At 35.4% G+C, this 72089-nt stretch overlaps 2 protein-coding genes across 2 annotated transcripts; both read right to left on the reverse strand.

The window, feature by feature from the left end:
- Window positions 1-1233: 1233 nt before the first annotated feature.
- LOC144364576 (sialate:O-sulfotransferase 1-like) lies at window positions 1234-7348 on the reverse strand. Its single transcript, XM_078014483.2, has 4 exons — window positions 7280-7348; window positions 4639-4812; window positions 2758-2940; window positions 1234-1803 (listed from the first exon to the last, which is right to left on the reverse strand). The coding sequence occupies exons 1-4, from the start codon at window positions 7335-7337 to the stop codon at window positions 1439-1441; spliced, it is 780 nt and encodes a 259-aa protein (XP_077870609.2). The 5' UTR covers window positions 7338-7348; the 3' UTR covers window positions 1234-1438.
- A 37288-nt stretch (window positions 7349-44636) lies between these two features.
- LOC100374292 (arylsulfatase B-like) lies at window positions 44637-49719 on the reverse strand. Its single transcript, XM_002740818.4, has 7 exons — window positions 49453-49719; window positions 48534-48717; window positions 47682-47851; window positions 46493-46703; window positions 46155-46398; window positions 45484-45650; window positions 44637-44981 (listed from the first exon to the last, which is right to left on the reverse strand). The coding sequence occupies exons 1-7, from the start codon at window positions 49702-49704 to the stop codon at window positions 44719-44721; spliced, it is 1491 nt and encodes a 496-aa protein (XP_002740864.2). The 5' UTR covers window positions 49705-49719; the 3' UTR covers window positions 44637-44718.
- Between the last annotated feature and the right edge of the window lie 22370 nt (window positions 49720-72089).

Here is a 72089-nt window from a genome sequence, read left to right on the forward strand (position 1 = left end):
TTATAAGCTGATTTATGTACCAGTGATACATTCCTATACTCATCAACAATTCATTTACAACTCACTCTTATAAGCTGATGTATGTACCAGTGATATATTCCACTCATCAACTGATCATTTACAACTCACTCTTATAAGCTGATGTATGTACCAGTGATACATGCCTTCTCATCAACAGTTCATTTACAACTCACTCTTATAAGCTGATGTATGTACCAGTGATACATTCCCACTCATCAACTGGTCATTTACAACTCACTCTTATAAGCTGATGTATGTACCAGTGATACATTCCTATACTCATCAACAGTTCATTTACAACTCACACTTACAAGCTGATGTATGTACCAGTGATACATACCTATACTCATCAACAGTTCATTTACAACTCACTCTTATAAGCTGATGTGTGTACCAGTGATACAATCCCACTCATCAACAGTTCATTTACAACTCACTCTTATACGCTGATGTATGTACCAGTGATACATTCCTACTCATCAACAGTTCATTTACAACTCACTCTTATAAGCTGATGTATGTACCAGTGATACATTCCCACTCATCAACAGTTCATTTACAACTCACTCTTATAAGCTGATGTATGTACCAGTGATACATTCCCACTCATCAACAGTTCATTTACAACTCAATAATATAAGCTGGTGTATGTACCAGTGATACATTCCTACTCAACAACTGATCATTTACAACTCACTCTTATAAGCTGATGTATGTACCAGTGATACATTCCCACTCATCAACAGTTCATTTACAACTCAATAATATAAGCTGGTGTATGTACCAGTGATACATTCCTACTCAACAACTGATCATTTACAACTCACTCTTATAAGCTGATGTATGTACCAGTGATACATTCCCACTCATCAACAGTTCATTTACAACTCAATAATATAAGCTGGTGTATGTACCAGTGATACATTCCTACTCAACAACTGATCATTTACAACTCACTCTTATAAGCTGATGTATGTACCAGTGATACATTCCCACTCTTCAACAGTTCATTTACAACTCACTCTTATAAGCTGATGTATGTACCAGTGATACATTCCTACTCATCAACAGTTAATTTACAACTTACTCTTATAAGCTGATGTATGTACCAGTGATACATTCCCACTCATCAACAGTTCATTTACAACTCAATAATATAAGCTGGTGTATGTACCAGTGATACATTCATACTCATCAACAGCTTATTTACAATTCACTGTTATAAGCTAGTGTATGTACTAGTGCTTTATTAACGTAGCTCGAGGCCATGCTCTATTTAAGAAGCCTGAATGGACCGTGACACACAATGTGTGTGCTTGTGGTGGGTAGCTTGTAAATAAACTACGAATTTCTGTTAACATAGGCTGTTCAAGTATTTAAGAACACCCGGGACAAATCGTGTCATTAAACAGTTCATTTACAACTCCCTGTTATAAGCTGGTGCATGTACCGGCGATATATCCCTACTCTCTAACATCTTATTGACAGCATGAATATGATCATCAATAAGATAATGCAATTCTGTTGTGTAAGGATCGTAATGAAACTTCTCTGGATGCTGACGATGAAACTTCCCGTTAATGTTATATTGCAAACATTGGAGTCTTTCTTGAGTTAACGTAATATTCATAAAGTTCAGCATTCTTTCCACAGAAGGTATAGGACGTTTTAACTGTTCCTCATAATGCACCACTGGGAATGGGTATGCAGCTTTGTCCCACTGGTTCATAAGGGCTCTCCATCCGCTAATCTTCTTTCTGGCAAACTTCGTCCATGCTGTACCTAAAAAATGTATTCATATATTAACAATAACATTTTTTTATCAAATGAACATAGTAAATTGATTGAATATCATTAACAGAGACTCGTTATATATATTGTTAGGTCAGGTTGTCTGGGAGTAAGCGACTAAGAAGTGCTTCCTAAAAATGCTTTATTGCATGTGCAATTAACTGCAGTAGTCATATGCGGAGAGCAGTGTTTTGTACTAGCTGCCTCAATGTTGAGAAGGAATATAAACTGTCCAGGTGTCAAAATAATACATCTCATGTTTGATACAAAAATTCCAATGACTTTGCTATATATAGTATAAATATGCCTAACAATTAATCAGGGCATATGTCATTTATCTTAGACTGAACTGAAGTACACATGTTTCGCCCTAAACTGAACATGATGTATTCATGTTAGTAGTTTTACACCCTTGAATGAGCAAGATATACTGACTGAATCGGGAAAGCACATTTTTAACCATGTGTACTATTGTTTTGGCCAATACTTGTACCCGTTATATGGCATAGACTGAACCAAGGTACTAATATATTCACTGCTCCCTGTGTCTAGAGTGTGCAATAGGTAGTTATTTTATGCTCTAGTCTAAACTAATTGTATGCATTAGATTTAACGCGTGGAGTGAGTGGAGTTGTCATGATCGCGACTTACCCAGATGTACTAACACGATGTCATAGACTAAACCGTACTAATTCTGTTCCATAGAATGAACTTTATTCACACGGCTAAACCAGGAATGCGAACTATATGCCCAGACTGAACAAGGTGTTATTCCTCACAATGAATCAGCCATACAAACTGTATGACTTAACCAGAACTTCAAGTAGATGTGCCTGTCGAAGATGTTTGTCATGTAGCTTCTTCTTAAAAACGATGATTCACAGGGGATGATGCAATAAAATAATATTAAAATATTATACCAAGTGACAAAATTGTCATACTCACTGTTTCTATATGACTCTAGAGGCAGGAACCCCATCATTCCACTTTTGAGGAAAGAATAGTAGGATAAGATAGAATCGTATGGGTTTCTGATTAGCAGTATCCCATAGTTGCAGGTTTTCAGTATGTTGTGGCATTTATAAACCAATATTTGCCCATATTGCGAAATAATTTTTCCATCAACCCCTGTAAGTAACAATTGGGTTGGGTTTTATACTGTTCATAAAATTGGTCACTCGTGAAGAGAAATGTAATTTAGTGTCTTCACCACCAGTTCCCTCTTTTCATCGAAAAATCACAAAATAGTTTCGTTCATAGTCCACACTTTTCCTCAGAACACTGGGGAAAAATAGCCAAATTTTTTTGAGAAAAAGCTTAAAATTCTTATTTTGGCTGTTGGTTCCAAAATCAGGGTTTATTTTAAGAAAAATTGTAGAATATAAGAACAAAATGCAAAACATTTGCACGAGAAAATGTTTTCTTTTTATTTACCCCGTTCAATGTGAAAACTTTTAGTGACATAATAATTTGAGCATCCGTAATTCCGCATTTGTTAATAAGGAAGGATGCAGCACGAAAGAAAATGCTAAGAAGTGCGTTGGGTTATCCTGATCTAAACGTTTAGTAAATATTGTAATATTAATCAAGATGCCCGAAAATTGAAATTAAAATTGATTGAAATAACTTATGGTAGAGATGCAGTTTAACTGACAGGTATTTTAATTAGTTAATTAGGAAACCAAGATGACCTCCCTTGTCCACAAAACTATATATTTTCATTGTATGAATTTTAAAATTTTGTTAGTATTTTTTTTCATGGACACTGTAGTTTGACATATGCACAAAAATGTGCTTTTCTGGTCAAAAGTGGTTTAAAAAAAATTAGCTTCTAAACTATGCTTCTGCTTCCTGTCAAAATTGATTTATGTTTACTGTTTTCTGTTTACTATGAAGAAAGTGCCGTCTTGAAAACTGTCTACCAGTTGTCAATTTTGCAGGGCAGCAGCTCAAGCTTCACTACTTCAAGTTTATTCATAAATTAACACCCAGGCTGGTTGTCTGTACGATTGTTGTAACACTGTTCAACCAAAAACAATGCCCCAGCGGCGTTTTGAAGATAAACACATTGTCAATCATTTGTGAAAATTTCAAAACAAAAGGTCAAAGCGTCTAGGAGCTATTTTTTGTATAAAGTTCTGGAATGTGCACTAAAAAGAAGCTTAGATAATTGCTAATTTTCATAAAAATTCACTCAGTAAGAAGTTCACTAATACTCATAATTAAAATGGCTGTAACAGTTCCAAATTGAAATGTATTATCGTTTTGTTAAAAGTTAAATATAGTGTATAATATGAAGATCCCGTCATTTCTTTCTTTCACCATGTTTCTTTTTTATTATTTATGTACAGCCATGCTAAATCTTGCTAAGCATTCAAAAGTGAAAATGTTTGCACCTGTTATCTATATTTTAAAATCGTTTTTTGAGTATGTTCCACTATTCACAATTCTACAAAATTTTAACTGTCTATAGCCAAGACTGTTTGAATAATAAAAAGCAAAACAAAAAATTTCACTCCCAAGTGCACACGAACCTGCATCTCTACCTAAAATAGACAATACTATATATTCGGCAAAAAATGCATGAAAAATCATTAATTTTCGAAATGAATTTACATCAAAAAGTCCCGTCATATTTTTCAACAATCTGCATGACACATTAAAAACGAAAAAAACATTACCTATATTAACGCACATTGCACATTATTTAGCTAGCTGTATATCTAGTGTTGAGAGAGTTTTGCTTGTTTAATTTGTTTAGGGGATCGTTTTCTGCCCAGACAAGCTGTTGATATGTCACCACTGTCTTGCATATAAATAACTCACCGGCCTTCTTAATCCTTGTATTATAACATGTACCAGTGTAAATTCCTGTTGCAACTTCCAATAAATGACGAGTCCATGTGTTTCCGGATCTAGGAAAGCTTATTAACCAAACCGTCGGTCTTGTTCCATTTGCCCAGTTACCAAACTTAACACTACAGTCTGAATTATTGTTCTCTAGTAAAACAGTAATAACAGTTGTATTATCAACATAAATTTTAACAATCACCAAACGACTTGAAAATTTTCCTCACTCTGGTCTTAATAATAACTGATAGTTACAAAATGGACATGGGAAGGTTAACAGGCTTTGAACGATTACCTGAACTAAACAGACCATTAACAGACCATACCAGTAGCGCCCAAGTTGTTGTACATTAACAGTTATATTAATCCTGTGATGGTATTATGATTGTATGCTTACCACATGACATAACGTAGTTCAGAATCAAGTAAGACAATAGTTAATTTAATTTTAGTTTATCAGTGCCAAGAAATGAAATGATAATATAACACAATGACCCACAATATCACAACCATCATTCAAATTATACTAGAAAACAAATACAGCCTTAACAACCAACTCGTTGTATTGGTCATTCCTGTACTGAACGTATACAGTTTAGACTTACCCAATGATGAACTGTAACAGATCATTAAATGATATGTTATCTTCGTTTTTTTCTTAATGTTACATTTAATGGATTTATATATTGTGCAAGAAGGTACGATATTTTAGAAATTTTTGGCTTGTATGTTTAGCTCATTGCATAATGTTTGAGAATATACCAGAATGTTTTTATCTAACTATACTAGTTACTAATTAGAAAAAAAAAACATCTAATAAAAGTATGATATCATAATGTTTTTGTCAAGAGCCCCTATGAAATGTTGAATTGATACTGGGACAAGCACAGTCAGTCAATCTATAACCAGTTGATTGGAAACCGTTACCCATTCAATTCACTCTTACACGCTGGTCTTGTAAATTGGTGGTGAATCGTGTTACATTACAAAAAAGCTATATTTTGAATTTGACCTTTGACCCCACAGACTTATGGCCGTTTCGTAGCAAAATGTTTCTGTGTCGACGTATGTACTATTTGTGCCACGTTTGAAGTGTGTATTTTTTACCGTCGAGTTCTTTATCCATTCATACATATATTCATGCATACATGTACACGTAAGCACGCACACACACACACACCCACACACATAATATACACGCACGCCTACACGTCTTATCTGCGTTGTGACGATATGCATGTGATTAACTTTCAATATAGTTGCGTTATGTTTTGATTAAAACGCAAACCTATATAGGGTTGCGTTTTTATTCAAGTTTAATTAAACCCAATTTAAATTTACTGAATATTGATAGAAATTATGAAAAAAAGTGAAGGTCGTCACTTAGTAGGTGTAAAAGTAAATGGGAGTCATCACAGCATTGATAAGACGAATGCGCGCACACACACACACTCACGCCTGCTATGTGATTTTAACATTAATCGTTACATTGAAATCACAATTTCACTCAGGAATTTCTACCTGTACTTAACAGCTATGCATTCATTCCAGCTTTAGACAAACAAACCACAATCACATAACACCTGGCTGGACTGATTGATAAGATGTTCACAAACAGCATATGACACTATACCAGTAATCACTGTGTGTGCCAAGAAAACTTCATCACCAACAATAAAACAAACTCATTTATGCAAAATCATATTCCACTAAAAATATGGATAAGCTATTCAATCTGTTTCGCACACAGACTGCGGAGATGCTCTTACTATTGACATTTTAAAAATCATAAACAAGACATATGGTGTAGACGGAATCACTATTAAGATAATTAAACCAATCAATTTGATTGTACCACTTACTCACATTTTTTTACATTTTATCTCTGCCAAGTAGACGAGTTCCTGATTCAACGAAAATCGAAATGGTCACTCCAATATTCAAGTTAATGGAGCCGCATATTCTGACCAATTGTCATCTAATATAAGTTCTATCATGCATTTCGAAAATACGTAATATATAACAGGACTTGCAAATTTATATCTGAACATAAAGTTACACTTCAAGGTCCCTAGTGTTGTCTATATTCTATTAAAGTTATTAAGGTTTTAATACAACATTTTCACCTCATAGCAACCGTGTGTCAATTGCTGATGTTTCTATCTAAATTTAAATATATTTGACGTGTGTTCAAATTTATGCCATTGCAGTGTGTACTGTCATAGCAACTAGTAACATATACTATAGTCGAATATGAGAAATGCAATTGCCCCAGTCACTGTTAAATTAGTGTTATTTTTATATCGATACAATTTTTAAACTCAAAATAATAAACAACCTCTATAATATAACATTCAGTTGCTTTGCTGTTTGTGGAGAAAGGCTATTACCGACAAGAATATTCTTGAAATATACAACAACAAATATACAAATCAAATCTACGATAAGTCACACACAAAAAATCTTGCTCAATGTAAATAACGTAATCTAGCAATGAAGATGGTTTACTTCTCTATCTATTGCACCTAAACGACACGTCTATCAATAATGTACAGAACACATAAGACTAGATTTTTTCAATATACATATCAACACTCAGAGCCTCAATTTAACATACCTTGGACGCTTAGTTTTTCACTTTGATTCAATGGAAGCTGATCATTCTTGAGTTTCATTTGTTTTGTTGATTTCATGGTTGGTACTGAAAAATAAAAACGTTTAATTGATAAGTGTATCCCAACAAAACAAATCAAACTCAAGATTGAAAAGTCTAGGTCACAATGGTCCACAAACTTTCTGACGATTTTTTGAAAGAACTGAATACCAGAAGCATTTATAGTTCTTACACTACACTACACTACACTACACTACATTACACTAATAATTTCACGTTTTGCTAAACAGAGATAATAATGGTGTGAAACGAGGGTTGCGATTAGACTGGGGTTGATGTTGAAAAAAGTATATAATATTGGATATACATATTTGAAAGATTCTTGATATTAATTTATTATATGAACCCAATTGATTGATTGAAAAAAACAGAGGTTTGATAATGTGAGCTAAGTAAAGTTGGCCATTGAGGCTGCTATTTAATTTGTAATATTTTTAATTATTTCTACTGAATTTGTTTCGATAATGTAGATACGTATTCAAACCATTGATTTGCGTATTTTCAGTAATTTAATATATTAATATTTATTATGGAATTTGCTAAAAAGGGTGCACAATTAGTAACTAGAAGTAATTTGCAATTTCCTATGAAACTCAGCACTGAGAAGTCAGATTGGATCAGTAACATCATTGGACTCGGCTGGGGAGCATCTCTTCCTTTCACCTCTGACCACTGAAAAAATCAGCCCGGAGTTGGATTGTGGATGTTCAAAGTCCTGCTCATTTCAACTGTGTTTAACACTAGTGCAGTTTATAACTCCTACAAGCCAAACTGTGCGGTATTTGTTAGATTTGACCAACTGACGGGGTATGTAGATTTTTGCTATTGTTTTGGCCATGTGCATCGATATCCATGCAACCCTTTGTTCCTGACATGTGCTTTAACTTATTCTTTTGTTCACTTTCATTGAATGGTAACTGTAGTATTAGTGTGAATTGTATTTTTTTTATTTGAATTATCGTTAATTTTATCAATATAATTTATTGTATTTTCATTTCGTTTTAGGTTTTAAGTTCCTGTAATTTACAGTATGACTCTCCTATGTAAGCTTGGTTAATAAACTCAGTACGGGAATTTGTTGTAACACTTAGTTGTACCTCTGTCGTCCATACTTATTTATCCCTTGGTCACAATAATGAAATTACATTGAAATCCAACACCAAGGTTAAGAACATGTTTGAACAAATTTGAATCTAATTTCATACAAATCAAATGCAGAAGAAGCCATGATCGGTATTTGGGGTGATCATATTAACGCGATACAAATATTATTTAATGATTATAGGATATTGAACATACCTTGGACGCGCAGTTTTTCCTTTTGTTTCAATGAAAGATGATCATTCTTGCATTGCATTTGTTTTGTTGATTTCATGGCTGGTACTGAATACTCAGTTGTTGAATAACCATGCCAGAAATGAACGTCAATCAACACAATACAAATCGCCAGTATAAGCAGGTACATTATCTGTCTGTCGATCATAGTTTCACTGCAATTGCTGTAATTAACACACTAGATCTGTGTGCGTTGAACGAAGAATTATTAGGCAAATATGATATCGTATTTTAGCATATAGGCGCATACTCCGTAATGTGAGCTAGACCAAAAACGTATCAGCAAACTCAAATCTATTATTCATAACTGAGTAGTTCACAGCATCATTATTCAGCAAATCCCAACATAGTACATCCATCATTATTCAGCAGAACCCAACACATATATTTCACTCAGCAACATAATTTGGGCGTACAAATATGTACACAATAACATCATCATTTTTGAAATAATGAATAAATAAATTAACAAATGTACTCACACGAACCAATAATAAATGATAATTGCACTCAATATAGATGGTTTGTACACTATTATGTCATGTATTCCGAGCAACAGATTATATATTTTGATTGAGACACATATGTGAAAAATTACTTACGCTTCCTTTAGCTTCACGTTACTTAATTTTTGTGAAATGACGAAAATAAAAACTCAATTACTGAAGGTGATTTACAACATGATTTTTCTTAAATGTATGGCGTATAAATCGCAAAAATGGGAAGAAAATGTTTTTTTCCGTTTTATATTGTGCTATTTATCATATATTTACACATTTGTATTTTTAAACACAGCGTGTTATACAAGTTTTGACGCAATATGCGACAATAGATATAATTTTATATGACACTCATTAATCTTTCTGTTAAAACGTGCCGCCAATACAATATTGTTTTACTAGCATAATACTCGAGAGTCATGCTGTGGGTTAATAGTTTAAATGTTACCGACCTGAAATATGCGTCAGATTTTTTTCCCTTATAGGTAGTTTCCACTACTTTCATTACTTGGAATATCCCCCCAAAATGTCATGTATGATCTATTTAACGTGTTCAATCGATGAAGCTCAAAAAGCGCGATGTATCAATGCTAACTTAAGTATTTAGTTCTTTATCACACATATTCGAAAATATACCATGCACTGTACACCCCATGCCATATATAAGAGAGAAAGGGGTTAAAAATAGGGGGCCGCGGCCCCCTCGGCCTGGAGCAGATGTCACTTGGGTTTTCACTCGGGTTTCACTTGGGTTTATTTGAGGGATTAAGCTAATTGGAAATGTTATTGTTTAGGCTCGGAGGGGCTTAGCAGAAGTGCATATTCCCGGGATTTCCGTTACTTATTTTTTATTTTTAATAGCCGTTTTTTCTTGAGACAAAAACGTGATTTGATAAAAAAAAAGGTCGTATGGCTGCCTGTAGGAATAAGTCACCGTTAAATAAAAGAAAAAAAAATGGAGAAAAAAATCACCACGAAAGTCTACTACATCCTTAATTGTTCTTTAAAGTCAATCAGTAAGTGAAGGTGAAACTACTGTCTCCATACATTCATCAACTGAATATTCTATTCAGCGCATGCTTCACAAAATGCACTAGGAAGCTGGTGGGTAAGTGCCTTGGTGGCTCTCAATATGTTAATCAACCCTAAACAGAAATGTTCTTGCTTTCACACGTACTACCAGGGTTGCTGGATATCATATATAGACACCATTGCCTCCGGACCAGGCCTGAGTACCTATTTTTAACCAATAAATATATGAATGAATTTGTGATCTTTTTAAGTTCATCCACACTCTCAATATACGCGAATTGGCGTCAATTGGCATTTGGAGATGCAGGCGCATCCTCAGAACTGTAGAACCACTAAACAGATTTAAATAGCACATGCCAATTGAGTCGAAGCGTATACAAAAGGCAGAATTTATTAGGTCACAATCTTGTAAGTAGCTCCACAATTACACCAAAATGCATTTGTATAGGAATGCTTATGAATATTGTAAAAAAACATAATGGTAACCAACCAATTGTAAAGTGAAAAAATACAAAAATACAACTAAATTTATCTTTAACAATAGAAGTTTTTTTTTATTCAGCTATGATCGTACATATTTACATGCTGGTATGCATGAATCAAATTGTTAAGTACTACTATTCACCATAAACATATTTTGTTTGATATTATATGCCATGTTTTCAGAATGGCCACCAATTGATCAAAACCTGATCAAGCAAGCGAGCATTAAAACCATTTGCTATCGCCTGCCCAATAAATTACAGTGCTCAGACATGTATACTAATACACAATCACCATGCGATCCCTTGCTAGGGGTGCTATTCGTATACAAGGTACTAGGATTAGAAATTCTCGTTGGGCCATTAGTTATTCCCCAGTAATCCCATTGATAATCCCACGAGTTGAACACCTGCCAAAATAACAGTAATTAGCAGCAATACAATAGAATTCAGTACACAAATCTTATGAGGAACATGATAATAAAAAACAGAAAATAAAATATCGACACATAGTCCATATACATGTCAAAACACATGTAGTACTTTCAATTAATTGAATGATGATTATCCTGTAGACCTTTTTAAAATGTTTATTGAGTCTAGTAGCATAATATTAAACATAAACACAAATGTTCATTTTCAACAAAATTACAATTCACAGTAATAGGTTAATTTTGGGATCGCCAAATTTAAATTAAGTACTGATTTGAGCTGATTACAAACATTTCTGGTAAGTTAACGCAAAGACCTGACCAATGACAACATATATTAGTTACCCTTGCTGGTACTAAGTTAGCAAAAAATGGTCTTTCATCATTTGTAAAGTTCCGCTATAAATAATTTGTAAAATTATGAACTATGATCGCGCCAATTCACAATATACATATAAACAATATGCATCATCTTCGCCAGTCAAGGAACGTTTGTTTCGGGTTACCCCTCCAAACTAACCATTGGAAGATTGAACCATTACAGCGTATATTTAATGCGACAAAATTATACATACAGCCAATCAGCTATCTTGTATTAAAATACAGTAGAGCGTTTTTTTTTAAATGGCGATCCATAAATCACCAAAACCATGCAATTAATGCATTACTAGCTGAAAAAAGATGAGTTTGCAGCAAAGAGGACAGGGAATGGCAAATGACGAAAATTGCGCAACAGTTCAACTCTTCAATGATCAGTCAACAGTTTAATTACTTTGATAAAACATGGACGTGGTAGTACATGGTCGACATAAATATTTTTCATTTCGCTGACGAAGTATGCCACATCGACAAATTTGAAATCTCCGAAACGTCTCGAAACACTTATTGTAGACAAGACAGTGATTAAGGTGGACCAAAATAGTACTTTTTTCTGATAAATGTACTGGGAATACACAAGAAAAAGGGATGTATTAGCCATCGGAGCCAGACAGCTCGCATGACAAAGCGTATTATTACAAATTACAAAATTTACAGATATTACATTCAGGGAAACATGCGTTTGCCAAAACATAATTTGTCGCATAGCTTTTTAAATTGTTTTGCATTCACAACTAGGGTTATATAGCAGTACGTCCGTTCTAATGGACATTAAATTTGCTCGTCCTCGAGTCCACTGCAGTTGTAGTTGTAAATTCGTGTATCCCCTCCCCGTGCATTGGACAATCAATTAAACCTTTATAATGTTAGTGCAAAGTAAACAACACAGTAATGACCAGTTATTCCATTGGCTTATAATAATTTCTTTCATACCTCGTTCGAAAGACATGTGTGAGATATAGCACGACTACCAAGGCGATAGCCGTAATATCGACGGACGCCGAGCGATGAGTTGCAGGGAACACCCCTTATTGTATAATGAAATAACACCAAATCAATTGTATTCTCATTCTAAGTCCATATCAGAACAAATGGATTCACTTTATAGTTCGCAATTTCCATAGAATAGTTATATACAGGACAGATAATTCAGATTTCAACCAATCAGATTAATTGAAATATAACCCAGGTGATTCTAAAAGTGATGTGATTTGCCAAACATGGGGTATAAATATAAGGAGCCCAGAAAGCATGTTCTCTTATTTTGGAATTGTTTGGACAATGAGTTAACCTGTATTCTCAGACGTCAGTGAGGACGGGTTGAATGAAGCTACCTAGGCTGCCGAGTATCTGATTGAACTCGGCTTGGAAAAACGTTGATTGTTGAAACTCGTCAAAATATCGCCCCTATATGTGGTCATTCACGAAAATATCTCCCACTTTTTCTATTGTTTTAATCACTGTTATTAGCTGATGTGTGTACCAGTGATGCATTTCTACTGTACCCATGGGGCTTTGAACATAGCCACAGCTCAATTTCTGTGGTATACCATTTTCCAGGCAGTGAATCACATCTAGTGTTAATAAATTATTAAAATTAATTCATTACAATATATTACAAGCAGTGAACATCAAGTGATGCCTTAGATAATGAAGCATTATAATTTACTCAACAAAACACAATAGGACAGGATCAATATCTTGTACCCATTGGGCTTGCAGTGTATCTGCAGCTTTATTTCTGCGATTTACCATTTTCCAGCTAGTAACTCACATCTAGTGGTGAAATTAACATAATATATTAAAATTAAATCATTAATATTACAAGCAGTGAGCATCAAGTAATGCTTTAGATTAATGAAACATTTCATTTCACTCACCTCGAAAGACAATGGAACAGAACCTATAACTTGTACCCATGGAGTGAGCAGTCTGGCCGCAGATTTATTTCTGCGACATACCATGAAGGGTTAATCGAAGTTGATCCATGTCTATCGGAGCACTCAATGGTTGACCGTTAGACACTTTGTGAGAGAGGTACAAATTTACACAGATCATTTTATCCCACAAGAAGCAGAAGACAAATTCTGAAAGAATACGAAAAGGATTACAAAACATATTTTTCCCGACCGCCGCTCTACCTCACTCTTCATTCAAGACAATATTTTATAGATTTTGATTTTCAGACACTTTGCTATTTGCATGCTGTGAATTCATAATTTCAATTCATTCTGATATTTTGTTTTGGTTACAAGAACATTTATTTGACATTTTTTTTCAAAATACACTCCATTTCTCATTAACAGATAGCAGTCAGGGATAAAGTGCTCTTCATCTTCAATATTATTTGTTTAACATTTTTTGCAAAATCTATGTTTAGCCTGTATTTTAGGGGGTTTCCTCCTTCCTGATTCAAATTCGAGATTGTTATCACTTTAGACAAAATTTTGATAGCATTTTACGCAAAATAAAATCACGTATTTCAGACAGGTATTTTGTATAGTTAAATATAATAGTAGTTAGTTTTAAATAATCTAATTTGATGTTCGCAATTTATTACCAAATTTAAGATTTTTAAGTTCATTAAGGCTACAGTTGTTTTCAAAAACACTCGCACGTAAATAAAACAAAATCACCCCAAAGAATCTGCACAGTGTTTTTACCACTCCCCACCCACCATTTCTATATGGCCAAAGGTCAGTCTGCGGGCGTTAGGCAAAAGTGTTGGATCAGTGTTTTGAAATATTTGTGAAATATTGTGTACTAGTTACACGCCCTTGCTTGAGTTCTAGCTATCAGTAAAATGATATTTGATAATAATATACATAATAAATAAATAATAAATAAACACACGAACAGTATTTAATGTCTTCACCGATTTGACACGTATGGAAGTTCAATACGCGTTACAAAGCAGCTTTGCATAGGACTCATTTGCATATTCGAATACTCGTATGTTCGAATAAAAATCCCTGTCAGTGAAAAGAGTTATGTTCAAGTCACCTGGTTACCTTAATCAGTTTAATAAAACGTGTTTACGCTCTATCAAAACATTAGATTATACGATAAATGATTAACTTTATAAGCTTACTAGAACCGTTGTGTTCTATGAATGGAAAATCGAATCTGTTCAAGCCAGAAATAGTATTGAAATATTCACCAGAATACAAGATGAACGGAGATGTTAGGAAACCCGTTTCCATGAAATTAGTTTTTAATGTGTCTTTCCAAACTATATACGTTAACAGAACGATTTTTCTTCCCAGTGTTAGTGTATAACGTACGCCAATTCACTTCAATAGCATTACCTTGAAAAACATAGTCCGTGGTTAAATGGTTTGTATTTACGTTTTTAATGAAGTCTAACATTAATAAATAATTCGGTTGTCACATACATTTTTTCCACTTTTTGTAGTGCGGTTTCAAATGAAAATAACTGCGGAAAATGGCCATGCGCAGTGAGATGATTGGTCACGAAATAGTAGGCTGTGACTGGCTGTCTGTTGCTGAGGTACTATTGCGTAAAGTGCAAAGACCTATGGGAAGCACAGTTGAAAGCATCCCACATCGGCAGGTACATAACGCTGGTAGGGTCGCTTCGGGTCGGGTCGGATCGTAATTTAGACAGGCCCTTGAGAGTAATACATTATTCTATGAAAAAAATGTTGTAATTTTATTATTAACCATATAATTTATATATCTTCATTGTAAGACCTTTCAATTTTGCGAAATGAAATTTGATATGTCACATGGGTTGGCAGCCATATTGGATTAAGCTTAAACAGGAAGTGCCCTATTTTACACACTTCCCAGGGGTCAAGCCATATCTAAATTATGTCATAGCATCAGTGGGACATTTACTACCAAGGTTATGAATACATTTTTCACTGGTCACACAATCTTGTCCGTCATTTTCGATTACCGTATTAGAGGTTGACATGTTTGTACGTCTATCTCTCCCCCCTCAATTTACCCGATTTATGTCTGACTCAATAACTTGTCAGGGGAACACGATACGCGGCAATATTCGTGAACTGATTCGTTTCCCAGGTTTACGTTCACTATTTGACTATTTTGGAGAAAAATTAGGATTTTGTAACAATTTCGCGTGATTTTTAGTCAAGCTTGTCGTCGTTGTGTCGTCACAGGAAAAACGCCGACCTGCAACGTCAACGGCTTGTTGTGCGTTCGTCAGCGCGCTCAGCTACGCGCTTTGAGACATTCGATCTGCGATTGCGTAGTTCGTCAACCTAAATAATCTGTGAGTCGTGGGTTTTGCCCTGTGACGGCATCGTTTTGTGTTTTGTGTGTTTTGACAGTATATTGACATATTATGTACAGTGTATTTGTTGGTGTTGACAGAAACCTATACTCAAGCAGTGTGCAGCTCCGTTCTTCGCCCGGGGGTCCGACTTGCGGAAATACCTGGAACCCATGTATGTGAAAGGGGTTTTCAAAATGACCCTAAACACGGTTTAAAAGGTCATAATTTCGTACCCTTTTCACTGTTAGAAAACTAAAATATCACGCACATTGAACTTGCGCCTGATCTCGCGATATTTGAGCTTTCTAGCCCTTCAGTGTAAGCACAGGTTAAACGATAATTTTATTTAAAAAATAACCACCTTTATCTCGTTGGCAGTACCGGAAAAGACACTTGTTTGTCTATTTGACTGAAATAGTAACCATAAACCCGTAACGTGCGTTAACGTGCGTTTCTTTAAAAACACCCTTTCAACGCGTTTTCTTTCACAGACATGCGTAGCAGATCGTTCTTTAAGTCGGACCCCCGGGATTCTTCGTCAGGCTGAAGCTGCTGAAATTAAGTTTATCAAAACTACCATGAAAGTAAAAGGGCGTCCATGATAAAACTTGATATAATTCAATCACTGCTCTTGAACACTTTCAACTTGTGTATTTGTGTTCACACATGCATTCAGATCCACAAGCGTGAACTGAAGTTTGCCATGATTGAGTGCCACAATTTCTGTTTTAAGATTTATTCGGTATAATAATGTAAATGTACACCCCAACAGTGGTGGACATACAGTTTTAGAAACCCTCAGCTTCGCCTCGGTTGACAATGAACTCTTTGGGTCGCTAAAACTGTATGTCCACCTCTGTTGGGGTGTACATTTGTAAAATGTTGTATGCATCAGAATATTACACAATATTCTATTTTAGTAATTGAGAGTATACATCAATGATTCTTGGATGTTCTGTGCCATGGATGTCATAAAAACATTAATGTTCTCATCAGGTGCTTTGAATCTCGACTTGATCACTAAAATGGATTTACACATTATACAATATTGCTCCAACATTTATCTATTTATTCATTTACACATTGATTGTTTTTGTTGACCTGACAACATTGGATTGGCTGTTTGTAACACTCAAATTCTTTGCATCTTTTCAATAGTAGTGAGTGGGTGTTTTTATTAATACATTTAATGCAGTATGAGACAATTCGGCAGATAATCACCAGCATGTAACGTTTTGAAAAAGCAATGAGTTTATTCAATTTGAGATTTGGTAACAATCGCATTAAAATAGCGACGTTCAGTTTTGGAATTTGGAAACATTTTAATGTGACAACAAGAGGAAAAACATGTCTCCTGTCATGCTGTGTACCCCCAAAAAAAATCAGCTATGGAATGGTCCAACTTGCACATGTTTTTTTCTGGGGGTTTGTTGGGGTTGGACGTTTGAAAACCTGGGGAAGGCATTAACATTTCGGGAAAACGTGTTTACCAAAACATAACCAGCATGATTAAAATTATGTATAAAAAGCGGGTAATTACACACTTTATGCTCGCCCCTATGTTTTGAAATGGTCGACCCCGTATTTACAGCATCGACGTTTTGGCTCTGATGGTCGGAGTATGTACCTTTAAACTCGGGCACTACATGTATTCGATACCATCCTGTCAGTGACACAGTCTGGGTGTGCACCGAGCCTCGGCCAGATGTACCGTGGAGCTAGACCACATTTGAACGTTCTGGAAGGACCTGGCCGGAGATTCATGATTGAAACGAAAAAGAATTGTATCTTTGAACTAGTAAAACATTAAACTATTTAACAAAGATCACATAGCAGCGTACAGTGGAAATGAACTGGACGAATAGCCACTTCATTCATTAAATTCAAAACATACGTACAAAATAATGTAGGTAGATAGATAGTTCGGATAAATAATATGTGAAAATATAATGTTGTATGGAAAAAATCAGATTATCTGCAACCTAAATTGTGACCCGTGTAGTACTGCTTTTTTTTATTTCTGACTGCAATGTTACTAACAACTTATTTTAGCCAAGAAAAACATTATTAATGTATTATTCCTAGTAGTATACTAAGCAAGCATTTTGGCCTACCGCCCTTGGTCTGCCTTGTTTATATGAGGGCGTTGTAACGGCTCTGCCACACATAATGCGCAGACAGTGAGGTAGGACTGCTTGAGAAAAAAAAACAATGAAAATCAACGATTTGTGAAATATGTTTTCGTGGCGCAATTAAAGTATAATTTTTTTTATTTTTATATATTTGATATATCATGGTAGAAGGATGGAGGAAATGAATTAAAAATATGGGGTCATCGTCGGTATCCAGGTCAGGAAAAGTCGGTCAATAAAATAGAATGAAAATAACAAGTGGCAAGGCAGAAGATACGTCTCAAAATTTCGCTCGATTTCATGTATAGAAAAAAGATATATAGTGTTTTACAAGGTACTTTTCATGTCTAAATTTATTAAAAAGTTGACAATATTTTGGTGTTTTTCAACAAGAAAAAGTGTTTTCTTTGTGGTCTTTGGTAACCGCTGGTAAAACGGCTTTTCATCTATAATATTTTACAGCTTTTTTTAAAAAAAAACATGACAAGTTCACATATTATAATATTCAAGTTTAAAAGGTTTTCTTACGAAATATTCTCACTGCAATTTATGCTAAATTATGCGCACATGTAAAAACAACAACAAAAAACTCACGAGTGTAGTCATCGCGCCACGCATGCGCAAGATATATGGGTCTCATATAAACAAAGATGGTGACTTTGACTGTTACGCAGATCAACAAGTACGAACTCAGACGTTACCAAGCTTTAATTAGGTATTTATTAGGTGATTGGAAGATATCTATCAAACCTCATACTTGTGATTTCCATTACAAAAGCACACTAACTGGATTGTGGGAAGATCAATGTTTATCAACACAAATGTCGCACATGCGCAGCGCGACGACTACCGCTCTTTAACAACATACTTAAGTTATGTTTATTGTATTTGATAACAACCTTAGCTGAGGATGCTGGTGTACTGGTATAACCAAATCCCATTTCCATTGAACTTGGATCTTATTCTCAATTTAAACGGCGTTATTGGAGTTAAATTAAAAAACGAAATTCGCCGGGGTTGTCGCATTTCGTTTTCGTTTAATCATATATATTCGTTCGATAAACAATGTCCAACACCGTGACTACAACTGTTCTTACCGATAGAGGGCGCACCCAAGGCGCACTGCTCTTCGCCTTGAAACCATACTATTACTTGAATACCTTCAAATAATATAGTGTTGCCGTCAAATTGTTGAGTTTTGCCGTGAAGTAACAGTGTTTTGCCGTCAAATAATAAAGTTGTGCAATGAAACAATAGAATTTGCCGTCAAATTGTAGAGTTTTGTCGTAAAGTAAAGTGTCTTGAAATATAGTTTCGCCGTGAAATAATAAAGTTTTCTGTGAAATAATGGAGTTTTGCCGCGATGAAATAAATATATATTGTCACTTATAGGCCACCGTAGAACGAATATAAACCGAGACGTTACCAAGATTTAACTAGGTAATTTCTTTGGTGATTTGAAGTTATCGGACGAGTCACTGATGGTAATTGGTGTAATTAGTCGCGCCCAGGTCAAAGCACGTACTCGTGATTTCCATTAGAAGAGCGCATTGTGTTGTGGGGGAAATCAATGTTTAACAAATGTCACACATGCGCGGCGCGACGACCACCGCCCTTTAAAGGGGGACACAACTCTGGGATTTTATGTTCTATTCATGCTCTCTGATGTCTCTGGATATTATTAAACAATTGCTTCATAATACGGGTTTGAATATGGGTCACTTTCAAACAGTAATTAATTTGTGAACGTATATAGTTACTCAATTGCATTGCCATCTCTGGACTTTTGTATCCATTTAATGACAGTATCAAAGGAAATAGTGATCTTTTTATGTATTCAAAGCCTTGATCCAGGATGATTAACTATTGTTATTCTGTCACAGGGCTGTCAGTGACCTTTTAGCCTCAACTGACAAGCTAAACAGTATTCACCAAAGCCCTTTCAACCGGGCTTAGGTCAGCACTCTATGACGTCATCCACATACAGTAGATCAATCCTACTTTAGGCAGACACCTTTTTGTGACAACGTTAAAATTGTCCATGATGTCATCACAGACGTTAACACACAAAGGCATTTGGTAGAACACACCATAGCTATCTGTTCAAAATGTGGGGTTTAATGACATTATGTTTTGTGCGTGTGGTTCACGTTTTGGTTGCCTATTCAGGATGCGTCAGCTTGCGCCCTAAATGATATTGTGCTATATATCAATTATATTGTGTTATTGAATCACCTCTTTACACAGCACACAAAGCAGAGTGGATGGCATTGTTATACATGCGCTCATATGTTAACGCCTATAGCAATATTTTATACCAAAATCTGTCTACATTTATTCGTTTTAGTATTAGTCAGCAGTATGTGATTTTTTTGCGGTTCACTGTCAATTTGATTTAGTATCAGTCAGCATATTTTTTTCACATTCATTTTCTGGGAACATACCCCATTCGTATTTTTTGTGAATTCTCTGGTTCCCGATTGTGGATATGTTGTGGATATCTGTGACGACGCAACTTATTTCTCAATTTTATTTTCTCACAAATAGACATAAAAATAAAAATTGTTTAAAAAATACATAAACATTAAATGCCCACAACTTACTGGGTTTATGAAATATGCACTGCGTATGCAAATGATATGCAGATTTATGCAAATGTGTGTGTATCTGTACTTCCAATGAAACTGGATACATAGATGCTTATGGGGGAATGCAAGACCTGATAAAGTGTTTCATTTATCTATATTTTTTGAATATTTTTTGACTATTTGCTCATCAAGTCTTTTATATATTTTCAGCATACTATTGGTGGGTGAGTTCATATGGTGAAAGTATATGGCCAGATGTGCTTTGGATTGTTCTGCGCACAGAATCATGTCTGCGTAGGTGTCTGTATTCATGGATGTCTGTGTGTCAATATCTCCGGAAACAATTATTTGATTTCAATGAAACTCGGTATATTGATGCATTGGGACCACTGAGACCTGATACGAATTCAGTGGAAATCCATACTACGCATACGTAGGTACGTACAGTCATACAACCAACACGCTTGTAATGACAAATCGAAATGACTGTGGATACATACACGTAGTATCCCATCTTTGTTGTGTTATCAAAAAATAGCATCATTAGATCATGAAACAAAATCATGTAAATATGGCTGATGTTTGTTTGATCGGTGCAGGTATGTGTGATACAAATTCCACACATATTGAAAAATTGCACTAGAAATATTTTGAAAAATCTCTGAAGCATTAATGCAGGATATTCTTCGATATTAAAATCATTTATTATTTTGACCTTATTCACTGGGTTTTATATTTATGTTTCATTCAGTGGAAACTGAGTTCTGTTGTTTGACGTCTTGATTATAGCATTAGTTGCACGTGCCTATCTGCAATATGTTTCTAGTTATTAGAATTGTGCATATTAATAAGGTCTGATGACACTCAACCCAACCCAACCCAACCATCATTAATTTTATTGGTGACGACTATTACTATTCCTAGACTGAAGATTTAAAACAAACAATTAGAGAGGACATTCCCTATATCAATGCATTTCCCATAATGACGGGAAAATGAGAATAACAAACAGAGCAAGTATAAAAAAAAAATTACAGAAACCCTAATATAGTTAAGATCAGGATCGAAAGTAGGCAGTTCGTGTCATGTGTTCATGTGTTCATTGATTCAAAATGGCAAGAAATATGTTAACATATACAATGCTGATTTTCCTCTGTCAGGTACACCCACCGAGTTTGAGAAGAAGATTTCGTTAAGCATTTTTTTCAAACAAACAAACAAATAGACACAACATACAGCACAAAAAGAGAAGAGGCACCAAGACTAAATTATATATGCATCAATAATATATCATGACATTATAGAGAGCTTAATAAATAAACAATTTTTTTAGATTAAAAACAAACATAACATAGCATAGGGTAACATGGGAACGGGTTTTGTGATGTATTTGGTATACAAACAAACAATAATATATATATACAAATACAACGTCTTTTTAACTGTGAAATTACAAGAAAATTAAGTATGTATGTCGGTGCCAAAAACAAACATACTCACATAATGTGTAACGGGTAATGTCAAATGTAACTTGTCACATTCTCGGGAATAATAATAATATGAAAATTAATATGATGCACTAGATCAAACTACCAAAAATGATGCAGCATTCAAAAGAATTTACCCAACGTATCTAATACAATTGACTGACTTATGTTAGCAGAATGAATCGTGACAGTGGAAAGTAGTCGAGCGTGTTTTGAACATAAATATAGATGTTCAAAAACATACCTTTTAAAAACGATGCGAAGAAAGTATAGATATGTTATAAAAGACAATCATGTATAAAGGTCTATGGAAAAAGTCCAAATGATTCATAGTTGTCAAAATTCTTTTTTGATGTTGTGCATTGTTCGCACTTCTCATTGGTTTTCATTGGAGTTGCTTGTAACTGCGGCAGAATTATCAAATTGCATGCCATCCATGAAGGCACACATGGTTAAATTTGGTTGCAGTACCTTACGGGTGCTGTTGATCTTTTCATCTCAGAGTACGTTTAACATACCACGGAATCGCACGACAGGCCCCGTTGTTTGGAAAAACAGATTGGAATTCATCTCCTGTTAAACATTGTTCAACAAATCGTGCGCAGTAGTATTAATGACAAAAATACACATAAGGAAATATGAACATCACATCTCATATAACACACATGTCACAGTTATAGTGGAGGTAATTTTGTTAATCTCCACACTGTTAAAAAATACTCATTAAAATAATATACTTTATGTTTTTACGATTTTCCGCACGTTCCTGTGACGTCAAAATGACGTATTTTCTAGTGTGTTTGGTTATGTAATCGTTCCTCCCTATTGTGAGTTGCCGAAATTCTCAAAAACACATAATTTCCATCGATGGACGATTACAGATGAACAATATATATTTGAACTGTCTTTGTATTGCCTGTTTACGATGATCATAGAAAGGTAGTTAGTTTATACTCTTTTCATATAAATCGCACTATCTACGACACTTTTTCATCTTTACTGGGCAAAATAATCTCGTTGTCCATGACAAAAGAAAAGTTGCTTTGTCCATTATAATGCCTATACCTAAATGTCTTGGCTCGACTCAAAGAAATACACATTAGTTCATTACAGATAGTCCAGCTTTATTCACCTATTCCTCTCCTTCACTCCTTCTCCCTCCTTTTCTCGTCTCTTACACATGGTTACAAACTCTCTATCTTAAAGTCCTCTACTCTAAGGCATGGTAGAGTAAACATGCGATCAGCCAATCGCTGTAGTCGTTGGCGCGATCGCGTGATTACCAGAGATGTGTATTGTGAAGTTGCAACTACTAAAAACACTAAGTAGACAATCTATTTATCAAATTACTGAAATATAGGTTTATAATCCATGCTTTAAACATGCAAGTTGTTGATCCTATACAATAGTGACATGGCGTATGAACCGAATGTGCGAACGTGAAATCGCTATCATAACAATTGTCCCTGAGAAAATGATGTGATTCCAAAGTGTGACAAACATGCCATGGTTCGTCAGCTGCTTACAGAGACGAAACATGATGAGCTTTTGTTGAAGACTGACCAGACATCTGCTTATAATGGGACGATATGTCGCCAGATACGTGGGTATTATTTTGTGTGGATTGCATGAGTATATAACACGTTGAAAGCAGCTGACCACAACAGCCTCTCATAGTTTTAAAGTAGTCACGGATTGGAATGATCTAGTCACCAGCTGCAGATGGGAGCAGATGAACAAATTGGACTAAAGCATCCTCATCAGAAATATGATTCAGATGAGATTGATGCCATCTCTGAGAGGAAAGCTGGGTGCAAGAAAGGAAGACTAACTACACTGGTAGCAGACTATGCTTCAACTAATACCAAGGATTTGCAACCATGGAAACCACCAAATGCTAATTCCTGAAATGGACGCGGACCCATTTGTTGTGTATGGGCATGGATACCTGAGAGCTGTTTAACCACTATGGCAGGTACGTAGTACCACTTACATTAGCTTTCTCTACAATAGGGATGACAGAATCAGACGGTCGCCACATACTGTGACACTGACATTGTTTACAAACAGACAAGTTCCACCCACAATAGAGCCTCAACCTCAGGCTGGTATTGTGCACCCCAAGATATAAATTATCAGGTGACTGCGAAGAAAACTGGGCTGAAGCAGGAGAAACTAAAGGAGGAACTTAGAAAGATGAAGGAACATACGCAGAAAGCCTTAGCACCACAAAAAGGACTGCTGCAAAGCACTACCATGAGTATACACCAGATGCGTCATGGATGACTTGGAATGTTGTGTGGTATGATTTAGTATTGGTTGGTACTATATTATTGACTAATATGTCGACATCTTCAAAGCAAAAAACCACCACCCGTTAAGCTTTTGATTCATTGTCCACTACTTATGAAACAAATGCTGATCAATATGTCATATTATAGTATGGCACCATTGTGGCTGGCCTATTACAGCTTGGGAAAATAGTTTTTGGAGATACTGCTTTAAAGCTTGGTTGGCCATGCCCACGAGTATGCTAATAAAACAGGGAATCCTCATTGCTGATGCCTTTGTAAATGCTCCGGCTTTTAGTGAGTCCAACTACCTTTTCCTTAAGATTCTGACATTGGTAAGAGTACAAAGGTGAAAAAATGGCTATGACCATGCTGTGCACATTAATGTCACAGTTCATGAGAATTCTGAGCTAACAGGTTAACGTAATTCTTATAGCATTCCGAAAACTGCACACCCCATTCACTGTAACATAGCTTTTATTGTCGTGCATGGGTATGAATGTGACAGAACTGGTGTCATGTGAGATCTTGATTGATAATTTGATGACTCACCAATTTACTCCATGGAATAGAATCTCTCAAGCCTTCACTGCAGCCTCAATGGTATTGCAGCCATCAAGAACCTCAGTGGTATACATCCAAGAAGATAATACATGTTTCGAGGAGCAGGCCATTGGCAAAACTTTTTACATTCCACGTCCAAAATATGTGAGTACACCAAACCACATCTACATCTACATTTTTCTACCTAGTGACCCCATGGCAGCAAACAAATCAAACATGGCCTTACAATGGTAGACATGGCCTCATGTTGCAAGGAGGCTGAGCCTCTAGTTAAGAAGCTAGCAAAGTATCAGGTGTAGTTTTTCTCTTGCATATACAAGTGGCGATCTCTAAGTTAGGTGCAGTATTGCGGATATTGATGAACCTGTATTGTATGATGGGCCTCTTTAGATTTATTAATCAGTAGCTTCTTTTTAGGGCCATCTACCTGCCACTGGATACGATGCTCTTTTATTTTTGTATTTTCGACAAGTCAGCTGATTATCATGTTCACATTGAAGTTGTTCAGTCAGTCTACACTAAATTACTGCGTATTCGTACGCTGCTAGGCCCACAGAAGCTTGGCCTGAGCCTTGAGCTGTAAAATGTAGTACAGCTTAAATACAGCATGTCTTTTAGATGGTCGTTCAATTAGTTGCATGGCCTTCAAACACTTTTAGGACGTCACGTTACCTATTCAAGCTGACGCATATACTCCACATGTGACGCCACTAGATAGGTAAAGTTGACCCAATTAGTCATTGATGATTCGGACCTACTGCGGCCATGGACAGTGAGGCCCTGGGAGGCCTTGATATCAGCTTCAGAATATGAACCATGCTGTTTTGTTTTTTGGCTGTCTTTGAGATGGTAGACAAGAAAATCGGGTATTGCTTGTGTTCGAACACAAACCACTTTATAGCATGTCAAGATGAGATCTCATATCCAAGTCAGCTAGGTAACGTTTCGCACATTGCCTTGCACTGGTTCTTGTCACTGTGTCACTTGTCACTGTGATTTTTTCAAGGCTTTCAGAACAAGGTCCTTGTTGCCATTGAGGCAGTGCAACTTATGGTAGAAACAGTTTAGCTATGAGATAACTTACACACTATTCATGTCAATAGTCATACAGGGTAGGAGCAACAATGTCTTGTTTTCCCTCAAGCTTGTGTAGCACAGCCTAGTAAACATTTATGCGTTTAGTGGCCACCTAGAATGTTTTTCTGCTCCCTCATCTGACATTCGACATCCTCGACCAGCCCAAGCGTAAATACTTTTTTCAATCTCAATGCGCAGTGCCATCAATTTCAAACTCATCTTTGGCCCCAAATCATCAGCCGGGAACTTCCAGGTCGATAAACTTTGTTTGTACTTTTCTAAAACAACCTTCTCACCTTGAACTAACTACAGTGTTTACATTTCGGCGTACAGCTGCTCGATGTATTTCCTTAAGTCATGTGCACTCAGACTTGAAATGTCAGTTGCATACATGCTATGGTTAACATTCCTCTAATATGAGATCAGTATGATCTATGAATAATATTATAGCGATTCAGTATGAAATATGAACAATTAATGGCGGCAATGCATTGAATCTCTGTCTAACAATATTGGTTGAATTTTTTTCTCTACTGGAATTTATTATTCCGTTACCGGACTCCTACTTATTGATGTCGATTTCAACTTTCACATTTGGCAGTAATAAATTCCATGACATTGTGCAGTTATTATATTTACTTGACGTTGAATTTGCTACCCATGTTGATGGTAATATCCAGGATTTGCCGATAACGCGTGCATCTTCTGCTAAATTCAGTCTAAATTTAGTCTCCTACCATAAACTTGTGCAGTAAGGTAACGTTTCTCGACCACCATATGCTAAAGTCACGCGTGCATTTCATAAGATTAATGCTATGGAGCACGATATTTTTAAAATTGGGTTACAGTCCAAATTTTCTGCTTTTTCGCTTAATTCAGACCCTGACCAGTCACACTTTTATGAACAGTCAATCGTGGAAATTCTCGATGATGTAGCACCGTTTACTAAAAAGATTTTAGTTGACAACCCACGAGCAGCCTGGTATTCAAATAATTCCAACGAGCTGTTTCAGTTAAAAAGATCAGTTTCGCAAAAGAGAACGCAAATGGAGAACTACTGTACTATCGGTCCATCGTGACATTTTCATCACCAGTAGGTTGAAATATTGTTGACACTGTGATGAGTTAAAACGTGATTATCATCGCAATCGTATCAGACAATCAGATACAAATGGACTGTTTACTATTGCTACGTATTGACTGTGCAAATAAAGGAAATTCAGCACTTAAACCGACCAACATTCCTTCAACTCAACTATGTGACACCTTTGCATTATATTTCGAGGACAGAGTTGTGGCGATGCGGCATGGATTGACCTTCATAAAAATCTTAATTAAATCATCAAATAAATCTTGTTGTTTGGATAGTTTCCAACCTCTTATTTTAGTATTCATTACCTGGTAACTTGTATGTTACAAGCACGTCATATTGGTATTCATTACCTGATAACTTGTATGTTACAAGTACGTCGTATTGGTATTCATTACCTGATAACTTGTATGTTACAAGTACGTCGTATTGGTATTCATTACCTGATAACTTGTATGTTACAAGTACGTCGTATTGGTATTCATTACCTGATAACTTGTATGTTACAAGTATGTCGTATTGGTATTCATTACCTGATAACTTGTATGTTACAAGTACGTCTTATTGGTATTCATTACCTGATAAATTGTACGTTACAAGTACGTCGCATTGGTATTCATTACTTGATAACTTGTACGTTACAAGTACGTCGTATTGTATTCATTAACTGATAAATTGTACGTTACAAGTACGTCGTATTGGTATTCATTACCTGATAAATTGTACGTTACAAGTACGTTGTATTGGTATTCATTACCTGATAACTTGTACGTTACAAGTACGTCGTATTGATATTCATTACCTGGTAACTTGTACGTTACAAGTATATCGTATTGCTATTCATTACCTGATAACTTGTACGTTACAAATACGGCGTGTTGGTATTCATTACCTGATAACTTGTACGTTACAAGTGCGTCATATTGGGATCCATTACATAATAACTTTGGTACGTTGAAGTGTATTGGTATTTTGGGCAGCTCGTTGCTACAAAGTGTTTTTTTTTCAATATAACACTCTTTTCACTTGTATTATAGAATAAAACAATCCTCGCAGGATTAGCTTTTCAACTGTCACAGTAAGCTGCCATACATTCCGTGGATTAAGTAACTAGTGTCCAAGGTTCGATATTGATAATTGACTTTGATGCCAGCTTTCCATTGTTAAAGTTATTACGGAATAGTTTACAGCCATGAGTCTTCAACGTTCAATTTTGATACTGTGCTATAAACCATGCATATGTCAGTTGCCAACGTTGTTATTATATTTTCAATTTTTTCAAGTGCTGGACCATATTCTGGCCAACCGCATATTCTTTGTGGTTGATGATTTAGGGTGGAATGATGTCGGTTATCACAATTCATACACAAAGACGCCTACAATTGATATGCTCGCAAAGAGTGGTGTAAGACTGAATAACTATTATGTTGCTAGTCACTGCGTTCCATCGCGAAATATGCTGATGTCTGGTAGACATGTGGTAAGTAACAACTGATTATAATATTTTCGTTTGGGACTTCCAGGATACCAGGATATGTGAAATTAATGTATCATTCTTTCCGTCCGGATTATACAGTTTATTATCCATCATTCTATCATTATGTAAATCAGTGTACAGAAATAAGCTTTTGGTTTAAGCCAGGGAATTATCGTGAGCTACATTGTGTTGCAATATTCACAACTTTGTAATATTTTCACAAATTTCCAATTCGACAATATGGCAAACTTGAAAATACCCAGAATTAAAGAACGAGGAGTGCCTGTAACCTTATGCAGACTAATGTCAATCTTCCCGTCCGGACATATATCATTGAACAGCGACATGTGTTAATTTCCTCTCGTATAGCACATTAATTCCATTTCACTGTACACAGACATTTATGAACCACGTCGATATTTAACGATATTTATGTGGCGCGAAAAGCTGACAAGATTTAGTCTAATGGAAATTTGGATAAATTATGTAAACAAATGTGCAGCAAGGCCGGCAGCGGACCGGGGTCGGTAGGTAAGTATACAATATAAAAGTTGATAATAAACACGATTGTGACAAGTAAGTTCCCAAATTCGAGACGACAAGACAATTATTAGCTGTATAACAATTATTCACCTAAACTGTGCCTCGGTTATTACCTTAAGATTAAAATTAAGTTGGTATAATAAAATAAAAATAACCAATCATAAGTTTGTAGCACTCGATTTTAACAAGGTTACTCCCACTCTATATTAACACTTGTTTGTATATGTCGTGAAACTGGCCCTAATCGCGAGGAATACTCGCCTCTGGGTGGCTGGTTAATCCGAATAGACCTAGCTCGAGCCATTCCATTAGAGCGCGTCCGTTCCATTACAGAGCGTTCCATTAGAGAGCGGTCACGTGACGTGTGATCTCCTGACACGCTCTAACGGAAAATACCGTTAGGTTTAGCGAATTTACGAACCGTTACGAAAGAGTTTGCTCGTTCGAAGACCATTTTTGTAAAAGCGACAGCCTTGGTCGATACACTGTTCATTTACACATTCTTTCCTGGCACCATACACACTAACACTGTTAGCGGCGGAGTGAAACGCGCCCATGTCATGTCATTAACCGATTACTGACGTCTATGTATTTCATGTCTTTGGCATGAAAGCTATACAATATAAAATACAATGCCTTGCTATCGTTTGAACATTTCAAATATTTAATTAGTCTAGCGTTTTTTTTTCATTCCATTGGAGACGAGTCGCTCTTCATTTCATTACAGGACGGTATGACCCAAACCACTCTCTAACGTCGCTCTATTTATTTGAATTGATATGGGAGCTATTAAATATATTTAATACAATATATTCAAACAGTTTTGAACATTTCAGTTATTTAATTGGCCAAGCGATCGCGTCATTCCATTACAGACGAGTCGCTCTTCATTCCATTACAGGACAGTATGACTCAAACCACTCTCTAACGTCGCTCTATTTACTTGAATTGGTATGGGAGCTATTAAATATATTTAATACAATATATTCAAACAGTTTTGAACATTTCAGTTATTTAATTGGCCAAGCGATCGTGTCATTCCATTACAGACGAGTCGCTCTTCATTCCATTACAGGACGGTATGACCCAAACCACCCTCTAACCTCGCTCTATTTACTCGATTTGACATGGGAGCTATTAAATATAATTAATACAATATATTCAAACAGTTTTGAACATTTCAATTATATAATTGACCAAGCGATATTGTCATTCCATTACAGACGAGTCGCTCTTCATTCCATTACAGGACGGTTTGACCCAAACCACCCTTTAACCTCGCTCTATTTACTCGATTTGATATGGGAGCAATTAAATATATTTAATACAATATATTCAAACACTTTTGAACATTTCAATTATTTAATTTGCCAAGCGATCGTGTCATTCCATTACAGACGAGTCGCTCTTCATTCCATTACAGGACGGTATGACCAAAACCATCCTCTAACGTCGCTCTATTTACTTGAATTGACATGGGAGCTATTAAATATAATTATTAAAATATATTCAAACAGTTTTGAACATTTCAATTATTTAATTGGCCAAGCGATCGTGTCATTCCATTACAGACGAGTCGCTCTTCATTCCATTACAGGACGGTATGAACCAAACCACCCTTTAACCTCGCTCTATTTACTCGATTTGATATGGGAGCTATTAAATATATTTAATACAATATATTCAAACAGTTTTGAACATTTCAATTATTTAATTGGCCAAGCGATCGTGTCATTCCATTACAGACGAGTCGCTCTTCATTCCATTACAGGACGGTATGACCCAAACCACCCTCTAACGTCGCTCTATTTACTTGAATTGATATGGGAGCCATTAAATATATTTAATACAATATATTCAAACAGTTTTGAACATTTCAATTATTTAATTGGCCAAGCGATCGTGTCATTCCATTACAGACGAGTCGCTCTTCATTCCATTACAGGACGGTATGAACCAAACCACCCTTTAACCTCGCTCTATTTACTTGCATTGATATGGGAGCTATTAAATATAATTAATAAAATATATTCAAATAGTTTTGAACATTTCAATTATTTAATTGGCCAAGCGATCTTGTCACTCCATTAGAGACAAGTCGCTCTTCATTCCATTACAGGACCGTATGACCCAAACCACCCTTTAACCTCGCTCTATTTACTTGCATTGATATGGGAGCTATTAAATATAATTAATAAAATATATTCAAATAGTTTTGAACATTTCAATTATTTAATTGGCCAAGCGATATTTTCATTCCATTACAGACGAGTCGCTCTTCATTCCATTACAGGACGGTTTGACCCAAACCACCCTTTAACCTCGCTCTATTTACTCGATTTGATATGGGAGCAATTAAATATATTTAATACAATATATTCAAACAGTTTTGAACATTTCAATTATTTAATTTGCCAAGCGATCGTGTCATTCCATTACAGACGAGTCGCTCTTCATTCCATTACAGGACGGTATGAACCAAACCACCCTTTAACCTCGCTCTATTTACTTGCATTGATATGGGAGCTATTAAATATAATTAATAAAATATATTCAAATAGTTTTGAACATTTCAATTATTTAATTGGCCAAGCTATCTTGTCACTCCATTAGAGACAAGTCGCTCTTCATTCCATTACAGGACCGTATGACCCAAACCACCCTTTAACCTCGCTCTATTTACTTGCATTGATATGGGAGCTATTAAATATAATTAATAAAATATATTCAAATAGTATTGAACATTTCAATTATTTAATTGGCCAAGCGATATTTTCATTCCATTACAGACGAGTCGCTCTTCATTCCATTACAGGACGGTTTGACCCAAACCACCCTTTAACCTCGCTCTATTTACTCGATTTGATATGGGAGCAATTAAATATATTTAATACAATATATTCAAACAGTTTTGAACATTTCAATTATTTAATTTGCCAAGCGATCGTGTCATTCCATTACAGACGAGTCGCTCTTCATTCCATTACAGGACGGTATGACCCAAACCACCCTTTAACCTCGCTCTATTTACTTGCATTGATATGGGAGCTATTAAATATAATTAATAAAATATATTCAAATAGTTTTGAACATTTCAATTATTGAATTGGCCAAGCGATATTTTCATTCCATTACAGACGAGTCGCTCTTCATTCCATTACAGGACGGTTTGACCCAAACCACCCTTTAACCTCGCTCTATTTACTCGATTTGATATGGGAGCAATTAAATATATTTAATACAATATATTCAAACACTTTTGAACATTTCAATTATTTAATTTGCCAAGCGATCGTGTCATTCCATTACAGACGAGTCGCTCTTCATTCCATTACAGGACGGTATGACCATAACCACCCTCTAACGTCGCTCTATTTACTTGAATTGACATGGAAGCTATTAAATATAATTATTAAAATATATTCAAACAGTTTTGAACATTTTAATTATTTAATTGGCCAAGCGATCGTGTCATTCCATTAGAGACAAGTCGCTCTTCATTCCATTACAGGACGGTATGACCCAAACCACCCTTTAACCTCGCTCTATTTACTTGCATTGATATGGGAGCTATTAAATATAATTAATAAAATATATTCAAATAGTTTTGAACATTTCAATTATTTAATTGGCCAAGCGATATTGTCATTCCATTACAGACTAGTCGCTCTTCGTTCCATTACAGGGCGGTATTACCCAAACCACCCATAACGTCATCCTATTGATTTGAAATGTGAGCTATAGTATATATTTAATATAATGTATTCAAACAGTTTCCAACATTTCAATAATTTGATCAGCCATATTCACGTATTATGTGCTCATCCCGTTACCTATATTATTCCACAAACCATCGATTTAAATTGATAAGTATAAACAGAATATGGTGAACACATTGTTAATGCTTGAAATAAACATGCCTATTTATCAGATAAAAAACATGTTATTTAATGAAGTCATGAAACACAAAACGTCATAGTAATATTTCCTTTAATTCAAAGTTAGTTAAAGCGGGGGTCGTCACCTGCGCACGCGCGGGAATTAAGTCCAAAGCGAGGATCAAAACACACTCTAAACACGCTAGATAGCTGATTTCCGGAGGGTGTAAAAAGTGAATGCCTACTTAGGGTAGTTTGCTACCACTAAAAATACTCAGAAATCCAGCTAGAGGGATTGGGTTACTGTAATGTTAAAGATTCTGAAATAAAAATATAGAGTCACCGACTTTTTCTAAGAAAGGGCATCAAACATTGATGAAAAATGCATGTTAGAATAGTTTTTTTTTGTTTTTTTGTTAGATTAGTTTACAATGTTGGAATATTATAAGATGGCGGCTCTTTATATACATTTAGTAGATAACTATGTAGCATGTTATTATATAGTGGTTAGATAGCGAGAAATTTACTTCAAATGTGACTTAACGCAGCACTCTTACATTACTCTTAGTTGGCTTTATTTACTTAGAGGGCCAGTTATATAGTAGATATGATTTGTGCATGATATGTACTTTGAAGTCAAGCCAAACAATATAATACTCCCTAAAGAAAGACCTCTTCAACTGTAGCAAGCAAGTTACAGTTTTTTATATCACTTTTCATTCTCTATATATTCAACTTTTCATCACTATTATGTAGTCCGTCATATTGATTCTCCAGCAAAAAACTGTGGGTAAAGTGTGACATCATATCCACTGTTGTAAAAAATTGAGAAATTGTATTAATTTATAACGTGAAAAATACTGAAGCAAATTTGTTCAAATTGTCAGTGTGCATTGTACTCACGTGTATAATTGTAGTAATGGAAATTAGAATGTTACAAATAAACATAAAGTGAAGATATTGCCAAAAACGTGAAAACAATAACAATCATTATTTTAATCATTAAAAGTAGAATGACATTGTTTTGTTCCTTTTTGTTGCCAACAGGTTATATATCACCCGTATAACCTATTCACATTGATAAATTGTATACAATATAAGGACATTTGAGCATTTGGTAGAATAACACACAAATGAATACTAGTATTTACATTTCCGTCCTGACAACTATTTTTATATGCTTGTTTGGCGCCGGTACATACATGCTACCACGTTCTACACTTTCAGCCAATTTGAAGTTCGAAGTTATAGATGAAATCATTTGTCAATTTCTGACAACAGAGAATATGATGTCATACTTTACCCATAATACTTTGCTGAAGAATCAAGATGGTGTACTACATAAATTATTAAAAAGTTAAATATCTAGAGAATGAACTGTGATATGAAAAAACTGTAAATTGTATGTTTTTATGTTGTCAGACTTTTCTTTTAATATATAACATTCAAATTATTTGTGTATTTAGCTTGCTATTGGATTTGATGTGTGAATGCATCTTTAACTACATCTTCCTACAGGAACTTATTCAAGCAAAATATATTTCCCCATGTTTGACCGCATACATTGGTGTTGATGTGGTAGAATGAATTATATATCGTTGTTTCCTAAATTATTAAAAGTTGATGGTAATAAAGCTATATACTCATATAAACTAAATACATGTAACTAAATACATGTAAATATAAATCATGACAGCAACTTCAACTGCCATAAACGAAAACCACTCTGTGTATAACTCCCAGATAAAATATAATTACACGTTCATCTTTTCACTACGCGTAACTAGTCCCAAACCCCATGCGTTTTCAATCTTGTGTTAAACCGTTCTAAACTGTCAGAGATGCACAATTCGAAATGTGATCAAAGTAATGAAGTTAATAATTCTACCAAAGATACGATACAACAGAGTAAGGAAAATTGTTGTACCAGACATATATAGTTCCAGAGTTTCAACTTTTACTCATGCTTGTTAAGTGGTTCTTGAAATACATATGGAGCAACTACTAATTGCTTATTAATATACGTAATTAAATTACTGACTTACATTAATAATTAATTAGTTCCACATTGCATTTATTGACCAACATTTCTTTGACAACCACCTAATAAATTTCGAATTAACTGTTAACTGAACTTCCAGTTACGGAAAACATAACACATTAAACAAAATAAAAAATCTATGTCACCCGTAACTCGAAGTTACAATGCCTGTGTGGCACCAGTAGTTACTAAATTATAATAATGGTCATCATTATATAAGATATTGAATGCTCTTCCTAATAATGCATGTAATACAAATAAATTGATGAAACCTATATATTGTTTTACTATCATACCTGTACATATTCATGTTACTGATACATCTCTAATAATCAGAAGATACATGCACTGTAATTTACATATCAAGTATAGTTCTCTGCATCATATATCTCATATTGCTGTCATCTCATTTTTACAGGCGACTTGTGTGGCATCCAAATAATAACACATGGTAGTTTTGTATTTTCATGACTCGTTCATACAGGATCGCATTGAATACTTCGAGAAAGGGTAACACTATCGAGTATAGTATTTGCAACAAAGAAATAGCTATTGCATAAAATAAACTAGTGTTGGTGTTTCATGTTCCCATACACGATCTTGCAATTCTGTTGCAGGTAATATTTCTGTTCATAAGATTTTGTAGCCTAGTGTGTTGCTATGATAGGTTCGAGCACATGGTCATTGCTATGTTATGACATTGAATAGCATTCTTAAATGTGTTTTATGACGAACTTTCTTTAATTATAAAATAACAGCCAAATATGTCAAAGAGCATACACGGACAACACTTAGGTATTGTGCTATGTTGTGTATTTCAGGTGATAATTACAGTTTATACATTAAGATGTGGCTCTCAATAGTATGAGATGGATATATACATAGTACAGATGATAAGTATCAACTGCCGATACATTATACATGTACATCTATTTAACTTTGCATTCATCACTGCTTGTAGCGTAATGATTTAATATTTCTTTACATGAGAAGTTGAGATATGCTGATGCTGGATCACTTCTCCTTCATGACTTATCTCTTCATGGGTGTGCCTACATCCAATAATAAAAAAATTGTGGTTATGTGTATAATATTGGAAGAATTTTCGATGAATCTACTGCGGAATATGTATAAATTACCTATCTTTAATTCACAAAAACTGATGCCCATATATGGTCCTTTAGGTTAGGTTAAGTTAAAGTTCGCAAACATAGCATGTCAACACAAAACGCTACTACCACCACAACTGAAAAAGAGAACGTTTTCACTTGCAAGCTCTTGTGATGAAACATGTATTTAAGTATGGTACACCGGCACTAGATATTATACTTCACTGTTGAATGTGTGATGAAATTACTAAGTCTTACTAATACTTGATGAGCGGTGCGTGTTCCAATATAGTATTTCATTTCATATAGCTATTCATGTGCACTAGCATGTATTTAGTTTTTATTGTTTGAACCAGTATATTTTGTTATTATAATATGTTATTGATTGCTTATTATATATTTATGCTAATAGTCATGATTTCTACAAAAAAACATGCCTGTGACTGTGAAATGCCAAACCACACATTTACCGTTTTGTGTTTGTGTTCCACTGAAATAGACAATTATTGATTTTTTGGTTGAAAATGATTATTCGTATCCGAGAAAGTTTGGGATATTTCTCTTGTTGTAGCCATGCCCACCGATCCTGAAACAGTCGACTGTTTTTGGCTTTCCGACTCTAGCCGAATTAAAAGTGCTCCATCAAACGCCAAAATATGAGAGGAAGCAATGCTCTTGTACTATACTTTTATAATACTGCGTCATTTAATAATAATATTAACGATATATATTTTTCGGTCTGCGTTTTTTTAAACGTTATATTTTTGGCGTAATGGTGTGAGAATTTACGCGTTTTCAAACGATCCGAAGTTGTAACATCAGTATACGCAAACCCTAAAATCAGTGAGAAAAAGTTGGGATGGACATTCTCTTTATATTCTCATCATACCATAGACCCCCACGCGAAACAATTGCCCCCATTTATAAAAGAACAACTTGGACAAATGTTTTGGGATTCTGAATAACATTTTGAAGAGACCATATAGTCTGGAAGCTAAGATCAAGAATTTGGAGTTTAACTGCATCACACGTCAAACATTGTGTAAACTTTTCTTATGCAAGATATTCTGACTTTTTCAAAAACGCTAGTTTCCAGAACAAAGATTTTATTTTTTTCAAATCTGATTGCCATGTTCATAGTTGTATTGTTTTATTTATAACATGTTATAATGGTAGAAAATAAAATGATAACCTTCAGAATAATATTGAGCAAAAATAGTGTTGTGAAGACTATATGTTCTGAAAAAACAAAACACGCAATATATACAATTTTCGTTGAAAAAACAGGTTTGTTGGTAATTTCTGAATATGCAAATTAGCTAATTAACATATATGATGTCATAAATAATTTGGCCAATCCACGATCTACATTTTGGTACCAACTTTACTTCTATATCTTTATATGTATTGAAAATATAGATCTTTTAATGATTTCATAATATTTTCAGGTTGCCATAACAACATGTCAACTTTCACCACTTTTAGGGCATTTTCCGCCCTGGAAACAGGCATTTTTGAAAATGTCAGATAATTTTGCGTAAGAAAAGTCTGTTTCCACAATGTTTGACGTGGGGTGCAGCTAAAACCGTTTTTAGAAGGCTTTTGAGAAGTAGCTTCCAGACTAATATAGTTCGTGTTATGTAAGAGGTAGCAATGACGTGACGCGAAAACCGATGCGTCTACATTAAATCACGCAGCATTCACATGCAATTGTTTTTAATTATGCTGTCTAAAATTTACTGAATTGTTTTGTGATTGGTGTTGATTTCACACTTCTGTGATCTTTTCTTGCAATTTGATCTGCGTAATAAGTGGACTGTCAATATTTTGCGTCCACGTATTCTTTAATGTGATGTCGTAATTATGACAATCGCGATAACTCGAGTCGACATATACATAACGATCGTTGAGAGTTCTACGGCAATAATAGTCGGCACTTCAACCGACTTCATCGACCACAATGCAATTGACTGTGATTGTACATTACACGGTTGATCGCGGCGACCAGGCGCGTCAGAAAGGATATATTTTGTATCTAACTCAACCCTGTACGATAAACTTATAACGATAATATGTGGTCTATATGGTCCATATTCTCGAGAAACAAATACCTGAGTAGCAATTCAGTCAAAGACAAGAAAATAGAATAAGAAATGCGTCTTACATACATTAACGGCAATGTACGCTGACCAGCAAGTTATCCTTCATATGTCACAAAGGATATTTGAGTACTAGTATGCAAATGAGGAGTTAATGAAGAGCCTCGTTTTAAAATACATTAAAATAACATTTTAAACCTACATTTGAAACCCATTTTTTCACTTTGAAAATTTATTTTATACTTAATAACGTAAAAAATACTGATATTGATGCACCAATAAATGATTTTGGCCAAAAAATAGCAGGCATTTCACAATACGCATTATATGCGTATATTATAGCCATTCAAATATATAAAAATCACGCAGGAATTAAACATACCAATGATACAGATTCTTCCCGTATCCGACAAATGAAGTAAACACAATTCTAATGGAGAAATCAATAGTATAATACTAAGGCGGTTATCTTGGAGTTATGCAAATAAGGAATGTTAAAATGATCACATGATTCGCTCAAGAGACATTCTAGTACCTTTTAACAAGAATGTCGCTTTTTAAATCAAAAACAAATATTAATTGGAGGTGTTGATATGCCGTGTTATGGTATCGTGATGACCATTTCGGATTTATGCAAAATTAGAAAAAAATACCCAAGGATGATGTCATGCCACCATACCGATTCATCAAGTCTATCGTCCCAGGAAACAAAATGCATCAAAATATTTTGTATTGACTCCAAATACAGGTCCAGCTCAAAAACCCATTTGCCTGCCGGGCGATATATGTCATTGAATAAATTAGACGACCACCGAAGGTGACGCAATTCAACGCCTAATGAGATGGATTTAACGTCGCTATAATCAGGAAATAGTTTTATGTATATGATGTTCAGACATCATTCATTCAGTTAGCAACTGCATAGCAACTGAATCAGCAATAGCCTTTGTGCGTACTTCAAACAATACAAATCGATTGGCGAATAAATAATTGAAATTTACTACATATATTCTTCATCTCCTATGTAAAATAAAATAAATACAGCCATAGTGGCCTCTAAATAATGAGGAGAGACATGTCTATAATGGAATGACACGATCGCTTGGCCAATTAAATAATTGAAATGTTCAAAACTGTTTGAATATATTGTATAAAATATAGTTAATTGCTCCCATATCAAATCGAGTAAATAGAGCGAGGTTAAAGAGTGGTTTAGGTCAAACCGTCCTGTAATGGAATGAAGAGCGACTCGTCTGTAATGGAATGACACGATCGCTTGGCAAATTAAATAATTGAAATGTTCAAAACTGTTTGAATATATTGTATTAAATATATTTAATAGCTCCCATATCAATTCAAGTAAATAGAGCGAGGTTAAAGGGTGGTTTAGGTCAAACCGTCCTGTAATGGAATGAAGAGCGACTCGTCTGTAATGGAATGACACGATCGCTTGGCCAATTAAATAATTGAAATGTTCAAAACTGTTTGAATATATTTTAATAATTATATTTAATAGCTCCCATATCAATACAAGTAAATAGAGCGAGGTTAAAGGGTGGTTTGGGTCAGACCGTCCTGTAATGGAATGAAGAGCGACTCGTCTGTAATGGAATGACACGATCGCTTGGTCAATTAAATAATTGAAATGTTTAAAATTGTTTGAATATATTTTATTAATTATATTTAATAGCTCCCATATCAATGCAAGTAAATAGAGCGAGGTTAAAGGGTGGTTTGGGTCATACCGTCCTGTAATGGAATGAAGAGCGACTCGTCTGTAATGGAATGACACGATCGCTTGGCCAATTAAATAATTGAAATGTTTAAAACTGTTTGAATATATTTTATTAATTATATTTAATAGCTCCCATATCAATGCAAGTAAATAGAGCGAGGTTAAAGGGTGGTTTGGGTCATACCGTCCTGTAATGGAATGAAGAGCGACTTGTGTATAATGGAATGACAAGATAGCTTGGCCAATTAAATAATTGAAATGTTCAAAACTGTTTGAATATATTATATTAATTATATTTAATAGCTCCCATGTCAAATCGAGTAAATAGCGCGAGTTTAGAGGGTGGTTTGGGTTATACCGCTCTGTAATGGAATGAAGAGCGACTTGTCTCTAATGGAATGACACGATCGCTTGGCCAATTAAATAATTGAAATGTTCAAAACTGTTTGAATATATTTTAATAATTATATTTAATAGCTCCCATGTCAATTCAAGTAAATAGAGCGACGTTAGAGGGTGGTTTTGGTCATACCGTCCTGTAATGGAATGAAGAGCGACTCGTCTGTAATGGAATAACAATATCGCTTGGCCAATTAAATAATTGAAACATTCAAAACTGTTAGAATATATTGTATTAAATATATTTAATAGCTCCCATATCAATTCAAGTAAATAGAGCGACGTTAGAGAGTGGTTTGGGTCATACCGTCCTGTAATGGAATGAAGAGCGACTCGTCTGTAATGGAATGACACGATCGCTTGGCCAATTAAATAACTGAAATGTTCAAAACTGTTTCAATATATTGTATTAAATATATTTAATAGCTCCCATATCAATTCAAGTAAATAGAGCGACGTTAGAGGGTGGTTTGGGTCATACCGTCCTGTAATGGAATGAAGAGCGACTCGTCTGTAATGGAATGACGCGATCGCTTGGCCAATTAAATAACTGAAATGTTCAAAACTGTTTGAATATATTGTATTAAATATATTTAATAGCTCCCATATCAATTCAAGTAAATAGAGCGATGTTAGAGAGTGGTAACAAGTAACATATAAATTATTTCTTATTTATTATAAGATTGACATTGGTCTACAGCATGGCGAAATTGGATATTATCCCCGGGGTTTACCGCTGGACGAGTTTACTATTGCAGATAAGTTAAAAGAGATTGGATATGCAACTCATCTTATTGGAAAATGGCATTGCGGATGTTATTCAAATCACTCTCTACCACATAACAGAGGTTTTGACACATTTTTCGGTGAGCATATAGATATAATCATTCCATTTACTAATATACAATTCACTAGTAAAACAATGTTTTTGATCATGCTATATGTGTTTTAAATACAATTGCAGTTGTGTAGCTTTCAACGACAATTTAACTAGACTAGTAGTGTATGTATGGGTGCACACCTTTATATAGAACGATCACAAATGTGTGTCTACAACCTGTAACAAATAACAATAACTTTTGCGCATAATGTGATTGGCGAACAGAACTAATTGTGAAACTATATGAAAATTACAAGTGTGTGATACACATCATAAACTTCATCATTGGCTTCTTTTGAGACTCCTTGCAATATTTCTTCCCCGCAAAAATGTGTTGATCAATACTATTGTTTAAGCATATTCTTGTATTACAATTACGGAGTAAGTAAAAGGACAGTGCACATCTGTAGAAATGCACTGGATGCGATATTCATTGCAGAAGGTGTCCTTGATCCCATCTGTACGAACCATATTATTCTACTATATAATCTTCATTTGACACAATTTATAAAATGAGTGAACGACATTGCACATTGGACTATACAAAATTAAAGTGCCTATGAAATGGCTGCTATTTTCACGCCTAAAATTATCAATTGATACATAAATATTATTAATTTTTATGTTTCTAAGCATGAATTTTTTTTAAGTGAAAAAATGTGTTTTAAACTCAGTCTACGGCAACTTTATTTTTGTGTATTTTAAAACGAGGCTCCTCATTAGCTTCTATTTGCATACAGAAATTCCACTTGTGACGTCAGAAGGGGAAGTCGCTTGGCAGCTTGCATTGCCGATACGTGTAAATAAGGCAAATTTCTTGTGCAGTTTTCTCGTCTTTGACTATATTGTCACTTATGTACTTGTTCGTCGAGGAAGAATGGACCATAATGAACACATAGTATCAATTTTTGTTGAATGGGGTTGAATAAGATGCGAAATATGTCCGTTCTGGTGTAGCTGGTCACCGTGATCGTCACCGACACCGGCGCACGTTTGTACACTGTCGCTGGACAAAATAGAATTTGACGTCGGAATTATCTCGTTATTTAGTAGGTTACTAGGCACGTCACTACACTGTTTTATTTCATCAATCGTCTGAGTAAAACTTTCAAAATTAAAATAAAAGAGAACATATTTTGACATTCTAAACATTAGACTATAGTGATCACTATCAAATAATTAAAAAAACGACAAATCACAGTTACTAAATAAATGAAATAAATTGACATTTTGTTGAAATAGGTGAACGCGTCGGGTCACGGCGAGGGCAAGTGCGTTAAAAGCGGCGTTTAATTGGATAACAACAATAATCGAGATCAACACACATACAGATAAATTCAGAGTGGATTCGAGTTATCGTGATCCATGGCGTGATTGTCATAATTATAACATCATATTAAAACTGTATTTGGTGGAAACACATTGACCAAGCCCGGATTCTTATTTCATAAATTATTACGCAGATAAAGCTGCAAGCATGGAGGTAAAAAAGAACAGAGGTGTGAATTCGACATTCAACTCCAATCACCAAACAATTCAGAAACTTTTAGCCTTCGAATATGAAAACAGTTAGCAGTGTGTAAGGGCTGTGAAATTTCCTGTTTGTCCGACGCTTCGTTTTCGTGTCACTGTCAAAATTATTGCTACCTTTTACTTAACAGGGACTAAATGGTCTCTATAAAACGATAATCAGGATCGCAAAAAAGTCAACTGATTTGAAACACTTGCCGAACGTCTCTCTCTCTTCTGAAATCCGCCTCGGTGATCATGGGCTGGTCCGGAATCTATTTCTTTCAAAAGTGTTGCGCCAGGTTTACGTTGTCGACGTTTCATTTTAAACCTAGTCGTTTTTTTTTATGGACGAGGACAGTTTTTCCCCCAAAAAAGAATCTAAGTTTAAGTGATGTCGCACCTTCGGATCGATTAGAAACGTGTGAATACATACACTATCGCTATACGTTTCACTGCAACTGCCCACAACACAACATCTAAAAACTCTCTCTCTCAAAAAAAAAAAAAAAAAAAAAAAAAAATAGACAAAAAACAAAAACAAAAAACGCCGACCGAAAAATGTATATCGTTTAAAAGTATACTGAACGACCAGTGTTATTACGGCTCAGGGGTATGACTTCCTCTCACATTTTGTCATTTGGTGGCGCACTTTCGGCGAGAGTCGGAAATCCGGAAACAGTCGACCGTTTCACGATAGGTGGGCGTGGCTACAACACGAGATATATCCCAAATTTACTTAGATAAGAGTAATCATTTTCAGCAAAAAAATCAATAACTACCCTTTTCAGTGGGACACAGATATAAAATGGGAAACGTGAGGGTGGGCATTGCACAGGCACTGTTTTTTCAATGTTTTGTTCTATATTTATTCTTGGAATTGTATTTTTAATGTTACCCATGGATTCTTTATTTATTCCTTATGTGGCTTGCATTTTGTTTAAATTTGGAATGACACCAGACATTTTTTTTATATTCAATTTTTGGGGCTGGTATTACAGACGGCAGTAGTCGTTGCTTATTTTGTACATAATTTATATACTGAGGGATTAGTATGGCGCCATCTATAGTCACGTTTTAACCAGGCAAACAACGCAATTACAAGCACTTAGAAGAGTCCACTATTGAAATGTATAAGCATTTAGGGGTGTTAATATTATAGAACTACGAGCAAGCAAGATGGATCGGCAACTGGATTTAATTTTAAAACGGTACTCAAAAATCTAATTTATGTTCACATACAACTCTGCTAACAGTGTCAACAACATTTGCTAAAATAACTGTATTTTGGTGAGAAAGAAAAACAACACGGTTTTAAAAGCTACAAGATAGAAGTTACATGAATACACACCCTAATGGAAAGTTTCGTAGAGTATCCATCGACCATTATTATGCATATCTGCAGTTAAGTCTTGTTGGCTGTACACAGCTTGACTGAAAAAGAAACTCGTCGAGTGAGTAGCTTACATAACTATCAGACAGAAACGTTGAAAACAACATGACTATGAATCAGAGGAGCCACCGACAAACTTTGACACATTCTACGATGTAACTCGAGAATCATACGGGCATTACATGGTTGCTGACTTTGGAGTGTACTATAACGTTTAATCCATGGTAAATGACTGTCAAACGAGTCCTAAAACAGTTTTCCAACAACTAAATATATATTATAATAGTAGTTTATAAATAAATAAACGCTGCTCGTATAATATAATATTTGGTAATCGTAGTCCGAAATAACTATTAAAAATAGCTAGCCATTGCTCGAAACGTCTAACTATTTTTAATAGTTATTTAAGACTACGATTACCAAATATTATCTTCTAAATATATATTAGACAGACAACCGGGCATTTTTTACAAGTCGAATGTTTACAGAAAAAAACGTAATTGTTGTAAAAAATAAAAACCCCTACTAGACTTCGATACATTATTTTTGAAAGTGTTTTATAATTTATAGATGCAATAACGCAGTGTGTCTGTAATTATTAGTTTTATTATGTCTATAACATTCAGCCTAATTTACACTTTGTTACTAAACCAACATATTTCAAATTTTCAATCAATCCAAGGGCCCATGCATTCAAGAACATGATTGTCAAGACGGGGTTTAGTTTGCATCTGAGGTGGTACTGCTGCTTTTTCATATCCATCAAGTTTAGCGAGCATCTCGTGTACTATATCTTGTCTTTCCTCAGACACATCAGTTCTTTCAGAAGGATCATCCACTAAGTCATATAGCCGAACCATGCGAGTGTCATCGAAATCCTCATCGTCTATTACACCATACTCTGGATCTGGCATGTCCCAGAAATTGCGATCTAAAATATAATTGTTGTGAATCGAGAGGAGCATAAATGACCTATCCAGCCTTCATACGATAAGGTATTTTTGAAGTAAAAAAAATACATTTGTGATGTTTTGTTAATATTGCAAACGCGCATGGCGTAATAAAATAGACAAGTAATTATTCATCTGTATGTTGCAAGCTATACGACTATCACTGACTTAATCCTTTGTACATATTATGCCTTCATATAGAGTAACCTTTATGCAGTACACAACGGAAATAATTGGCGTTTCCTTATTATATATTTACATATCTACAGTTTTCAGTACAATATACACACTACGACACACTGTGACACAAATTCGATTTTTATAAGACAGAAATACATATACATTTGCTGTAAACATAAAATTACATTGAAATAAATGTTTATACTTTGGAAATACACATTGCTATCTTTATTGCTAAATCAAACTTGTTGTCAAGATACTCTTATTATAGCGAACTCCTTACACTGTCGAATGAATACTCACATGTGCTATCACCTGTCAGTAACTTCCATTTACCCATTTTGATAGCTGCAAAAGTTGTGATATCAAATTTATCATATTTGAATGGACCAGTTCGATATTCTTCGCTTGCTTTCCTTGTCGTGTCTAGAGCAATCAATACTTCACCACGTGCCGATGGTTCCATTCCTCTGTACGTTCAAATAAAATATTAGTAGGAAGGTTGGTGGTCAGTCCTTGATATTATTAAAGGTCAAACATAATTGGTAATTATATATAACTTGCACCCTCTTGTTTTTTAGTCAATTATGCGATTACATGAGAATCGCTAGTGTAGAAGTAACAACAATGGCAATGTTGCTGTCTTTCCACAGTGACTATCAACTTTTTATTTTATACATAACATAAAGCAGTTGTATCTAGTCATTACATGCAGTTGTGTCTCAAGCTAATCGGTGCTACAAATAATATTACACCAACATTTGAAACTGGTCGAAAAAAACATCAAACACAAAAAAAGAAGCAACTGCTTATACTTATCTTATACTAGAAAAGCGTTGGACTATTGCGTTGATATATCTATGTAACTGAAATGTCACATAAAAAAAATCGTAGTTTGTGATCATATAGATTTTCTAAATAATATCCAGCTATGTGGCATCTTCTAATTATCCTAAACAATTATCTATAAATACCTTATCATTTCCCATTGATCAACGCCATATAAATTCTTCCTTTCACAAGGGTTACCTCCTCCTAATTTTACCAATGTAGGGAACCAATCAGTTATGTGCATTAATTCACTATTCTCAGTGCCACGCACGTCCATCGGTAGTAAATCACTATAAACAAATGCAACTCCTCGCACTCCTCCTTCCCAGTGTGAGTTTTTTCTTCCTCTCAAAGGCCAATTGTTTCCAACTGATCCACCGCCATTATCTGAAAATGAATTAATGATATACGTAATGCAACTAATTCGTATGAACACGATAGTTTGATTTCACTGTAAACATAGATCAGCATAAATTCTTGCCTGTTGTTAATACAATTACACTGTTCTTCAACATTCCCTTATTTTCCAGTGCCTCGGTGATATTTGCTATTGCTTCATCAACACATGACGCCATTCCTGCATATGTTCTTCTTTCATTGTCATGAATAGTTGATTTATAATACTGCATATACACATCTGGGACTTGTATTGGCTTATGAACTGCAGAAAACGCCAGCATCAGAAATAGGGGCTATTAGAACCAACAACATTGTGAACAACAGAATTAATTTTATGTAATATATATTCATAACCTAGGAGAAGTCGTCATACACTCTAATGACGAACATTTCGAGCACGTGGTTAGAACAGTAGAAAATATGTACATACTACGTCAGTTGGACAAATCTAGCAAAATACAACACAGTCTGACTTGTAAAATTAACAAACTGTACTAGCATGTTAAACACATTAAGTTGAAACGAGCTGGACTAAAACATTCACAAGACCAACTCTGAACTAAATGATTCTCTGGGCAGAGGGGTGAAAGAAGAGATGTTTTTCTTTCAGATGGATCCAACGACGTTACTGACCTAAATTAAACTGACTACTTATGGGATGTATGCAAATGACTTGCATTGTTCCTTAATTTTATAATAATTAATACATAAATTACATATCCTTAATAAATTCTGTTTAAATAAATGTCTACAATACCAAAACAAATCAGTAGAAATAAGTAGAAATAAGTGTAATACAAACAAAATAGCGCCCTCAATGGGTAAACATTACTTAAACTTAAACATATATATATATATATATCAAACTCCTATATAGCGACCACCCAAGAGACTTCTTTTGAATTGTCTTAATTGACAGGTGTTTTTTATTGGCGTTTGGATTATTATCTTTGGATCAAGAATTCTTGCATCTGACAACATATTTGAGCAGAAAATAATGAAATTATATTGTTCAAATCGAGAATGTAGCCACTTAAAATTGCATCTTTTTTTAATAGTGATTGTATGCGTTATGTTCTTTGCTTGAGTCATGTGAAAACAACCCACTGATCAAAAACAGTCCTTGGAAACATGTAAACTCGTAAACGGATACTGTTCTTTCCTAGTAAATGGTGAACAAACACCGTCCACTATCGACGGTTAGCGGATCATTCAAACAATATGGACGAGCCAAACAGTAGTATGTACTGCCTTAAAATGCATACTGTTACCTTATTTTCATCGTGTTGAGCAATTATATTCTTTGCTTCATTTGCATACATAATTGTTGAATAATCACCAAAATATTTGTAACCTACACACTCATCATTCAATCGTAAGTCTGCTAAGCCATTTGACATTATGATATGCGTATAGTGATCGTCCGATGAGCCGAGGTAGCCTAGAAAAATACGATTCGGAATATGAATGAGTAAACATTATTCCAAGAATAAATATAAAACAAAACATTTGAATATTAATTTTGTATAGTCCAATTGATTAAATCATATAAACACAATAAATGTATTAGTAATTATGTGCAATGTCGTTCACTCATTTTAGGAATTGTATCAAATGAAGATTATATAGTAGAATAATATAGTTCGTACAGATGGGATCAAGGACACCTTCTGCAATGAATATCGCATTCAGTGGAGTTCCACAGATGTGCACTGTCCTTTTACTTACTCCGCAATTGTAATACAAGAATATGCTTAAACAATAGTATTGATCAACACATTTTTGCGGGGAAGAAATATTGCAAGGAGTCTCAAAAGAAGCCAATGATAAAGTTTATGATGTGTATCAAACACTTGTAATTTTCATATAGTTTCACAATTAGTTCTGTTCGCCAATCACGTTATGCACACAAGTTATTGTTGTTTGTTACAGGTTGTAGACACACATTTGTGATCGTTTTATATAAAGGTGTGCACCCATACATACACTACCACTCTAGTTAAATTGTCGTTGAAAGCTACACAACTGCAATTGTATTTAAAACACATATAGCATGTCCAAAAACATTTTTTTACTAGTGAATTGTATATTAGTAAATGGAATGATTATATCTATATGCTCACCGAAAAATGTGTCAAAACCTCTGTTATGTGGTAGAGAGTGATTTGAATAGCATCCACAATGCCATTTTCCTATAAGATGAGTTGCATATCCAACCTCTTTTAACTTATCTGCAATAGTAAACTCGTCCAGCGGTAAACCCCGGGGATAATATCCAATTTCGCCATGCTGTAGACCAATGTCAATCTTATAATAAATAATAAATAAATTATATGTTACTTGTTTACATAGTTACATAAATACTGGGTATATTTATTTACGGATTAACCAGCCATCCAGAGGCGAGTATAGCGCGAGATTTGAACCAGTTTCACGACATATACAAATAATTGTCATACAGCTAATAAATGTTTTGTCGTCTCGAATTCGGGAGCTTACTTGTCAAAATCGTGTTTATTATCAACTTCAATATCGTATACTTATCTACCGACCCCGATTCGCTGCCGGCCTTGCTGCACATTTGTTTACATAATTTATTCAAATTTCCATTAGACTAAATCTTGTCAGCTTTTCGCGCCACATAAATATCGTTAAATATCGACGTGGTTCATAAATGTCTGTGTGTACAGTGAGACAGAATTAATGCTGTTCAATGATATATGTCCGGTCGGAAAGATTGCCATTAGTCTACATAAGGTTACAGCTACTCCTCGTTCTTTAATTTTGGGTATTTTAAAGTTTGCCATATTGTCGAATTGGAAATCTGTGAAAATATTACAAAGTTGTGAATATTGCAACATTCAAGCTCACGATAATTCCCCGGCTTAAAACAAAAAATTATTTCTGTACACTTATTGACATAATGATAGAATGATGGATAATAAATTGTATAATCCGGACGAAAAGAATGATACATTAATTTCACATATCCTGGTATCCAGGAAGTCCCAATCGAAAATATTATAATCAGTTGTTACTCACCACATGTCTACCAGATATCAGCATATTTCGCGATGGAACGCAGTGACTAGCAACGTAATAGTTATTCAGTCTTACACCACTCTTTGCGAGCATATCAATTGTAGGCGTCTTTATGTATGAATTGTGATAACCGACATCATTCCACCCTAAATCATCAACCACGAAGAATACAATATGCGGTTGGCCAGAATATGGTTCAGCACTTGAAAAAATTGAAAATATAATAACAACGTTGGCAACTGACATATGCATGGTTTATGGTACAGTGTCAAAATTGAACGTTGAAGACTCGTGTGTGTAAACTATTCCATAATAACATTAACAACGGAAAGCTGGCACTATAGTCAATTATCAATATCCAACCATGGACACTATAGTTGCGTAATCCACGAAATGTATGAATGTAAGGCAGCAGCTTGCTGTGACAGTTCAAAAGCCAATCCTGTGAGGAGTGTTTTATTCCAAAATACAAGTGAAAAGAGTGTGCCACTATATATCTTGTTTTACTCCATATGTTACCGAGCGAAATTTGTAAACATATTAGTTGCCTTGGCACGTGTTATTTTATATATCGACTTTTCTTGACCTGGATACCGACGATTACCTCATATTTTTAATTGATTTTCGTCCTCCTTCTAACATGATATATCAAATATATAAAAATAAAGAAAATAAAAAATTAAACTTGTGTGTGGCATTCTACTTTAAGGATGTAGTAGAGGTTATTGTTATTGCAATTCCATAGCACGCTTCCGAAGTAACATATCTTTGAACCCCATCAAGTTATATATTTGAGGGAGCTTTAAATATATTTTTAGAAATTATTTTCAAATAATATGAAATAAATATTTAAAAAAAAGTAACTGTGTAATCACGTGATCACGTCGCAAATAGGTGTTATTTTCGAAGACGCCGAAATAAGGCCACCGAAATGATGTTCGTGGTACTATTAAAATGTTTGAATTAAATGTTCACTGTTGCGTGACCTACCGGTATATTTTTACGTCATAATAGTTTTAACAACATATTCAACGTTGTTTTGAAATATGATACATCATGTCAGAGTTCACAAAGGTGAGAGTTGTGCCGTATTTTTTTAAAGTCTAGGTGGTAGACACACTATCATTGCTAGATTTCATTAGCAGCTATCAGAGAACTCTGTTTGGCACTCAGCTGGAACCTACAGGGCAAAAGGAAACGGGGCCGTCCAAGAAATACCTGGCGACGGGATCTAGAGGCTGATGTCCGGAGGTTGGGCTATACCTGGAGGGCAGTGGAGCGTCTGACTCAAGGCCAGCCTGTTTGGAGTAATCTTGTTGGTGACCTATGTCCCAGGAAGGACGATAGGCATTAATATCAGAGATAAAAAGAATACATATGCCAAAAATCACGGTCGCGGAGCAGCTTGGAGTCTAAATCAACTCTCTAGACTAACCCCAAATACCGATTTGTTCTTATGCGTGAACACAAATTACTCAAATTGTATTACCCAGATATACTATAAATACGCTTCTAAACAATAGGGATTATTTCCTTGCACGTCACGCTTTAGTAAACAGCTCCAGCCAAACTCCGGTAAAAACACGTTTTCTCGAACTTACAGGTCGAGTATGTCGTGTCAAAGTGGATGCATGTGACTATGAATATCACAGCATTGATTATATATATTATTTATAAAGTGTACGAGTTGAAATTTTGGCGGTTAAAAGTCAAAAACACGGACGCGCTACAAAACTTGAATAATTAACTGCTGTCAATGAAAGTCACGTCATGTTGGACCGCTGAAACAGAATGCGTCATCTAATCTCCACAAACATTTACACAGTTCATAATGCGTTTTCTCATTATCACAAAGCAGATTCAACGAAGACAATGACAATCGTGTTCTCAAATTTAAAAAGTCGCCACAGAGAGTACAAGCCAGAAATACCCCTAGTTGATTTAATAAAATTTAGTATTATTTACTGTTATTGTCCGAGGGTGCACGTGGTGACGTATGTTTCGAAAATAACGCAGCCTATGACAGTAAATGGATCGTAAATGAGACTCGAATCACGTGATCTCTAGGGTTGCCGATTACGGTACACTCGTCACAGTCATGCTAAAATGTATATAGCCGTTCTTCTTTCGTTACAAGTGGCTGTAGTCGATATACGGGCTTTTTACGCAGTGTATTAGCGACAGAGAAACAGAAGCTTCAAACTATATTTAAAAAAAAATTAGCTATTATACTGAGCTACACTCAACACATTTGGTATTTACGGCTTTTCTCCTTTTGGAGGATGTGGGTGGCCCTGAAAAGGGCGGTTTGTTTTGTGTGTAACTAGTATACACTTATTTCAATGCCATCGATGTCCCATTTATGGCACTGCTGGTAAATTGGGGTACATCGAACGAGCTTGTTGCACAACACAAACTGGAATGATTTCCCTCTGAGTAACAACAACATCATCGGTAATATTCAACTGACGCTTGCGTTCAATGTATCGATCGTCGGTCCAAACGTTTCTAGGTCCCAATATGGTCAAATATTTCTTGTACATCAGCATTATAATCACACGGACCATGTTTTAGCTCCATGCACCTTAGCCACTGCCCAACCAATATTGCTTATTCGTGGTAACGCAAGGCTGGCAAAAACAGAAATTGCATTCGTTTTCTCAGAAGTCCCTTCTATAGCCTATAGTCTTTGTGCCAAGTCAGGGCCATGGTCGGGAACAAATCCGCTGTCATCTAACCCCGCATTCGTGTTGAATTCGTCGGGTGGTGATTCGTACGGATTCCCATCCACAACCAACTCCCATTCTCATTGGATAAACAGGGCGCGGATGGCAACTTCTTGTGCTTCGGCAACGCTAATGGTTATTTTATGCATGTTGACTGAAAAACGCAAAGAAACGAAATGAAAGTATGACACTGGCACTCGCCGAAATATTCAAACCTTGCATTGTTCGCATAAAGGCAACTATGGTGTGGCAATTTATCCACACATTGTACGTGTGATACCACGGATACAATTCCCTGCCTGGTGTTGGAGAAAATTGGACAATGCTGATACTAAAAGAAACATACAAATACATGCCCGTGGGAGAAGGGTGCATGATGTTCTACAGGTGGTGGTAATGTGTACGACGTGTCTTATCTAGTTTTAAACTCGCACACTTGTTATTTCTATAACTTCATTGATTGTAAAGGGAGACTGGCCTGCATGTTTATGAACACTTCCTGTTATTTTCAAAGTGATGTAAAGAGGCTCAGTCTGGAAGTAGTTTTTCACATAAATTAGTAACAGCACAATTTCACAATCATGTCACAATTTTTGAGAAATATTTCGCTTATTTATAGTAAAACAGAACAAATAATTCCGACGTCGACACCACGTCGCACATCTACCGGTGAGTTTGCAAAGCGTGGGAATAACGAAAATGTTGCCATCACATCGGAGATTTATTCTGATGTGTTTGTCTATCGTAGTGACGAACAACTGTACACTACTGCTAAGTTTATATTTACTTAGGTTCACGGGTCCTCGTCGCTATAAATGTCTCTTTTCATTTTACTCGCCGTTAACGGGGTGCCTCAATATTTTCTGTTCTGGTTTTGTGTCATGGTGTATGCGCATAGTTCTAAATGGCTTGTCTCACCGAAAATGACCGATTTCGAAGCCATATGCAAAAAAATAATTCATAGAAAAATAACACTATGCGATGTATCAACTGGGCTTAGGACCTCACCAACGCATCAAGTGATTGTTCAATCGCAGACGTGAACTCACGTAGCAGACGATGAACTCAATTTGTATTTTCGATGTGTCGCCATGTTTTATAACAGAAAGGGTATTTCACGGAATGATGCATCGTCTCAAATCTATTATCTTTGCTATTACCACGTATTAGTTGAGAGTATTATGAGAGTGAAAGTGTGAGCGCCGTGCAGTGAATATATATTTTTTTTATCATTGACCGAAGCGTGACATCACTCTAAGCGTACGTACATCGTGATCATCGCCGTGGTATCGTAGCTCAACGATACAAGGATGGCAAATGACATTATACGGTAAATCCGCAGTTCAGACGAATGTTATTGTTGATATAAGCATGAATCAATGCCACATCACTTCTTAACACTTCCCTTATTAACTGCGTTATTAGTTTGGTTGTTACGGGATGCCTATGTAGCTCAGGTCCATGCTCTATAGAGGCAAGCCTGACTGGACCGATACACGCATCGATGTTTACAGAGATTAGTGTTATCAGCTTGTAAATAAAACTACTGGTCAGTCACATTCCAAACACAGGTGGCGCCCTCACTTCCGTTCCTCTCGTTCGGGTTTTCACCACTGCCACAACGTAATTTGCATATGCTCTGAAATTTGCATAAACAATGTGGTGATTCACCACATTTTGTCCAAACAAAGATTATATGCGTGTAATCGACTTTTTACAAAATAAATACAGTGATGTTCATAAATATGACATCATGCAACAGAAAGTGTCTTTAGGTGTATACGTGTCACTTTTGTACGAGACATATTTTCAAAGTGGAAGTACACGTGATGTTTTGCAAGTCAAAGTCTGTTTTACTTTATCAAAACTACTTACACTTGTCTTGCGAAATTGCGTGTGATAGCGAATATTCGAAGTTCATATACAAAAGCGAAAACAAAATATTTCAAAGGCGACACGAAGAGAATTCGAACATGTTTGATTACGTGCAAATTACGGTGTGGCAGCGGTGAAAACCCGAACGAGAGGAATGGAAGTGAGGGCGCCGCCAGTGTTTGGAGTGTGGGGGTCAATCTCCTTTCCGTAGATCTTCAACTTTGTGGCCAATCACCTCACTACCAACGACCATTTCCCGCAATTGTTCCATATGAAACCGCACTACAACAAGCGTAAAAATGTATGTGACTTTAGAACTACTTACTAAGGTCGGACATCAGTAAAAACGTAAATACGAACCATTTTATCGCGGACTATGTTTTGCAAGGTAATGTTATTGTAGTGAAATGGCGTACGTTATACACTGACACTGGGAAGAAAAAACGTTCTCTTAACGTATATAATTGAGAAAGATACATTAAAAACTAATTTCACTCTAAAGGGTTTCCTAACATTTCCGTTCATCTTGTATTCTGGTGAATATTTCAATACTATTTCTGGCTTGAACGGATTCATTTTCCGCGTCTAACAGCCATAGAACACAACGGTTCTAGTAAGTTTATAAAGTTAGTCATTTATCGTATAATCTAATGTTTTGATAGGGCGTAAAAACGTTTTATTAAACTGATTAAGGTAACCAGGTGACTGGAACATACCTCTGATAACTGACAGGGATTTTTATTTAAATATACTTGAATTCGAATATGCAAATGAGTCTTGTGCAAAGCTGCTTTGTAACGCGAGTCGAACTGTGTTCGAAAATGGGATGAGTCAAATCTTTGTTATTGTTTTTTAGCCGAATTTCTCCTTTATAGCGGAACACAGACGCGCACACAATCGTGAAGGGGAAGTACGCGCAATAGTACTTCGTCGGTGGAGGCGCTGTTAAATACTAGAATATCCAATACGTGTCAAATCGGCGAACACATAACACACACAGATACAAACATATATAGTGGCGCTGTTTATGTGTATATTTATTATGTATATTATTATTATAAATTATCAATCGCTAGTTGCTCGTGTAAGCAAGGGCGTGTAACTAGTACACAATATCTCAAATCAGAATGTATCACTGATCCAACACTTTTGCCTAACGCCTTAGCTCAGACTGACCATTTTCTAAATAGAAATTTAGGGTGGGGAGTGGTAAAAAAAACTGTGCAGTTTATATGGTGGTGATTATGTTTTATTTACGGGTTTTTTAATACATCTGTAGACTTTAAATAATAGATTTAAAAATAATAAATATGGAAATAAATTTCGAACATAGAGATTATTTAAAACAAACTATACATAACTTTATCAAAATTCCTGTCTCAAATACGCGATTTTATTATGCGTTAAATGCTATCAAAGTCGAATGTCGAATGTCGAAATTGAATTAGGAAGAAGGAAAACCCCTAAAATACAGATTAAATATAGGTTTTGCAAATAATGTAAGTACAAGTTATAGGTTCTGTTCTATTGTGTTTCGAGCCGGGGAATTGTAATATTTCATTAATCTAAGGCATCATTTGATGCTCACTTCTTGTAATATTAATGACTTAATTTTAATATTTTATTTTAATTTCACCACTAGACATGATTTACTAGCTGGAAAATGGTATATCGCAGAAATGAAGCTGCGGCTTGACTGCGTTGAATGTGTTTGGATGTGAGTTAATTGTAATGTTTCATTAATTAAAGGCATAACTTGATGTTCACTGCTTGTAATCTTAGGCCTGTTAATTTTTTAAAAGATAAATGGCGCCCTCATTCAACAATAATGAAAATGAATGGTTGGTCAAAAGTTTGATGAGTCGCTTGCATCTATTGGCCAAGCTTGTTGTATTAATGCTGTAGGGTGTATTGGGAGGGTGGAGGCCTCTCATATTTGCAATGACTGGTTGTAATGTGTTATGTCGTTGTTTTTAGGATTCAGCCTGATATTTGTTGCTTTCTTGGTTGTTCAATTAGGGCTATAATTTTTGTTGGTGTGGACGACGTGTTCTAAAATCATGGCATCAAAATTATTTCTGTTTATTTATTACTGTTGTAGATCCTGAGAACTAGCCATTGAATATGATATTGGTAAATAAATGGTTCACTTTTGAGTTTTATTTGTTTTGTTGAGATTCATTACAAATTTCAATTTGTTATTAAATGCACCATATGCCTTGTTTATCCTGACTGGGATCAATGAAGGGTTCACAACCACTGTCACAAACTGGAGGCTCCTAACACCTGGAGAACAACATTCATCAATAGAGGACACACTAGCCTGACTACGAGTAGATATACAACCTACAGTACTTGACGGAACATTAGGACAACAACCTTCACAATACTAGTCCTATCACTCGAAGGAGTACTCTGTTCACCATCGAACTAACCTCACCATGCCCTACTTCATAGGCTAAACCTAGCTTCCAACCAATATCAGAATCCTTGGGCTTCCTAGCTCTACTAATATTACCAACGATAAGATCATACAGTTGGGTTCTCATACACAGTGCTTCAGCATCACCAACATAAAATGGTGTATCTATATAAAATATAGCTACTGGGGCTTTCCGGCATGTACCACCCATCATCGTCCACAGTCAATTGACTATCCTCTAGCAACTCTCTACGTACTACAACTGAACTATACCCATACCACGAAGGACATCTACCCCAGTACTGCCAATAAAGCCCTTAACAACAGGCATACCACTCACTATACTATTAGCTGGTGTAATACTGATGATTGGCAGCTCGTGGCCTCATTTCAACTCTATCTTGTCCCTGTAAACATGGACGCCTACTTGCATCTGTGACTTCATGAACTACACAAGTAGCATTTTTTGTGAATCGTTGTTACTATTCCGATCACATACCAACATAGTAGCTGACTTAACCTGTGGCTTGGAACTTTTATAACGCTTAGGACAACTGACAGCAGAGTAATTTGGATCACTACATATATAACAGCCGGATTTTAGCTTAGACTGGCCAAATCGACTAGTCCTTTACCTTTCTGATCTGTGCTCCAGAACTGAGCTTTCTGACTACCACCTTGAAACTGGCTAGATTTCAGATTTTCACCACCCATCTGTCTACGTGCATCTCTGAACTTATAAGCTAAGTGGACATTGAAAATGGACAACTCGTTGCCAAAAGTACTCCTCAGCTAATCTTTCATCACTAAGTCCTTATCTCCTACACAACTCTTATCAACTTCAGACAGCTCTACTCATCGTTCAAAATAACTACCTCTCTGAATTTGCATGAAGAGTTCTACGCTGTCATGAAAATTAATTACGATATTTCATGAATCAGAAATGCGCGGATTAACTAACCAGGCTAAACCAGTAAGCTAAGAATTGCCGTCGAGTAGCACAGTAACTATGTCGAATGTGTCTTCATATATGTAAATTCTATAATTATTGTTTTTTTTTTCTACATCGATTAATAATTCTCTTAAGATCTTCATGGTTTGTGGATTGAGATAATGTTTTTGTTGTTGTTGGGACTGTGTCCTTATTGCACTCTCTTGCTGCTGGTACTGCCCCCCCCAATCTATTTTATACAACTGTATTTCATAGCAACAACACTAATTAAGTGTCATTATATATATAAATAAATATATATATATATATAAATAAATTAAAAAATTGTAAATATTATCACAATGCGATGTTTTAAGGCACTAAAGTTACACCACACTGTACTCTTTACAAAACATATAAGTTTTTTTCAAGATGTTCAGACACAGTGGGAAGAGAATTCCAGAGGTCATGAGCAGCACGACCGCCATGCGTAATTTGTCTGTATTTAAGGTAGAGATGCAGGTTTGTGGGCACTTGGGAGTGAAATTTATTGTTTTTTTTTTTTGCTTTTTATTATCCAAACAGTCTTGGCTATAGACTGTTACAATTTTGTAGAATTGTGAATAGTGGAACATACTCAACAGACGATTTTAAAATATAGATAACAGGTGCAAACATTCTTTCTTTTGAATGCTTAGCAAGATTTAGCAAGGCTGTACATAAATAATAAAAAAGAAACATGGTGAAAAAAGAAATGACGGGATCTCCAGATTATGCACTATATTTAACTTTTTACAAAACGATAAGACATTTAAATTTGGAACTGTTACATCCATGTTAATTATGAGCATTAGCAAACTTCTTACTGAGTGAATTGTTATGCAAATTAGCAATTATCTCAGCTTCTTTTTAGTGCACATCCCAGAACTTTAAAAAAAATAGCTCCTTGACGTTTTGACCTTTTGTTTTGAAATGTTCACAAATGATTGACAATGTATTTATCTTCAAAACGCCGTCGGGGCATTGTTTTTGGTTGAACAGTGTTACAACAATCGTACAGACAACTAGCCTGGGTGTTAATTTATGCACAAACCTGAAATAGTGAAATTTGAGCTGCTGCCTTGCCAAATTTACAACTGGTAGACAGTTTTCAAGACGGCACTATCTTCATAGTAAACAGCTGTACCCGTAAACCAATGTTGACAGGAAACAGAAGCATGGTTTAGAAGCTATTTTCTTTTAAATCACTTTTCACTTGTTGTGCATATTTCAAACTACAGTGTCCCTAAAAAAATATTAACAAAATTTGAAATTCATACAATAAGCTTTCCGAAAATATATAGTTTTGTGGGCAATGAAGGTCATCTTGGTTTCCTAATTAACTAATTAAAATACCTGTCAGGTAAACTGCATCTTTACCTTAAGGCAACATTATTCACGCATACCAAAACAGACTTTTATCTCGATTTTCTCGTTCACCACGTTTTTCGAAATATAATTGAAATGAGTGAACATACGAAATGCTCACTCCAAAATAGGGATCGTATTCAGGAACAATACTAAGTTATAAACACAATATTTAAAGTATAGATGCAGAAATTATTTTAAAGTAGTACGACATTTAATATCACTAATATTTCATCAAATCTTGGTCTAGTAACGTTGATAAAATAACTCTTGTCATTAGTCGAGAATTATTAGGCACCACATGGAGCAAAAACATTGTATGGTCTTCGCTCAACATGTCTTTGTTGTTGTACGCGGAGTTGTCTTTGTTGCAAAAATCCATACATACGACAAAACCCTAAGTTAGGATCACATCAGTGTTCTCCCGGGTCATAATATATAATCATATATAAATCATGCAAATAAAAACTGCACAGAAGATTAGCATACATAGTTTGCATATCATTTACATATGTTACTTTCGGTTCTCTGCTCAAGTTTCTAAAGAAAATTAAACTACAAAAGAAGTTGATTATAAAATAGTAAAGGCTATTCACATAACTTTTCATGATGTAGTTAACAATCCAATCTTCGATATCATGCCAGCGAATATATCTGAAGCATTGGTGAAGTTGAAATGCAAAACATTTCCTCTCTACACTGATGAATATCAACTGTTTCAGTGTTCTTTCTTTCTGTGCGGTTTATTTTTGGTGAAAACACATAATATAAAAATGTTTCAATAATAAAACAAACTTGAAGTTAATCCATTATATAAAATAACATTATGTGAACAAGGTTATACTGACAGCAGTAGTGATGGTAGCGTGGTGGCAATACATACCAACTTGAATAAGTTTCGTGTCAATTCATATTATTTGAGATATAGTCTGCAGCATTAACTATCAACGGAACAATACTCATCAGTTCAGATTCATAATTAACTTGCCTTTCTTCCAGGTCATAGTGCACAGCCAATACGCTTTATATGATCACAGAACACACATGTTTAAAATGAATTTTAGAAACGTAACATTACCTTTAAATTAAAGTTTCTCTCTGTTTGAAGCATGCTGTAAAATGTCATCTTCAGTTTCAATAGCACTGGGCCCAAATAAATTTAATGTCTATACCATCTCAACATTGGATTTCACAGACACTATGTCGAGTCAATATATTCACAATTATAAAATACACTGCCTAAGCTCTGAAATCTTCTGCACCATTATTTGGAATGTTCATGTACTCTGCTTCCAGTACAACACTAAGACCAACCATATGCTGTCCACCATTTACTTGTAGAAATAACAGTGCCCCTCAACACATTGTCCCGTGCAGAAAGATGTGTTTCGGCAGAAATGAAACAAGAGGTGCAAGGGATGAATTGTAAACACCAGCATATCTTACGGAAATTTCACACAGCCTGTGGATGGTTGAGATAAACAGTAATTTCAGTGAGGCTTGCCATTCTCTCAGAAAAACTTTGATGGTAATTATTAAGCGTATAACTAAACCTTTTAACTTAAGGTATGCGTTACCCTGTTTATGATTGTTTGTATTCTCTGTAACAGTGTTTATTTTCTATCAATATTTATTGTGAAATGAAATTAATGTGCTATAAACAAGTTTACTTTATTAACCTATGTTGTTCACCGATATGCCAAACAATGCTAACAGGGCAAAACACATTGTATGGTCTTCTGCGTCTACTATGCATAGAGTCATTTATTAATATTGTACATGGAGCTACATATGTCGAAACCCGCAGTTAGGAAAAGCTGTGCAGAATTCCTCTCACTGTCTTTTTCTTCGTCAGATAAATTAGCATATGTTTCTGAAATGCGAATATCATTCTCAGAGGACTGCGATAAATTGTGCGTTTGCTTACATTGTAGCTTTCTTTTCGCTATTTAAACACTGCTGAAAATCATATGCTTGCCTTCCAACGCTGTTATTACTACGAAGAGAAGCCTGGTACCCCTTCGAATAAAAAAATGATTTTCTAATTTTAGGGCAATGTTCTATCTCATCTGTGGCATCTTGCAGTAGTTCAACAACTCCGCCACCTACAATTCCAGCATTATTCAGTAGTACAACGGCACGTAATAAAGTCAACGACCTACTATAAATCACCTCACTTTCGTGAACATCAGTCATGAATAAACTGTTCATTGGTTAAAGACTGTTGCATAAATTGAACATGCTAAGCAGTTCAGCATCACTGTGTCGCTTCATCACTGTGGCATGAAGCAGAATGCGAAGGCGTGAATTTGCATGGCAACACAATGTCATTTCACCATGCCATGCAAGTTGATGGTGCATGGCAAAAGAGGGGTGCAGGAAAAAGTTATTACAGTAGCTCAGGTATTTTTAGTTTACTAATGATAAAATGCTTGCTTATTTATAACTATATCCAACCCCGGGGGCAGTTGATATATAGCTGGGTAGGGAGGTGCCCCTGGGCGCTAAAAAGTATGACCTGGATAGTGGCCAAATCTATACCATTATTTTTACCAAAGTATAATTTCTGTCATCACTGTTTATTCCAAATAAAACAGTTACCTGCGGATCTGATTCCGGGATCTGAGGTTGAGATATTCGCTCATATATGGACCAATAAGTATACCAAATCGGACAAATATTACCGATATTTATACCTATCTTGATCAGAAATAGGGCCGATACTTATCCCGAAAATAAAAAAAACGAGACTCATTTCAGGGGCACGTCTCCATTAGGCAAGTTTCATGTATAACCCCCGGGTATCAAACCAGCTTAAACTTCTCTAGACAACACTTACCTGTTTTTACATTTATATTTGTTATTCTTCTTCACGGATTCATTATTATTTACTAATGTTGTATTTGTTAGGTAAGACATTGAGTTAGTAAATATATACACTGTGCTAACCATAATAAAACTATTCAATTTATACTTTCCACCTGCAATAGGTGCTATTACCAACAATGCCCCGGCTACAGTTCATGCAAAAAAATGCAGAATATGCGAGACAGCAAAACACCTCAACAAGATTCCTAACTCTCATGATTGACCACGAAACTGCTCAAGTTCTTCAGGTTTCTGGCGAAAGGTTACCCCAACGTCCGGGCATTGCACAAAATGAAAACGGGTCAGAATGAAATATATCCGCGGGTTTTAGAAGTAATTATAAGCGCTATCCTAGCAGAGTGTGTCGCCAATGACTGTCTCCCTACAATCAGTGTACGCGATGTATATAATAGTACAACTCAACAGTTATTGTCACCCACATTTACCTGCGACTAGTATATAGATCTATGCGGAATCAGTGCAAACCAAAACACATTCGTAGAATTTAGTAAAAAATAGTACACGTGAAGCCGTAAAATGAGAGACGGGTGAGGGGCGAAACAAATGCTCTTTGTGACTGTGACATCATTGTGATAAAATATAATACGTAATTATGGCGCGGAGAGGGCTAAAGACGTAAGTGTATACCAAACCTAAGACCAATTATGTACGGCCCCGTTTCTGGCTGAACATTATTTTCAACATTAGCATATACCACCCACTCTCATGATTTGCATGTCCGACAAAGTACCATGAAATATACTACTGAGGAGAAGTCATCAGGGCAGTAAATGTTAAGGCTAAAAAAGTGATTTTATTCATGTTTTGCCTTTTATCTTTTGATTGTACTGTAACATATCTGTTGACATCAACGAGTTAAAATGTTGTGAGCAGTTTCTAAGCTGAGGATTTTTCCAACTACCCAAAACATGTGTATTCTAGCATCTCCACTACAAATGCATGGAGTACACATTAAAGAAAACAGTCCCATTAATGTGACGAAAATCCATGCATCTTTGTAGTATCAATGTTTACCATCAGCTAGTTAATAAAAGTGTTGTCGTACTTGTATAATTATAACTCAGTTTTAAAAGCCGATGTGTGCACCAATAATACATTACTACTCTTCAACAACTCATTTATAACGCACTGTCATAAGCTGGTGCATGTACCGGTGATACATTCATACTTATCAACTTCACATTCGCCACACGGATAGCATTATTAATAAGATCGTGTAATTCGTTTGTGAAAGCATCAAATTGAAATTTTTCGGGATGTTGACGATGAAAGTCTCCTTCAATATTTTTCTGCAAACATTTGTATCGTTCAGTCGTTAGCGTAAAGTTCATAAATTTCAACATTCTTTTCACAGAAGGTATTGGACTTTTTACAAGGTCTTCATAGTGTACCACCAAAAAGCGATACTTAGTACTGTACCACTCGCTAATAATTTTCCCTCAACGACGTATGTTATTCGTGGCAAACTGCAGCCATCTTGTATCTTGAAAGATATTACGTTTTCATTTTTTATTGACAATAACGTTTATTTTGTAAATGATTACAACTAAATACATATTCACATTATGCAACATCATTATTTCATATGATCATCGGATATGGGATAAAACTTTGATTGCCACAAATTCCAGTATGTTACTGAAAAAATAATAATATTAACAGACCGATATATTGTTGTTGGACTTTCCTATAGTTAGTTATTTCATTTCAATTTTATATTCAGTTAAACTCGAGATGAATGAGACAACTGAATCTGCTTCCTATGCTTTATTCTTAGATATGTGTTTAGTATTAAACTCATAGAACCAGTTTTTTGAAAGATTATTCGACAAATGAGATGATTTTAATTTTACTGTCTTCTATTTTCCCCATCTTTGCATCAATATCCCACTCTCTACTCTGTATGGAGTTTATATATGCCAGCTTATTTGCTATGCTACGGCTTGTAATAGTGTAAATAAAACAACTTGTTGTTAAATACATTGACCGTTACATACTTGTCCTGTGATGACTGCAACGTCATTAGTCTGCTGTAGACATCATGTTTCAACCAAAATCCGGTTTATTCTGGCTGTGAATGACATATAGCAAGTGCCACATGTGGGGTACTATGTTTACATTCTTTTCAAAACTCCAAATCTCTCCATGTATATTATGGAATCCATATATCTTTCTTTCACTGATTTTACTCTTTCGTTTAGTGTTCTTTTTGTTGTTTTATTATTTTTTATGGATGTATTGTTTATCGGACTTGTAAAATACTTTATTATTATATTTATTTATTTATTAGTTCCATTCTGCCTAGAAGTTCTAATACGTAAATAAAAGTAAATAAATGTATAACAATTTAAATATAATGTATAACAAAACAAAACAAAACAAATCAAGTCATCGGCATAGATTGTTAAGGCACAATACCCACACGCAAAGCAGTTTTGATCAGTAATAATTTGTCAGATATTAATCACTTTTAATTCACTGTATCTGAGAATGCACGTATTTCCAAGCACCACAAACGTAATATTAAAGCGGAGGAGTCGTCACCTGCGCATGCCTCAGATGACCATAGTCATTGTTTACAAACAAGCGTCTACCCATGAGCCTTTGCGCTTTAGCGTGTGTTGTTATCGTCGCTTGGGACTCAATTCCCGCACGTGCGCAGGTGACGATCCTCCAGCTTCAACCGTTGCTAACATTATTTTTTATCTAGCAGTAATATCACAACTAGCAACAAAACATTGTAACTTACTGTTTCTGTATGACTCAGGTGGCAGAATTCCCATCATTCCCATTCTGGACAAATATGCATAATATGATATGAGAGAGTCGTATGGGTTTCTGATTATCAGTATTCCAAACATGTAGTTCTTAATGTTTATATTATGGCATTTGTAAACCAACATCTGTCCTTGATCAGGAGTATTTAACTTCCCTCTAAAACCTGTAAGGAATGTAGCGGGAATGGTATGATAATTTTGTTTAATGTAATTCAAAACTTTTAATTGCGATATTCTTTTCGTAAGCCTTGGTATTTGTTTACATAAATGCCGTGGTACAGACATTGTCATGATAACTGAACCCATGCTTACCGAGAAAAAATACTGTATGTCCATGTAAGTGATATCTGGCCCAGTCATTAAATACTTGTGAAAAAAGTTTGATGAGCAATTGTTCACGGATAGAGAATTTTATTTCAAAAACCATGTTCTCATGCCACCAACGTTTGATACGTGACAAATGCCAGACAATTCATTAACATGGGTGGGTGAGTGGTGGCGTATTTGTCCTCAGACTGCACATTTGTACGTCATCGGAAATCTCAACTGACTGATCAGGGACCTGTACCAGGGTAAGTAAAATAGCTAAAGACGTGGAGCCAGATCCTGCCCTTAATGTAATGTGCTTTATAAAAAGAGGAATGAAGGGCACCCAGATTAAGTATCAAAATTATTGTTTTGATAGTAATATCCCAAATTCTTTCCCGGATTGTATGACAGAGGTGGCATCAGAGATATTTATGATGGCTGAACCTGTCATGGTAAAATTCGCCAACAACATCAAGGCACTTAATATAAGCGATTACACCACAGGTATATTTTGTTGAGCTTTGTTTAGTACATAAATGACACATTTACAGGTATTTAACCTCGTTTTCGTATTGGACGCTACACGTTATGTTCGGATTGCTGATATATAGTTGAAAGATGTTTGCAATTAAAAAGGGAAAGTATATATTTGCAAGTATGTGAAACCAGGGTAATTTTACTGTTTCTTTAAATCTATGTAGTTGTCTTTATATACCTTGTTATTACGGGCCCGTGTGTTATTTATTATCGTAACCCGTATTTGTGACGTCATGGAAAAGTTTTAGCCTCATGATTGACGTCCATTGGGACGCGCTGCAGTGATTGGTGCGTCCCACGATGTCACGCCACTCCGCGCGCAAGAGAAGAAGGTGCAAGACAGAGAAAAGAATGGCAAGGGCTGAAAGCGGGATTGTGTTGGAAATGTGAACACGAACGTGTCCTGGAAAGCATCAAGTCGGCGTACAAAAAGCTAGGAAAGAACTGAGTTCAGTGTGTTGCAGCCCTCGAACGAGTTTATGTTATTCTCGTACGCGAAGAAATCAAAGTAACTGTCGAACATGCGTTGCACCAACTTTGTTGCCATCCAGCGTTGGACTGTGTCGTCAATGACCGAACTGATGTGACTCAGGAACTAATCGATAAGCGGTGAGTGATCTTTTGCAACGTAAGGCTCAAGGAAAATGACGTACATCAGATCGTGGAGCCTAGAATCATCGGGAGTAGTTGTGATTTTCTGAGAGTGGTCGTGTTCTCTGGCGACGCCATTGCGTCATCGCTGATTACACTTGCCTCGTGGTCAGCGAATTTTCGGAACTGTAACGAACGTTGTGAACTGGTTGGCGATTTTTTACATCGTACTGTATATTTTTGACATAAGTTTATTATTGTATTATGTATCATTTAATGAGAACTGACGATATCGGTAAAGCTATTGTGTTCTCACTTTTCTGCAGTTTAGCAGCTCTTATTGGCTGCTTAAGCTATTTTGATATAACGTTGCGGCCATAGAGCTGCATATCGCGTCCATTGACAACCGCACAGTTCGCCGCCCCGGGATCCCGGGGAGCACGCTATTTTTGATGTTATCGAACGATTTCAATGAAATTTAAAACGAATAAAAGTTATCCTTGCAAACACAAACATCTTAGGTATCTACTGACCAAAAATGAAGGACTATTTCTTCTTGAAAAGTATATATTTCTGTGTATAATTAGACCGAACGTAATTTAATCTATTGATTTCAAGATGACCTCTGTCATGTGACCTGATCACATGACAATGACAAAGCATGCGCAGTTGACATTTTAACTGAAAATTGAGAATGGTAGGTTCTTTTATTCGTTGTGCAGATGAGTTCCAGAAGAAAGTTAAAGGGTATCGCAGGCAATCCATTGCATCTAAACTTAAAACCTCAGAAACTGTTGACAATGCATTAGTGAATGTTCTAAAGCTGAAACCCATTACCCTGTTGGCTTGTTGTCTCTTTCCTCATAATATTGAGGAGCATTGGTGGTAAAATATACATCATACTTTTGCCATACCCTGTTGGTAATATGGGCAATGAGTGTATATTATTTAAAATACATGTAGTACCTTCTACTTGTTGAGCTTTTAGGTCATATTTAAAAATATCTTTCAGATTCTGGTCAAAAGACTCAACAATTTTGTCCTTTGTGAATTCCCTGCTGACTGCTCCTGTCACTTGTAACACTCTTTGGCAAGTTACAAAACTATTTTTAGATTTTTCACAATATATAAATAGAACTGCTTGAAAAAATATTTTTAATAATACATGTACTTTATTTGATTTTTTTTAAAAAAGATGAGTCACTTAATGGTGAAATGAAATTAAAATTATAAAAAGCCGTCTGCCGTTGTTTCATCACATGAAGCGCTGTCCCAGACAGGCGCCGATGGCCGTCTGCTGTAGTCACGTGATTATACTCGTCACTGAAAGGGCCAAGTCACGTGATAGAAGTCAGCTTCAAAATGGCGGCGTTCAATCGGAGGTTCCACTTCGGCACAGTTTTAACGTCTCATTTACACAGGCAAATTTGCTTAAAGCTTGCTGTAATCAGTAACAGATATATTTGTGAGAACATATTTGTCTATTTTTTCCTGCAAGTCGAAGTAATTTTATTACAATCACAATTTTAATGATACATAAGGCTACACCGATTTAATTTTATGGATGACATCCGCGCGCGCATTAGTTTTCGCCTGTTCTCAAAAAAAAAAAAATCTCCGATGACGAGTCTCCACAGATCGGTTTTCTGTTCGTAACTTGCCGACTCGTATTGTCGCAAAGCGCCGACTTGTCGTAAAACTCATTTTGGACTACCTCAAAACCACACTCCGCACAGTTAGATGCGCGTTACGTAAAGCGCAAAGACCTATGGGAAAGAGATTGCCTCAAAACATGCAAATGTTGACATAAATGATCCAACATGACGACCACACCACCAAAATACGTGAGCAAAAAAGTTCAGAGGTGAAACGGAGGGATTGTTGTAGACTGGTACGCAATTGACGTTGGCCAGCGAGACGTTTACACATTTATACGAGATGTCGGTAGCGGCAAGCGAGTTTCGCCCAGACAACTTTGAGAACATATTGTCCAGAGTGGCTGTCCCGCGTTTCTTCTGCAATAATTAGAGAAATGGGAGAGGAGTGGAGGTGTATGGTGGCCTAAAAGTCGGTCAGGCGACAAATCAGTTCGGTTGCTTTGTCCGCATTGAAGTCGACAAAACTGCAACGAAAGCAGCAGAAGCTCCTTGGCCTAAGTCCCCTTATTATTTTTTTTTTCATTTTCAGATTCAGATAATTTGCTTGCACACACATTCAGTAATATTTTGATCATATGACCCATTTTCATCAAGATACATGTACATAATTTTCTGCATCCAATTTTTTTGTTGACTCTCTGTTGGTTTTTTTTTCAATATCGAGCCTCTTATAATTTGTTACATAGTTGAAGTAGTTCTAGAGCATTTGTGTCTACACTTAGTCTATCTGAAGTGTCACTTTAAAAGCTGTAGTTTGAATGTCAAAGAAGTTAATTTCCAGGTTGCTGTTAACAAACTTATTGTTCATTTTTAATTATTTTTTTTCAATACAACACAGTAAGTTTTTCTTTATTATTGATGATACCTGTGACAGTAATACAGTACGAAATGTGTACATCAGCATGTGCCTCCTACAAATTAAGACTTGTTGTTTTTTTTGATACACTGTGGTTAAATTCGTAATAATAGCTCCGTAGTCCTGTTGTTTTAGCAGCATTTTTTTTTGGCCGATTTTTTTTTTCGCCCTCTCGCATTAGTTTTGGGGTCTTCAGAAGATGTCATCCATAAAATTAAATCAGTGTGGCCTAACTGGCATATTTAAAAATCTGTGCATTTCTTTAGGGAAGGGAACTGCAGCTCTCTGGTCGCCCCGCAACTTATACCACGACCAAGAGAGCTGCATAAACTGCAGGAAGTTCTCACTGTAAAATTTTACATAGTAATTAGTGGATGGTGAGAGTCTGTTTTGGCCCCAGTAATTTAGTTTGGAGTAACATTACCCTGCGATTGTTCATGTTTTGGCGGTGTGGCTATAGCATAGAAACCATCGCTGTGTAATTTTCAGCTTTACGTTGGATAGTGGTACTTTTGGACGCTATTATTTCTCGGGCTAGGGCACAACACAGACTCAGCTCTCCTCTTGTTTATATTTCTGTGAAGCACATATTTTGTAAGGTGCAGAAATTGCCGTTGTACTTAGACATGTTGTTGCTATGGCGTTTCTATATTGAGTGACTTATTAGTTTAAATATTAAATCTGTTTACTTTACATTTGTATTTTATTTATCTCCATTTGACAAGTTAGTCGCCCCTCCCCCAGGCGGTATAAATGCTTGTATGCTCCTCACCTCGCCAAATTAGCCTGAGATTCGGATACGATTATAAGATTATTTTTATGAAAATGGGAGATTCGCACCGGAGCCTAAATCCGGTTATCCACGTCCTCCATTGTGCGTAAAACCAAATATCTCGCGGTGGACTTGGTGCGAGAAATACCTGAGTTTCACATGTAACTAATGCAGTTGTTAAACTGATCTTGCCCCCCCCCCAAAAAAAAACCTTACATATTTTAGCTGTAAGTTAGTGCGTTCATTTTTCCAGGTAGTATAGATCTGAAATATGAAATAGTTTTCGGCTGAGGTATCCACTTATTTTTTGTTTGTTTTATTGGTGATTTTTAAAGATTAGGTTAAAGGTCAACTATTCATATCCCCTGCAAACTGAATATTTGGCTGATATGTACTGTATGTACTCTATCGAGATATGTTTGCAAGTGCCAAAGTCTTTTACTACATTATGCTAATTATATGTTGTAATTTCACTATGCAATAATTTCGCCATGTGTTTGATTTTAACGATTGTCAAGAATTCCTGTGTGTTAGTATGGGTGGTTGTCTTGTTGTACAGTCGTCTATTACAGATAGAAATCGACAACTATTGTTTTAGATAAACTATTAGCTGGCCACCTCACCTCATTGATTATATGAATATAATTGCAATAAATATATTATTGATGTATATGTACTACTATTTCAGAATGTACTGATAACTTCTAATTGTTGTGTGCAGCATAATTATTATTGTATTATGTTAAATTAATTTAGCATATAATACATATACAAAATTAATTACTTCGAGGTTTAGATTGTACATATAATTGATTTCGTAATTTAACCTTCACATGTAATAATAATTGGTGACTTGAATAACTGAAATATTCGTAATTTGATTCCTCTGATGTATCAGTGGTATAAGATTTTAGAAAGAGATTTCGGTATTTGTTTTGTAGAGATAAAGCTGAAGATGTATATGATATCAAGATTCGTTACCTTTGATATATGAATAATTAAACTTAAATTGCATCTCCATATATACGTGCCTTCAATATAACATGACTACACTAAAATGTCTCAGATTCAACTTTCAAATCCATATTATAACCATGAAATGAACTTCCCTGATACTGATTTACATCACCTGACTCTGCGTTTTTAGAAACGCTGAAACATGAAACTAATTATTGCATATACCGTAATCGTAAATAAACCCTCTCTAATATAATATATAAGATAATATTTGGTAATCGTAGTCCTAAATAACTATTAAAAATAGCTAAAATAGTCAAGTAATATTAATATAAAACCTCTAATATAGTCAAGTGTTGTGATAGCTGTATGTTGTCCATAGCAACCAAACTATACTTATAATAACTTACCTTTCTTAAACAACCCTGTATCATTGTAACACGAGCCAGTGTATATCCCTGTTGCAACCTCCAATAAATGACGTGTCCACGTGTTTCCTGATCGAGGAAAGCTTGTTAACCAGATCTTCGCTCTTGTTCCATCTGGCCAGTCACCAAACTTGACACTACAGTCCAGAGTCTTGTTTTCTTAATTGCAAAAACACAAATGTTACATGGACAACACTTTAACAAGCCTATTAGGTACGATCGACAACAACTACAGAATTTTACCAACATACCTTTTATTCTTAGTGTGTCATTGATAAATGACGTATTTTGTTCTTCTTTACTGTTCAACTCGGGACCATGATGTAACATTGTTTTTAAAGTCTTACTATGTTTGTCTGCAATAACAAAATTGTCATCATTGGAAAAATATAGTTTCAGGGATTTTATTTAGAACGGTGAATGTGTTAAGGAACACGCATTCTATGTATGTGTGATTAACAACACGTGATAAACGCCATTTTATCGCGATTTGAACATACCTAGAATCTTACGTTTTTCATTAGGTTTTATTGGCGGCTGACTGTCCTTGTTATGGGCTAGTTTTACCGATTTCATCGTAGGTTCTGAATTCCCGTGAACTGTTGTCGAATGTCCAATCCAATCCATAATATAAAAGGACATTATTGAGATGCCCAATACAAGCAAGAATATTACTTGTCTGCTGATCATATTATCACAGTTGCTGTGAATAGAAATATCACACTAGGAATTTATGTGTTCATCATATTCATCATATATTGATCGAGTGAATATATATTTAGAGTATATTCGCAGTGCGATTTATTCGGAGAACGTTATGTTGGTCAAAATCGATACACTTTCAATTCTACAGTGTCTAATCGGTGACGCATTCCTATAACACAGTAAGTATTAACAGCTGGAAGGCCAATTGTGTCAAGTGATCTATTTTGTTCACTGGAGTCACGAGATCACATTTAAAAATGGCCTTCCTGGGCGCCGTGAATTCGACGCAGTGCATCGTTGTGATTTCTCTCTTGATTCTACATAAGCTACTGTTTAAATCTGATATATAACACATGATTCTGGAAGTATATACACCACAGCGGATGAAGGGTAGGTTTTATGGTCAGTAACAGTAACAGTGATGAATGACTTTTGAATTTTCTACACAGTGTCAACACAGACATAAAATAATCTAATTAACACATTCAAAGAAATAGAACTGAACCTGATTTTAAAGATTAGTGGTTTTTAATTTACCAGGATCTCCAGTTATTTGAAGTACAGTACAGACAATTTGAATGAAAAGTATCAAATAATATGTATTTGTTACATTTGTAAACGAAACAATGCATTCAAAAAAGTGTTTTTATATTGCCGGTCATTCAGTGTCATTTACAAAGGTCATTATAGTAGCTTTCCCAAAGCAGTGTAATTCAGGTTTTCTAATGATTATAAATAACTATTAATATAGAATACTGAATATTTAAAAATTAAACAGAATTTCTATCTATCAGTAA

The sequence above is a fragment of the Saccoglossus kowalevskii genome, chromosome 12 (genome assembly GCF_978046115.1).
Source record: "Saccoglossus kowalevskii chromosome 12, keSacKowa6.1, whole genome shotgun sequence".
NCBI classification, from domain to species: Eukaryota; Metazoa; Hemichordata; class Enteropneusta; family Harrimaniidae; genus Saccoglossus; species Saccoglossus kowalevskii.

Bases quoted from the DNA above. Each gene is read 5' to 3' on its own strand.
- LOC100374292 (XM_002740818.4), bottom strand. From the start codon at position 49,704: ATGCATATGTCAGTTGCCAACGTTGTTATTATATTTTCAATTTTTTCA. The intron at 46,399-46,492 runs GCAAGAATTTAT...ATTCATTTTCAG, and splicing joins TGTAATTGTATTAACAACAG to ATAATGGCGGTGGATCAGTT. The intron at 45,651-46,154 runs GTATTTATAGAT...TTGAACGTACAG, and splicing joins GATCAATGGGAAATGATAAG to AGGAATGGAACCATCGGCAC.
- LOC144364576 (XM_078014483.2), bottom strand. From the start codon at position 7,337: ATGAAACTCAAGAATGATCAGCTTCCATTGAATCAAAGTGAAAAACTA. The intron at 2,941-4,638 runs GTGAGTTATTTA...TGTTACTTACAG, and splicing joins TACAAGGATTAAGAAGGCCG to GGGTTGATGGAAAAATTATT. The intron at 1,804-2,757 runs GTGAGTATGACA...TACATTTTTTAG, and splicing joins TCTAGAGTCATATAGAAACA to GTACAGCATGGACGAAGTTT.